Source organism: Harpia harpyja, chromosome 6 (assembly GCF_026419915.1).
Source record: "Harpia harpyja isolate bHarHar1 chromosome 6, bHarHar1 primary haplotype, whole genome shotgun sequence".
Lineage (NCBI taxonomy): Eukaryota > Metazoa > Chordata > Aves > Accipitriformes > Accipitridae > Harpia > Harpia harpyja.
The window spans coordinates 51257444-51329532 of NC_068945.1; positions in this window are offsets into that span (position 1 = coordinate 51257444).

A 72089-nucleotide genomic window follows, 5' to 3' on the forward strand; every position below is an offset into this window, starting at 1 on the left:
CTGTCACCGAATCCTAAATCACTTACAGCTGGATTGGGTGTCTGTTTCTGTCTCTCTCTATATACAGCAGCTGCCTAGATGGTAGGAAAGCGTAAAATAAAATTGGAGGAAAAGGCAAGTACCTATACTTAAGCCAACAAGATAAAAGTATATAAAAAGAGGCATGAAAATAAAGAGAAAAACGATAAGAGAAAAAGTGAGTTATTAAAAATTAATGAAAAGAATTATAAAAGGACAGTTACTTACATGGTTAAGATGTCAAATATAAATTTTAAATTAATGTTTAATAAGAAAAAATAAGAAAAGCATTTTGTAAGTAAGTCATGAAAAGCTCGAAAAAAAAGGCTTTTCAAAGAAGAGTCATGGAAATGATTAAAGGGATGAATGGACTTTCTTATTAGAAAAGATTAAAAGAATAAATACAAATAGTTTAGTGAAGTAATTAGGTTAGGGAAGAGGACATAATAAACAACTACAAACATCTGAAGGCAGTAAACACCAAGAAAGAAGAGGAATAATTTAGCATGATACAAGAGAGTATAATTAGAAGTAAAGGAATTAAAGTTGAAAAAAAATTACACTGAGAAGCAGAAAAAAATCCCTCACATATGAGATGAAAAAAGGTGGAAGTGGTGAGAGTCCATATCTAAGGGTAAGTGGACAAAAGGACTGGAAAATATAACAAAACAAAACAACAACATCACAAAGGTAAAAAATTAGTTCTAAAAGACTGCATGCAACTGTCTGACTACAAAATTTGCATTCCATGGACATTGTTTACCTTCTAAAAACAATACATTTTTTAAAATAACTGAAAAGATTCTTTCAAAGGTAATTTTCTCTACTTCTGAGTAAGTCTTTAGCAGTCTCTGTCATCTCATTGAACCTTTATGGACTGTTTGGTGTGGAAAGTCTGAAACCAGGACAGAGAATGAAGAAAGCTTCCTCTACAATCACAGTGAACATCTTCGAGGCCTGACAAGCCCAGAGAGCACATGCCCAAGAGTTAGATTTATTCCCAAAATCACAGAGGAAGCAATGAGCAGGGGGAGGTATGAGAGGCTCAAAGCTTGATCTTCATCTTGCTTAGTAGTAAAAGTTAGAGCTTTATGGAGAGGCAGTGTCACCCTTTCAGATTTGGATTCTCTTGTTCCCTGGTCAGATGTAATCCACAGTTCTTTCTGTGACTCTTTCCTTTATACCTTATCCTCTCTGTCCATTTCTTATGAAGTTCAGACTCTGTTTATCACGATCCCTGTTGTTTTCTTTCCCAGGTCTCCTCCTTTCCCTATCTTCTTGCCCCTTCTTGCAAATAATTTCCTGCAAGTTTCCCTCTTCTTTCCTTGCAAGCACACTAACATCTCTCTGTCTCCTTTCCACCATTACTTCCCATTATAGACCTTGCTCCTGCCTCCATTCTCTGCTTCATCTCCCTTAACATCCCTACTGCTGTTCCAACAGTGACGTGGAATAAATATCTCAGTCCTGCACTCCTTCTCTGAGCCTCCTTCTCCTTCTTCACCTTCCCAATTTCTTCATTCAAAGACAAGCTCTTGTGGTAGGAGGAAAAGACAGGCCAGTGCAATGTTATATGTAGGAATACTGTACCAACCTATATAATTTCTAGTACAACATAGAAAGTAAAGAAAAGATTCAAAAGGCAAGCCACAGCTCCAATTTTAAACAGCAATTTTCAAGATCCTTTTCCAATTTTCACAAGAATAAGGTATAACCTGAGACACTTTCTAGGACTTCGTTCCCTTTTTGGGCAAAGAGAAAGGCAGGGTTATAAAGTGAATAACCTCATATTACTGTAAGCTTTAACTGAAGAACAAATAGAGTAGCTCAGTTATTAGAGGACAGTCATGCACTGCATGGGGCTAAGCTCTAATCTGTCTTTCTGTCTTTAGCTTCTGTTCCCAAGACATTTGATCCAATGGTAAAGGCAGCCAAATACATTCCTACTGTGTGTTATAGTTCCTCAATGCCCTCCATTATTCCTGATGCTCCTTTTCTTAACTGAGCTTGTTATATTATCTATCACTATTCAGACTTGCATTTATATTTTAAAATCTTCCTAGGTTTTAAGTCTTTTACAAATTTAATGCACACATTTAATGCTTATCTTGCTATTGAGAGATTTAAGGTATAAACTAAAAACAGATATACAAAAGGAAAATTAATGATAAGTGTCAAGATACCTTTTCACCTCTCTAGGTGCAGAAGGGTGTTTTTTTATATTTTGTTTTCAGGTGTACTGTAATACTTATGACAGATTTCAGAATCATATATTGTAACTTTTTAGGAAATTACATACATTGTTAAGATTAATTAGTTAGTTGATGATAAGATCAATTTTTAAACAAACTTTAAAAAAAAGAACATCTTCCAGACTTCCCAACTAGCTTGACTCTCAAAGAGGGCACACTGGCCTTGATATGCTACATAAAAGAATTAGAGTCCCTTATGAAAGGACCCTAAAAGATTCTGGCTGTTCCCTTAGTTTGAGCAACTGGAAAATATCTGTAAGAATGCCTCACAGAATAATTACATACAAAGTCTCTCAAATCTGTTTCAAGTACCATAGCTGTACAGTTTCTTCCTTGAAATTCTGCTTTGCATACTGTAGCTTTATAATATCCTTACCCTAAGCTTCACTGAAACCCCCGAGGAAAAAGGCACTGTAAAAGTAGTCCCTGAAGTCACTTGCTTTTGAAAATGGTACTCAAAGTATATAATCCAGATGATCACATTATTTTTTCACTTTGTCTCAAATTACAAATCCAAATTAAAACTGATCTTGTGACTTTCCTGATTCAAGTGCTGTTACTTAGTTATTACTCTAAAGATCCTACTTTTACAGCTCAGACATGGTTAGTCTTAATCTAAGAAAAGCAAAGTGAGTTCATGTGCTCTTTTGAGGAAGTGACTGTTTCTGTGGAATTATACTAAAATATACATATGCATAACTGTGTACGCAAGTGATTTTCCATATGATGAACAAAAAATAGTTTTACTTTGCATTTTCATTTTTTAATTAGCATTCTTGACTGAGGAGAAACTATGAACAGAAACAGTATTAAGAAATCCCCCTAAACCTAAAATCCTTAGATTCTGTTGAAGATTTTAATAATTGTTTTCCTTTTAATTTCCCAGTCTGTCATTTTCTGGTGGCTCAAGTAACCCTTTTTTTTCATCTTGCTATTGATTAGATGACTAATAGATGACTCACAATGTATGTTGGAATGAAAGTGATTTTGCAAGCTGTGGGCTATTTATACAGTTTGAATTTCTCTTGAGTAGCTCAGTACAGGTCCATTTGGGAACATTAAGTTGGTTTTAGTGATAGCTTAAGATCAAACTATAAAGCATGATGACAAGTCTCACATCTGTTAAAATTATATTTACTTACTAAGTAAGTTATAAATTATCCTTACATTCCCTTCTGACTGGACACATTAGCAGATCACAAGTCATGTGCTGAAGGAAGTATTACTGTGAAGTGCCACACACCTGCTTGCTTTGATTTGACACTTTAAACATAGTGAACTGTGAATAGAGTTAGCCATCAGCCACTCCAGCTGGACCTGAATAACACTTGTAATCATCTAGGAATAAGCTGGGTGTAGTACAATGAAGCATCAGAGTGAACCTGCAAATAAAGCAAATAGAAAATTCCAGCAAAGTGGTATGGAGGAAGCGGAAGTTGTGTATTTAGTTTGTAACAACATAACAGATTTCTTTGTTTCTATTGTGAATGCACTTAAACATTGGTCAGATTCTTATAACTTCCTTCTCATTATGAGTTATACATCCCTGTGCTATCAGGAATATCAACTATATGTATGCTGTATAACTGAGTCTATGCTCTGCATTATCAGGCAGTTCCATACCATTCTATCTCCATAAGCCAGGTCACAAAGAGAGTGCTAATAAAAGCATTTCTTCACTGAACCACAAGATTCATCCCTGGTCTAGTACATTTTAGACATTTATGTTTCCATCAGTATGACTCTGATTTGTTCAGGGTCACACCCACTTGTGTCATATGGATCAGAGCACATTCTGGTGACACAAATTATATCTTAAAAGCCTCTTAACCATCTCAAAGATTTTTCCAGCTTTGGACTAAGCCTTCCACAAGTCTCCTCTGGTCCAGGCAATACATGTAATTAAAAAAACAAAAACCTTTTCACTGCCCTGTTAGTTCTCAGCTGTTGTAATTGGCCTCTTTGAAAGGCTTCTTAGAACTTCTTCTTTATGCCTGATGATAGACATAAGAGTAGTTGCAAAATCCAGAGGACAGAATGTCAGTTTAAAGCTGCTTTTAGTTAAATACCTCTCAGATCTCCTGCCAAGCACTTCTTTGTGGGACCAGCAGATACCAGGAGCTACATGTTGTTGCTCTCTCCCTTTTAATATTTTCAAGGTAGTAGCAGGAAGGCTAGAACATGTCAGAATCTATTTATGAGTGGCTGCTACTACCTGACCTTTTTTATCCAGAGTGTTTTCTAACAAGTAAAGAATTAGCACCCAAAGAGTAACAGTTTGTAATTTCCTGTCTTAACTGTGATATGAGTATTACCCTTTTGAACTCTATCATTACCCTCTTACTCATCTGAAAATGATACATAAAATTAAAATCAGTAGCTGAGAACGTAATTTGTTCCATTCGAGCCACAGGAAAAAAAAAAATCCAGTAAGAGAGCTTGTATTTTCAGACAGCAAATTTCAAGAGCATACTGCATTCAGGTAAGTCTAGATCCACCTAAATAATAGTTTTGGCTGTCCAAAATCAGTGACAAAGAGTTATGCCAACATGATACTTATTTGAAAATCCGTCTTTCCATGTCCTTACAAAATTAAACTGACATTACAGCAAAGTTACCAAGATAGAAAAGCATTATGTCTGTGTGTGATATATGCGTTCTCTCAGACACCAGGTTCCATCCTAGTGGTAATAAGGTCTCAATTTTGAGGCAAACTAATACAAAAATGGCCATTGGTTTTTTTTTTCCATTTTAAACAAGAATGTTTATCTTTCATGCTTGTATTAACCAGTCTGATTTGTTAATTGGTGTTTCTTTTCACTGAAAATGTTTAATATTTGGCTTTAACTTTGTTTAAGCATGCATTTTGTTCAAAGATTAAGTCTTCTTAACCTTAAAACAGCTGATATAACCTTTAAAAGACTTTTCCATTTTTTTGCACCCATAAAAACATTCACCACATTTTGGTTCTCTCCTGCTATTCAGACAGTTGGACAAATGTACAGCTGAGAGGCATCTGAAGAATTCAAGGTATGTAGATTTTGGCCATGAGTCAGGAACAAATACAGTTATATTATGCTGGGGAATCTGTGCTTTCTAAACAGACTGTAAAATGTATTGATGCTACTAGTAGCTCAATATTCAGGTATCTTTCTCCAGTCAGAAACGTCCTGCAAGACAACAGAATCACAGCAACTGTCATGGACTGACTGATTTATCTTGAGACTTCTCTTATAAGCCTCCAAAGAAATCATAAAGCATTTTCATATTGCTGTAAGAAACAGTTCTCATTCCTCTGTATTCTGGCATTCAAGAATCCTTAAAAATCAATCAATCAATCAATAAATAAATATATAAACTGCAAGTGGAAAAATTAAACTATGTATCCTTTTGTGGTGGCTTGACTTTGGCTAGCCTCCAGGTGCCCACCAAGCTTTTCTATTAATCCCGCTCTACAACAGGACCGGGGGGGAGGAATATGACAAAAAGCTCGTGGGCTGAGATAAGGACAGAGAGATCACTCAGCAGTTACTTACCATCATGGGCAAAACAGACACGACTTGGGAAAATTAATTGAATTTATTGCCAGTTAAAAAGAGTAGGATAATGAGAAATAAGAACAAGTCTAAAACTACCTTCTTCCCACCTCTCCTTTCTTCACCAAGCTAAACTTCACTCCCAACTCTTCTACCTCCTCCCCCCCAAGTGGCACAGGGGGATGGGGAGGGAATGAGGGTTAAGGTCAGTTCATAACACATCTCTACGGCTCCTTCCTCCTCATGTTCTTCCCCTGCTCCAGCATGGGGTCCCTCCCATGGGACACAGTCCTTCATGACCTTCTCCAAGGTGGGTCCTTCCCATGTGCTGCAGTTCTTCATGAACTGCTCCAGCGTGGGTCCTTTCCACAGGGTGCAGTCCACCAGGAACAGACTACTCCAGTGTGGGTTCCCCATGGGGTCACAAGTACTGCCAGAAAACCTGCTCCTGTGTGGGCTCCTCTCCATGGGCTACAGTTCCTGCCAGGAGCCTGCTCCAGTGTGGGCTCTCCATGGACTGCAGCTTCTTTCAGGGCATCTCCACCTGCTGCAGCAGTGGATGCCGCCAGACTGCACCTCCATAGACTTCAGTGTGGATTAAGCTGCTCCAGAGTGGTCCTCCACAACCTGCAGAGGGACAGCCTGCATCACCATGGTCTTCTCCATAGTCCGCATGGTAATCACTGCTTTGGCACCTGGAACACCTCTTCCCCCTCCTTCTTCACTGACTTTGGTGTCTGCAGGGTTGTTTCTCTCACATATTCTCACTCCTCTCTCTCAGCTGGCATTACACAGCTTTTTTTACCCTTTCCTAAATATGTTATCACAGAGGTGCTATCGACATCACTGATGGGCTCAGCTTTGGCCAGCAGTGGGTCTGTTTTGGAGCTGGCTGGAACTGCCTCTGTCCGACATGGGGACAGCTTCTGGTGTCTTCTCACAGAAGCCACACCTATATCCCCCCCCCCAGTCCCCCAACCTGTTTACATAAACTCAATACATCTTTTAAATAAAAAAATCCATCAAACCAGATTCATAGTTGGTGTAAATCAGCAGTTTCATCAGCAGAAGCAAGAAGATCTGGTGTACGAATGGAGTGTAAATGTATATGCATGTATATGTAATAAGCTTCATACAGATTAACTGCTAGTAGTTTGATACAGTATCAAGCCCTATATCAAATATCCTCTGGAGGCTATATTGTATTGAGCCCCAGAAACCAGTACTCTAACTCACCCATCTGGCCAATCATCACCCATCAAGAGAGCCAGAAATAGTGCAAGAAAAGGTATAAACTGGTCACTCTTTTGGGAGAAAACTTAACTTCTTCAGCTGGGTAAGGAAGAACCCACGGAGGTCATTCATTGTTACCAATAGGTGATAAAACCACATCTTTCATAAACAGTTGTTGTAACATAAAAGACTTTTTGGCAGGATGTTCTAGTTTCAAAATTAAAGCATAGCATGAAAAATGAAAGATCAAGACAAGATTTAAAAGCAGCCAGAAGCACTGAAGACAAAAATGCCACTCACATAAACATGCCTAACTGGATAGTTTGGGATTGTTACTTTATAATTCTGGGATATATTATCTAGAAGCATTTTGTAATCCATTTACCTCAGGAGTACATGATATATATACACCATTGGCATCTTTTGCTATACTGTAAATACTTATGATGCTTATACTACATATTTAAAGTATAGGAACAACATCCACAAAATTGTTTGTATATCATAATTATGCCTACAGTAGCCTCTTTCACCAAAATATTTTTATATTAATATAAGATTTTAATTATGAAACAATGGAATTATTGTTATTGTTACTATTATTATTATTAGCAGCAGCAATATCATCAGCAGCAGCATAAAATTAAAGAAAATTCTACTCATAATAGCTTTGATTCTAATTTTGACAGGCCATGCAATAAGACAGAAAGATCCTAGGCCCTTTGTGCTAATGTTAACCAGTGAATATTCTTAGAAGAGTACTAATAAAGAAGAAAAAAAGAAATAAAAGGAAAAAAAAGAAAAAAGAAAAAAGCTTTGCTGTTCTTAGAACTGCTGCCTTGACCATTAACAGATTGACATGTAAAAAAGTACACACAAACACTGAGGTGAATTCTGAGAATGAATGCAAAGAGCTGGTGCATGAATAAATCTGACACAGAGATTCCCAAGATTTCTTTGCCAGGTTCAACACTAGCAGCAGTAGGTGACACCTCTACCTGTGGTAATAAAGCAGTAGCTGTTTCTGTGCCAACTCATGAATCTGAGTGTTATGCATGCTATAAGAGAATGTACACAGTGCTTCAGGAAATAATGAGTTAGAACAAAATAAGGTGTGTCCAGTTGTTGGTGTTCCCTCTTTATTTTGCTTTGCAAACAGACTGTCTTTGGAAGCCCGACCTAAGTTAGGCCCAAAGACTTGTACATATTTTGTCATTTTTTTTCGTCTGATCTTTGCAGACCTCTCCTTTCTTGAGATAGGCTTTAATTTATTTATTTATTTGTTTAATATTTATTTATTTATTTAAATCCAGAAAATTTTTTGTTCATAACATCTATCTGAAGACAGAGTAATTGGAATTTTTTCTTTAATCCACCACAGTGACCTACTCCTGGACTCCTTGTTTAAGACCATTTCTGAAACCCTTATAGGTGTAAATGGTTCTTATATAGGCATTCTCATCAGCTTCTTGGGCAGCTTGAAACAGTTAACATCACTCGTGACTTCTTCAGCAACTTGCAGAGTTGAGCCCTTGCTAATTTTAACATGTTATCTCAGTAGCTTAGCACTAACTTGCTCTCCTTTGACCTTCTGACACTTAGTCTTCCTTTGAGTCATGTAGTGTATTAGCAGAAGACATGATAATATGGATTTGATATAATTTCATGTTGGGCATACTGCAAACCACAGTTCTTCACGGGGGCAGGTAATTTCTTTAGTTTCATTCTGGGGTTTTAGTTTTATCATTATAGGCAGATATGTTGTTGTTGCTTCCAGATTTATGAAGTAATGGAATAGTCTCTGGGGTTAATTGTTAGAATTGTTCACGATAAGTAATTAAACTATAAGGCAAAAATCATTTTAATTACATTTACTCTACTTCACATGTGAAGGTTGAATGTTTCCTATCTCCAGAGGTCTTCTGCGATATTTTTTGTAACACCTCTTCAATTATCTTTAGCCATGTTCTCCAATCCTCAGTTAAGCTTTCCTTCTAAAGGACTTTTAATTTTCAACTGTGTTCTTATTATTGATTTTGTTGCAGCTGGAAGAGGAGTAGTAGAAAGGATAAGAAAACTAGGAAAACATGATTAAAATTCTGTGTAACTTACAAAATACTAAAATAGCTTTGTTGCTAAGAGCTGCTGTATCTAGATCTCACACAGTGGATGGAAATATGTATACTCCAGTAGAGAAGTATATTCATGTATACCACTAGTTGAAAAATAAAAGTCATATACAAGGAGAATGCAGCGGTGGACTCAATTTTATTTCTAACCTTGTGAGAAAGATTTGTATATCATAATATATTTGTATGTTTCACACAAAAAGAATTATAGTAGCTAATGGTTGGAAAATAATTTTACATCTAATGGACTTATGGACTGATGCATATCAGAATATAGTTGGCATGAGAGTTCCTAATATTTGGCCTCAATTTTGCAGCCCAATGCCTTGAGAGAGAAAGGTTTGATTTTTATTTTTTTCTTTCTTTTTTTTTCCCCCTGTCATTTCTCTGTACTAAGCTGTCTGCATTCACGTTGCTGTAATTTATTTAAAAACAGTGGTTTTCCTGCAGGGGGTGAATTGGGCCGCAAATGCCCAAATAGCAAGCTGTATTGGTTGCCCACAAAATGCCATGTGAAGAAAGATGAGCACATTAGTAGTCCATGTACATTTCAAGTTACAATAACCAACAGGAAGAGCTCCAAAAATCCAACAACCTGGAAATCATATTGAATTTATATAATATAATTAATGCCTTCATTTGCTTTCTTTCCTCTTCTGTTTTGTTTTGATTTGGAGGATTTACCTGCAAATAATCAAGCATTTGTCACATGCACCTAATGTAACAAGGCAAACACCAAGTTTCATTATTTCTTAGCTTAACAGTAATTTTCACACAGAACAAAAAGTTACAGATTTTTGGTCTAAGATGAGTAAAGAAATGGCTTTATAAGAAAAAGCTAAAGGTGTGTGTGTTCATTCTTGTTAATTAAATAGAGCTAAAGAGTGATACATAGCTAGTAACTGTGCATATGTGTGTGTGTTTGCATGTCTACCTATGTGTTGGCACAGCTTTGAAGACTGCGAACACTAACATAATTTTTTTATGATGAGAAAGGGGAACTCTTGGGTACCAAGAGCTTCTTCAGACAACTAGAGGAAGCCCCTCATACCTGTAGGGGACTTTAACTACCTCAACATCTGCCATAAGGACAACATGGGACACAATCCAGGTGGGTTTGGAGAGTTGAAAACAAGGTCTAGACACAGTGAATTCATGAGCTGACTAAGTGAGGCACTTTATTGGACCTGATGAGGTCACAGGGTTTTGGACTAGATGATGTACAGAGGGTCCTTCCAAACTTACTTGAGAAGCCTCACAATTGACAGTGTGAAGAACTGAGTATTGTGTGTTAAAATATGTGTATGCATATGTGTATGTACACATACACTCCATTTTGCAAACATCAAGTATGCAAAAGGAGTTATACTGCTTCCCCACTTTTTTTTTTTTCAATTTTTAATAGTTTTCATCATAGATTTGATTGGGTTTGAACTTCAACAGACATATAACTCGGTTTTTCAGCTATTCATTTTTTCACCTCTAAAGCATCACAGAATGAAAGAATGGCTGAGGTTGACACAGACCTCTGGAGATTGCCTAAACCATCTCCTCTGCTCAAACCAAGTTCAATTAGATCAGGTTTCCCAGAGCTATGTCCAGTTAGGTTGTCTCTGCAGATGGAGACTGCACAACACCTCTTGGCAACCTGTTCCTGTGTTTGACCACCTTCACACTAAAAAAGTATTTTCTTATGTTTAAACAAAATTTGTTGTATTTCTGTTTGTGTTTATTGCACCTTGTCCTGTCACTGGATACCACTGAGAAGACTGGATCTGCCTTCTTTATACTGTCCTGTCAGATATTTTTATAGGTATTTATATATTAAAGAATGCTTGAATAATTTATTGTAAAGCTTTATGTTCATTCAATTTAAAGTTATATATCGCAACTTTAAAAAAGAGGGAATGAGGGGAATCCAGGGTTTTTTTGTAGAATTTTTTTTTTCTTGCTTTTTGGTTTAAATAAATGATCCTGACATAAAACTGATTCAGAAAACCCAATCAAATTCATTCAAATTATTTTTGTTAATTTGACAGAATAAAATGCTTTGGAGGTGAATGGAAGGGAAGTATTCTGCATATACTCTGTGTACATTTATGCAGAACTTCCTGCAGAATTAGTTAAATACTATTTCATTTCAAATAATGTATTCCAGACAGCTGAACAGATATTAAAATTTTGTGTTCTTTGATAATGTACTGTTAAGTCTTGATTTATTGTTTCTATGCAAATGTAGTTCAGGGTCAGTGTTACTATTTTTAAGTAATATTTTTTAAAAATCCTTTTGAATAGATAACACTGGTATAATTTTATATTCAATGACTGTTATACTACCTCCAGTAGCAAAATCCTGGCTCTCCATAGAAAGGAATCTTTTCTCAGAACTACTAGAGTAATGTGTAGGTAACAAATCTAGGGCTTGTTAGTCATTTCTGTGCTGCTGAGAGAGAGTCACTTGTTCACAGCTGGTATTTGGTTTCTTTGAAACCTTTTTTGCGGGATGCTCTGTAAGAATGAAGAGCATCAACCTAATACACAGTATAGACCCACCTATTTTTTTCCTCAGATCCACCTGAAAAGCTGTCTCATAGTTCCTACAGGGAAAGTGATTGCGGAGCCTCACTGTGTCTCCAAGCTGTGAAGTCTCTTGGCACAGCTTATATTCAGTTTGGCTCTCCTTAAGCACTGAGATTGGTCATTTACTGCATTCAAGCATCCCAAGCTTTTGTTGGCCTCTAAATCTGGAAGCCTAGGAAAACACTGGTGCCTTTATTGGTCATCCGTTACCAGTTAAGCCAGCTATTAGGCAGGAGCCTGATTCTCCTGTCCCCTTAGGAACCTAAACCGAAAGATCAAGCAGAAACGAATCCAAGAAACCAAAGCAGTATCTTTAAAGTGATATGCTCACAATGATATCTTGTCACCCAAGTAAGTAGCTTCTGTTAGAGCGAGGCACACAAAATCTCTCTTGATTTGCATGGAATTTAGGTCTTCTGCTGTAACTGAAAATCAGTCTTCCTAACCTACATTTTATGTAACCAACCTCATATCCTAACATATGGAAATAATGGCTTAAGTCTTTCTAAGGAGTGTGGTCATTCTTTAAAACTCAAACATTAGCCTTGCTTCTTTTTAAGCTTAACAGACAGAATATGTACATCCTACTGACACTGTTGCTCTTAGCATTAAAAATAATTTTATTTAATTATAATAAATGTTCCACATATCCTTATAATAACTGCCAGAATGCCATCATGCTAACTACCTTTGGTTTATGAGCAGATATGTTTTATAAACAGATACTTTAATCAGAGGAAAAAAACTGTCACCTGGTAATTGCTAAAAGGATAGGAATAAGGCATATTGTTTATCTAATTCTTATGTTACAGGCTTGTGGCGTAATTTAATCTATTCTGAATGCACAGTAAATGCAACACAGTCATTTTTAAATCATAAACCTGTTGAAAAAGCGAGGCAGAGGTCTGTTAATGTGTTGGATGATGGATCTCCTATTTACTATTGATGTCTGAATTCAGAACCAATCCATTCTGAAGTAGCAAACATTTTTAATGTATTTTTAGAAAATATTGAATGGCTTTTAATCAGTGACAAGCCTGTTTTGTCTGTAACTACTCGAAGTAGATTAGCAACAACCTACTGCATTTCACCAGAAAAATGAATCTTGTAGAGGCTGAATCTTGTGTGGTATATCTTGAATGAACTGACTTCACATTCAGCTACCCTCGAATTAAAGGAAAGCTCAGAGTAAGCAATCCAGATGTAGTGAGAAAAGTGCTGTAGGGGTTCTTATATATGGAGATCTACATAAGCTTCTGTTGTATGGACATATTATACACTGTCGTTTGAATCACTGCTGGAGGAGGGTTTGATTCAAGCAAATTGGCTACTTGATCAATATAGTTGGTTTCTGTATTATCTGTCTCAAGCAGCTTCTGTTACATCCCACTCACTACAGATACTATTTTCTCTTCCTCAAACCATCCCATTCTGATGACCAGTTTCCTATATCTCGCCCTTCTCTACTTTTTTCTATTCAAGTTTTGGTGCAGAAATCCCCACTATACTAACCTAATCTCACCTTTGTGCTCCTTGGCCATTGGTCCTGATCTGGATGATATTAAAAGAATATCATACATCTGGTCTAACTAAATATGAAATGCAAGTGGGTGTGTACTAACCAGTATTTAATGAATAAATATTGTAGGTTTTGGACTCTTAAAAACCTTTCCTTTCAGAAGCCTTGTCCCCCTCTTGAAGCCTATTACTTCTTCCTTTACATCTCCTTAACAGTCCTTTCCTATTAAGACGGTATTATTATACTCCCACAAGACTCAGAAGAGACTAACAATAGAGGGCATGAATATAAGTATGTGATTCAGTTCACTGATTAAGGACTCTAATTTTAGATATCTACCAGCAGATATCTAGTTGTTTGGTAGCTGTTTATGCTCCTATTATAGTCAATAGAAGTGGAGGGTAGGACTGAGCTGTGTAGAAGCAGGTATGTAGCACCATGCAATTTTCCCTAAGAAGTCCAAGACATCTACACAGGACTGGCAGGTAAGATACATGACATACAGGAAACCTCAACCCTCCTGAAGTAGCAGCAGAAGGCCACACGGTATATTCTAGGGCATTTCATATGCCACTCATGTTTTTATTTCCCTTGTTCTCAGCACAGCCAGTTTATGCTAGAAAATATTTGGGGGCATTATCCCCTAGACAATGCCTACCTTAGAATAAACTAACTCCCCTTAATGCATTTGCAAAACAAACAAACAAACAAATAAACAAACCCCCAAAACCAATAAGCAGTAATGATGGGACACTAGCTTCTTTCCCAGGCTTATATAAATGACACAAATCTTTCTGTTATCCTCTTGTTTGCAAGGGAGGGTTTTGTATCTGTGCATGAAGAACAATCAAACTACACGTGCTACGTAAGAAAAGGAAATTCAGTGAAATGTTTTGAACTTATCTACCACATCATGTTCAACTGTGGCAGAGTAAAGCTGTGTCTCAGAAGGTATTTCACTTACACTTCTTACAGTCATATTGACATTCAATAAAATTACCAACTTCTAACCCTAATTTAGTGGGGAAATCCCTTCTGCTGCCAGCCCATAGTCACTTAATTACAAGTTATGGTACTCTCAGAAAATTCAGTTTTCATAATGGCCATGCACAAGGCCTATACACATTAACAGTAAGTGCTTGCAGGCAGGCAAATAAGCATAGTGAATATTCTGAGTGTGAAATGTTTAAGATGTTCTCTCACTGATTTTTTTTAAGTTAAATTTGTTTCTAAAACAAACAAAAAAAGAATAATTTTGAAAATTGTGTAACTGACATGAAAATCTTTTAAATGTCAGACCCTAATTATTATTCTTTTTATAAATTACAGCTATACCAAAGTGAGTTGATTATATATTACTTTTTTCCTCATAAATTTCATGCTCACAAAAACCCACTACATTTTTAACATTGACATTAAATCACACAGGAGAAATAGTACTGTTGCCGGATTGAATATCCCTCTATATCAGTTTACAGAGTAACTGTTCTCTCTACTGTCAAATAGCTGGGGAAGAAATTTCATCCTCATCTCCCAGCTATATAACTTTACCAAAAATAACGCCAGCTCATATCAGTACATTCTCTTCTGAATCTTCCAATCAGCAAGCACTGAAATAAAGGTTTCAACTTTAAAGGATGCATGTACCATAATGATCTGAGATTTCATTTCTTAGGAAATTCCATTGTCTTTTTTTTCCTATCCTGAAAACGCACATTTTTTAAATTTCCTCTGAAAAATAACATTCCTGAAACACAATTCACTCAAATAGTTTTGTTGTCATAGAATGAAAACATTCTGAGTGTTTAAAAGTAGTTTGTCAAACTATAAATAGGAATTTTATTTAAAAAATAATTTAGAAAATAAAAAAAGAAATCTTTTTCCCAGAATGACAAAACAGGATGTTTCAATACTAAAACATTGGAGAATTATTGCTGCTTTCCTTTTAGCATGTGGATTATCTCCTAGCAGAAGACATTTTATACTGCCAAACCAATTTAATAAAAAAAGTTCCACCTAGACTTACTCAAAATAAATGTGAAAGCCTATGAAGACTGCAATCTAGGCAGGCTGAAAAAAATAGTTTGGATAGGGATGTCCTGGATAACAAAGGACAGTTATCTCTGCTGATATGGCTGGATGTGTCAGAAGCTGTCATCACAATTTCTCAATTACTTGTGTGCAAGATAATGTGAGGCTGGACTTGGCTGTCCCTGCTCTTTCCAACCAGACAGTTCTCAGTAGTCAGCCAGTCACTTGTACCCTTTCTCTAAGACTGCTAATCTTCAGCGTCCTACAGGACTCTGAGATGTCTCTTTTGTGAAGGGCTTCTTAAGAAGTAAATAATTCCATGCACTGAAGTGAGAGCATCATACACCAACTATAGACATGACAACAGGGAGTGCAGGGCTCCTGGCTCAAACAAAATCATGGCACTACCAGCAGGGAAAGGAAAATGTTTTCAGAAACTTCAAAGACGTTAGTTAAACGTTTCTCCTCGTCTCGTTATAAAGGTAACAGACATTTAAAGGATTATTGAGCTCATTGCTGGACCATGACAGACACACACACAACCTTTTTCTCCATGTCCTGGTTTCAGCTGGGATAGAGTTAACTGTCTTCCTAGTAGCTGGTACAGTGCTGTGTTTTGAGTTCAGTATGTGAAGACTGTTGATAACACTGATGTTTTCAGTTGTTCCTCAGTAGTGTTTAGACTAATGTCAAGGATTTTTCAGCTTCTCATGCCCAGCCAGTGAGAAAGCTGGAGGGGCACAAGAAGTTGGCACAGGACACAGCCAGGGCACCTGACCCAAAGTGGCCAACGGGGTATTCCATACCATGTGACGTCCCATCTAGTATAGGAACGGGGAAGTGGGGGCAGGGATTCGCCACTCGGGGACTGGCGGGGTGTTGGTCGGTGGGTGGTGAGCAATTGCACTGCGCATCATTTGTACATTCCAATCCTTTCATTATTTCTGTTGTCATTTTATTAGTGTTATCATTATCAGTATTAGTTTCTTCTTTTTCTGTTCTATTAAACCGTTCTTATCTCAACCCACGGGTTTTGCTTCTTTTCCTGATTTTCTCCCCCATCCCACTGGGTGGGGGGGAGTGAGTGAGCGGCTGTGTGGTGTTTAGTTGCTGGCTGGGGTTAAACCACGACACTCCATTATATGTCCTCTGTGGTAGACACTTTTTTTCACCCTTAGTTTAGTTATTAAAATGCTTTCTGATGGAGATAATGCAAAAGATAATTTGAAAGTCCAACTATATACCATGTACAAACCCATCTTTAAAATGAGATGTAGAAGAGAACACTGTACCAGTGTTTTATCTCTTTTTCCTGATTTCCTAGTTTATCTAGGATTTTTAGTCTGGATCCCAAAAAGAGTACAAGCTAGAATGAGATGATGTTTTTGAAGAACCTAATGCAACAGAAAGACTTACTATCAAACTTTGAACCATTACTCCTTGTAGGGCACTGCAGGAATCATATCTATACAAATCTCCTCCACCCCAATGAGTAACGTCACACTTTTTGAATAAACATAAAATACTACATTGTTTGTGGTGTTGGGATGGGGGGAAGAGAGAGTATGTTCTAAATATTTTTTCCCTCCTCAACAGCAGCAGCAGAAGACTTGATTTGGAGTATTTTACTGGTTGCTGCATCTAAAATGTTCATATAGGCTAAATTATAGTGTCATGTTCTTCAAAGTTCCTGTACTTGCATTCACAATGTTATGATTCTGCCTAGAAATGACTCAAACAAGAAAGTGGGAAATTAAAATATTATCAGTGCTATGAAGCCTGTAAAACCATGAACACCAACTATTAATAATTTTCTTGTAAACTATTTACACATATAAAGGTATTTCTCATTATATGTTCTAGGTTTCATTTGACCTTTATTCTACCTCCACTCATCCTGTTCTGGATAACTATTTCTAGGTCAGAAGTGGGTCATGAGCTATGGCTTTTAGGAACAACGGACCTAATGGAAAGACATTTTATTTGATAGAATGGGATATCAGATTAATGGGAATTGTACTTCCACACTGTTGCAAGAATAAAGCTCTCAATTTGTTACTTGATTGTCCTTAGATCATAGATTACTAAACCAATATGGGTTGACATGGTCAAATGGTTTACTGTCTTGTAGCCAGTAAACAGAGTGGTATTTGTTATTAGAACTTTTTTTCTACAAGGAATGAGGCATTAAAGATAAAATAGTATGAGCAGGATGGAAGGACGGACTTGTGAAAGGTGATGAAAGAGAGAACAGAATACAGAGTTTAATTTAACCTCTTTGCTATCATAAAAAAAGATATTTAGGTCAGACAACACATCCTGATATTCCCCAATGACGGCATTATAAAGTGACAAATGTTCTCTTCAATAATGCATAAGGTGCATTTGATCTGTTTAAAAAGAAGTGTTGCTGGGATATAACTTCAGAAGACAGTTTCAATGAATTAAGTGAAAAACAATACAAAAATAGCTTTGTTTGAATTTTTTTAAATTAATTTGCAAATTCAGAGCAAAACCTTTTGTAGATTAGCTGGACGTTTTCAAAATTCAGTCTGTTGAAAAAGCACAGACAATAGCATTATGCCTGGAATACACTACGGGCTAATTTGTAACAGCTTACAGGGTCTGAACTTTGCTCTTTAAGAGAAGCAATGTTTTGGAATGTTCAGAGGATTTACAAATGTCAAATCATGAAATAAATTATGTCATCCAAGTAGATGCTGTGACTTTTTGCAGACTCAGCAGTAGATAAGTTAAAATAATGATGTCCATTTCTTCAGATAAAATTTATACCAAATCCAAGAAAGTTATAAAGAAAAATCAGTTTCTGTATTCTGGTCCTACCTTGCCTTTTCTCAGAAAAATATCCCATTAGTCCCATTTGTGAGTAATACATGCAAACAGGACTCAGATAATAATTCTATTAGATTTTCCTCTTTTTTAAAAAAATTTCTTATTAAAATTAATTTAAAAACCTGCTCATGGTATATAGTGGTTTCAGTACAGGCCACAGTGACAACTGATTACAAACACTCTGTGGCAGTACATTCCCCCCCCCGCCATCCTGCCAGCAGGAAACAAAACTTCTCCAGGCAGGGAGAAGGGGAAGGAAACCCTGGAGGCTGCAGGTTGAAATTTGAACTGGCCAATTGAGATGCGCCACGTACACCGAGGTGACCCTCCTAGCCAATAGAATTAAATGACCACAGGTCAGATTCGACAGGGGTAGAAACGGGGTCCCGCCGGAGGACATGTGGGAATCAGTCCTCCTGGGAGCAGCGGGTCTGCAGTCGGGGACTCCCCCTCGGGTCGGGGCACCGCCCGAGGTAACTCCTCGAGGGAGAGAGCCCTCAGCTTTTAGGTGAGTGATACGCGTGTTTTGAGCCATCCCTTTAAATCTTGGGGATTCTTAAGTCGGCCGTGTAGTATTAATTCTCTTTACATCATTGAGCCTGTGGTTTTAGAAAATGTTATCGGACTTCTAACTAACTTTTGCTGAAGAATAAATCTGAGTTTTAACACCTGTTGGATTTGGTTAGTCGTGCATCCGTAACATACTCCCATTCTCAACTTTGACTACCGTAGAAAGTCTTAGTTTTAAAGAAGTGAAAAATGGCCAGCACAGATCTCATACGTATCAGTTCTCCTGAATTGGCCATGGTACCTGGATTATTTTTTAAGTCCATAGAGGTAATCTCTCCTGGTTAAACTAATCTAAATAAAGTCTACCTTGAAAAATAAATGGAAAGCCATGAGAGCTGGTTTGCTACTGAGCTTCTTTCACAAATACTAAAAAACCCATATTTTTTTTTTAAAGGAAATAAATCTATTACTTATAATTTATTTTTCCAAATATTACTATTGTAATACTTGTTATATAACTTGATTTGACCATATCAACCCATATTGGTTTGATAATCTATGAACTAGGGACAAACAGTTAGCAAACTAAGGGCTTTATTCTTGCAATAGCGTGGAAGTGCAGTATCCATTAACTTTAACAAATGCTGTGTAAGCATGTCAATTGCTGAAAAGTCCCCCTGAAATCTTAACAAAGGACAAAACAAACAAACCAAGAAACAATATGATTGCAGTTACAGTTGTTATTCTATGAATAAAAATTACTATTGTAAAACTGAATAATTGGAAAGCATAGACACATACAATCAGACCTCACAATCAAGCTTTCTTTCCTTTTAGCATTAGTATTACCATCTGCATTTCATGATATAATTTAATTTTTTATGTACAAAATTTCCTGAAGGGCATAAATGCATTTCAGCTCTATGCAGTGGTAATTCAGTTTTAAACCATGCATAAAAACTCAATAAACAGCAAAATGCTAATATGTTGTATATGGGCTCTGACCTTTCCTAGTTATTTTTCAATATTTTGTAACAGTTAAGAAACAGTCACTGAAATAAGTTGAGAGAATCTTAGTCTACTATTTACTTTAGAAAAATGGATGTTTATCAAATGGACTTGAATTGATAATAATATGATAGTTCATGCTTGAGAAGCCTCACAATTGCAAATGTGAAGAACTGGATATTGTCTCACTGGCGTAATCATGTGGAGAGTGGATTGCATTTGTACTTTGCATGACCTTGAAAACGGTTTCCCAGACCAATGTCAGAAACATTTTTTTTTTAATATTACTGCTGCTGCCAAGCATATAGAATAGACAAATAAAAATAAAAAATAAACATAGTGAATAGTAAATGAAACAGTTGTGGGGTTTTTTTCAGTGTTTTAGGATGAAAAAAGCCCCATAATTATGATCTATAATTTAAAATGCAGATTTTGTAAGACATTTCACAAAAAGGATTTAGCATTACTGATTTCTTATATATTGTAAACCAGAATTTGAATGGCTAATGTTTTTTATATGTGCATTTCAATATTCATTGAGATTCCAGATTCCTTGATTCCATGATCCTAACTTGCAAAGATGCTAGGTTTGATTCACAAGCTGTGGTTATATGTTGGACGTTTTCAGTAGCTTTGAGTTCTTCGTTGCACTATATATTCCAAAATTTAGCAGAATACAGTTTTTCTTTTTCATGGCATTTTTCTCTTGAATGTATTCTATATCTGCATATTTTTGACATTCTATGAATATTTTCCCACTATGTTGGAATGATACTAATACAAATATTGTGGATTATAAAAATTTTCTTTGCTTCTTAGAATCAGTATTTGTCTGTGCTATATTTATTGATCTGTTACTCAGCAGTTATAGCGTTCTTCTTTGAAGAAGACTCAAGAAGGTCTTTATTTTCCCTCTGTTCATACCTCAACCTTACTGTAATGCTATCCAGAATTGTAAAATATTAATTGCAGCTATAGCTAGGAGAAGGTTACGTGCTCCATGTAATTATAAGAGAAATCTTGCTTCCTGATGGAGTGAACAAGAAGGCTACACCAACTTTTATGATGGAAGAAAACAACCTGGATTTACATGCAGCTATGAAATTCCTAAGCCCTACGTAGATATGTATTTCATTTTTGGATTTCACCAGTCTATTTTCCAACTGAATTTTTGTTTTCACCTGTTTACATTGTAACCATGATAGATCCCCTTATCTATATGTAAATACACCCATATGTAATCCATGTTTTTTAAGTTCTTTTTTGTGACATTACTCTTATATTTATTCAAAGTCACCACTTTGTACAGCTGTAGAAATGCTCCACTGTATTTAAAAATTAAATGGATTACCATATTACTAAAGAAATGTTCTTGAGTTAAAATGGGGATTGGAGTTATCAACCTGTTTAAGATTTGTCATTCTTCGACAAGACCCTAAAGCAGGTCAATGTTTCCCAATTATACCAACATTTAGTGGGAAAAAAAATCTTTGAGAAATAACAATCTACTTTTCAATCATGTTACAGCACGGAGTCTGCTATAGTTACAGTTTATAATGATTTATTAATGCAGTCTGATTTTGGTTGCTCAAGCATATTAATTTTGCTTGATCTGAATGCTGTCTTTGACACTGTTGATTATAACATTCTTCTAGATCATTTATGAAATTATGTAGCATAAACTGACACTGCTTTGAATAGGTGTCAATCTTATTTATCAAACATGTGTCCATCTGTGTCATTACATATTAGCTTTTTTCTGTACTACCTTGGCACATTGTCGGATCCTTCCGTTTTTACACAAACTCATTTTTACTTAGTACGTGGTACAGTATTTCTTTTAGGTAACTCCATTCATCATTTAGGTATTTCTTCCTTCATGTAAGGTAATCAAGGACATGGGATATTGGCTTTGTACAGCTGTATAGAAAACCATCAAACACCACGAGGAACATATTTGTTCTTTGAACATGTATACACACAGAGAAACATGTATGCATGTTCTGGGGCAGTGGTAAAAATGTTTTGCTTTTTTAGATGAAGTTAATCAGGAGAATATTATGACTCTGGAATATGTCATATCTGCAAAAGACTTTATGAGGGAAAATTATGAGTTTTCACAATTTAAACCTATTCTTATATAACTCTTCTGGATATTTCTCATCACAAATACAATCATTATTGATAATTAAGATAAACTTAATTGCTGTAGGAATGCACATGGGACAGTATGCAGCAATCATCGTTTCGCTTACAATATCAGAGTGTTTATTTATTTATAGAAAACTCTGGATGCATCCCTTTAATTTGGTTTACATCAAGTATCTACACTGATTTCAATTCAAGATGTGTGTTTAATAGTAATATTAGCAGTTGATGCCTGGCATATATCCTCGAGGTAACACATGATCTCTCTCGCTGTTCCTCTTGAACAACAAAATGTTTAGGACACTCCAGACATTTATTTTCACTTGGTTGTTTTTTACCTCTGTGAAACTGATATATGTTAATGGGAAAAAAATGCTTTTGTACTCAAGACATGAGCTGTCACCTAGGAAATGCATTTGCCTGGTTCCAGTTTAAGCCTTCTACATGTTTCCAAATTGCGATGGAATACTCAAACAGAACACTACGCTGAGATGAAATGTGTACAATAACCAAGATAACTCCAAGTTGCTTTGTCACCATGGTAACTATGCCTTGGGTCTACCCTAGAAACTCTGCCTGGCACAATGTTGTCAGCTATAGACATTTGGGAATTTTTTAATGATACTGCTTAGACCACCAAAGGCCCTAATGTAGACACAGCAATTCTGAACAAAAAAAATATCCTTTTCTCATATAGCTTATTTTGTGTGGGAAGCTGGTATATACTACATCCAAAGAAACATATTTTTATTAGTAAAAGCTGCATCAACATTTAGAGCTTTTCTTGAGATAGGTGTGTTAGCAATCCCTCTCTAGTTTAGACTAGCCCTTAGCAGTATAAAGCAATTAAAGACGATCCTGAGCATGCCTTGAAAGGATAATATTTTCTGCAGCTCTTTTGTTCATGATTTTCAGGTGTGTGCTTTTCTCTACCACCCCTGCGGATCATGTAATATAGATTGCATACTGATAACGCAGGCTGTTATCTGTAGGTGTTCCTAAATAATGAATAGTCCACTGTAACAGCCTTCCTTACAAATAACTAGCAAAAGCCAGCTTCAGTCTGTTTTTCTGAACAAAATAACTCAGAACATTTCTAAAATAGAAGCCTACCTCGAGGCTTTTAAATCCATCCTTGGGCACCTAAGGGTGCCTTTCAAGTTCCATTCATTTCAACTTCTAAATTATACGAAGTCCAAAACTGGCCATCTTTCTTTAGGCTAGACTATGCCTGGACAAGCAGAAATGCTTGTCCTGAAGCTACGAGGACCCTTACCCAACATTTCAGTCCTTACGGAACCAAATCTAGGCACAACGTTCTCTAAATGTCCCTATCTTACATATCCATATGTGAGAGGCAGCAAAAGGCTAGATTATAGCACATAAGGAAGCACATTTTACCCTCTTGAGAGTGTGTCTCCATCACATTGTAATAATATTTATGTCTGATCAGATCTTCCTCTGGGAATTACTATGAGAAACCTTTGCAATGTACTGGGTTGGTGAGGGTTCTGGGTTTCTTCTCAGCTTTAGCGTGCTTTAGCTACTTTTTCAGCAGAAACTCCCTTTCCATTACAGGCACCTCTATGTACACAGTAAGAGAAATCTCAAAATGGGGGGAATGCACTCTGTTTAATATGACATTTTTACCCTAACTGTAATCCACTGCCCTTTTCTTTGTTCCATCAGTGTGGCTCATGGGGTTTCTCTCAGCAAAGACTAATTGCTGGAAAAGCTGTACTCATTGTTCTGCTCTGTCCTTTATTTTAAACTGTTGTAACTTTTTTTAGTCCTTGGTGTTAAATTGAGCCACATCTAACAGAAGATTTTCCTTACGAAAGTCATGCTTGCACTGACTCAGATACTGTGAAGAATTCTGGAAAAGTGAGAGGAGTGGACTCTAAATGATAGCTTGCACAACTGACAATTGAAGAACAGCATTACTGCAAGCTCTAATTTGCCAGCAGAGATAGAGCCACTAAGTACACCAATGATTATGGCATCACTTCTCACTTGTCTGTCTTTCTATAACCGTGATTCTAGGAAGATATCCATAGGAACATAAAGGCGGCCATAACATCCTTTTTTTTTGTCACAGTCTTCCTCTGTCTACCAAAGGAATTATTTCAATATATCATTAGTCATCTTGGAATTAATCTAAAAGTTCTTCCTGGGTGATCTTAAGGGTTTTCAGCATAGTTAATTTATTGGTCCTTTTCTCTGCTATTCTCAGCTGATTCATTTAAAAACACAAGCCATACGAACCACCCTTCCCACCACCCTTGTTTTTAAAAGAAAGTGTTGCAAATTATGCTCTTTTTTTTTCCCCGAAAGAAACAGCTTTAACACAAGCACAGGTGGCTCGGTTAGAGTCAACTTACAGTATATGTACTAAAAGGAAAAGAAATGAAAGTATGGAAAGAAATATACATTAAAAAGCCACAAACTCATAAAATAACAACAAAATTAAATATTAGACAAAGAAATAAAAAGTCAGTATTTTCATTATACATCTTTATTTTTAGATGTTTTATTCCATGCTAAAAACTCTGCGAATACTAAAACCCAGCATATGAAGTATGATATTTCAGTCTAGAAATTAATTTTCTCTCACATGTATATTAGGAAAAGTTAATTTGTGCCATTTTGTTAATATTATATGGATGAATGAAAGGCATTGTTACAAGTTGGAATCATTTCAGTCTATCATTTCAAGGAGAAGTTAGATAAATGTTAGCATAAAAAGTATCTCAGAAGAAAACCACACCTGTAAGATTCAGGCTTTCTTAATAACTTTTGGTTTATACATGTTTGGAACGCTGGTATCACTTTTTACACTTGGTATTGTATGTTAGTTTTAGACTACTCTTACTGTGCTTTATAAACAAGGTTGTCCTCACAGTTAAATGAAGTATGTGTATGCATGTATGTATGTATGTATCTATATGTGTGTGCCCATGTGTGTGTATACATATACTGTATATGTAATTTTAAAATGATACTTGACACTATATTCTCACTTTAATTCCTTTTTCTTTGCCAATAATCTTGTATTTGACTGCTGTATGGTTGAAGAGAACCCAGGATATTAGAAAATGTTCTGGTATGTTATGAACAGAGCCATCATGTCTCACACAATGAGCACGAGACTCAAGACACATGGCATTTGGTTCGCACCTTCTCACAGCCACACTTCTGTGCCATATGTTTTACAGAGCAAAACCAGATCATTTGTCATAGTTTCTGATCCCACATGCCAATCACAACGGCATGCCTTAGCTGTGACCTGTCAAACAGTTATGCCTGTTACATGGGGGTCAGAAGAAGGAGAAATACCTTGCTGCTATGCTTCAGTTAGAGGAAAGAGGGAAGGAGGTTAATGTAGCAGATCAGCCTCAAAGGAACTCCACCACAAAGTAACATTACCCATCTGCAAGCTAGTATTATTACACTGGTTCACCACTTGAATGTGTTGAAGACAAAGAAATTTTAGTGGCCCCTGACACAGATTGTATTTCCATCCAAACTCTTAAAACAAAACTACCAAGCAAAATGCTTATGCAGTACACTACAGGACTTTGCATGGAGGTTCAAATTTTTGTTGTTGGAATGCCACAGAAGTTTAAATCTACTGATGCTTTGGCTGAAGCAGAAATATAAGCAAGTGTGGTGGGTTGACCCTGGCTGGATGCCAGGTACACAACAAAGCTGATCTATCACTCCCTTTCTCAGCTGAACAGGGGAGAGAAAATATAATGAAAGGCTCATAGGTCGACATAAGGACAAGGAGGGATCACTGACCAGTTACCATCATGGGCAAAACAGACTCAACTTGGGGAAAATTAATTTAATTTATTACCAATCCAATCAGAGTAGGGTAATGAGAAATAAAATCAAATCTTAAAACACCTTCCCCCCACCCCTCCCTTCTTCCCGGGCACAGCTTCACTTCCGATTTTCTCTCCCTCCTCCCCCTCAGCGGTGCAGGGGAATGGGGAATGGGGGTCGGGGTCAGTTCATCACACCTTGTCTCTACCGCTCCTTCCACCTCAGGGGGAGGACTCCTCACTCCTCCCCTGCTCCACTGTGGGGTCCCTCCCACAGGAGACAGTCCTTCACGAACTTCTCCAATGTGAGTCCTTCCCATGGGCTGCAGTTCTTCATGAACTGCTCCAGCATTGGTTCCTTCCCTGGGCTGCAGTCCTTCAGGCACAGACTGCTCCAGCATGGGTTCCCTGCAGGGTCACAAGTCCTGCCAGAAAACTTGCTCCGGTGTGGGCTCCTTTCTCCACGGGGCCACAGGTCCTGCCAGGATCCTGCTCCAGCACGGGCTTCCCACAGGGTCACAGCCTCCTTCGGGCACCCAGCTGCTCTGGTGTGGGGTCCTCCCTGGGCTGCAGGTGGATATCTGCTCCACCGTGGACCTCCCTGGGCTGCAGGGGGACAGCCTGCCTCCCCATGGTCTTCCCCATGGGCTGCAGGGGAATCTCTGCTCTGGCGCCTGGAGCACCTCCTCCCCCTCCTTCCTCACTGACCTGGTGTCTGCAGCACTGTTTCTCTCACATATTCTCACTCCTCTCTCTGGCTGCTGTTTCTGTTCCACAGCAACTTTTTTCCCCTTCTTAAATCTGTTCTCCCAGAAGTGCTACCACCATCGCTGATGGGCTCGGCCTTGGCCAGCAGCAGGTCTGTCTTAGAGCCACCTGATATTGGCTCTATCGGATATGGGGGAAGCTTCTAGCAACTTCTCACAGAAGCTGCCCCTGTAGCCCCTTCACTACCAAAACCTTGCCATGCAAACCCAATACACCAAGGAGTTCAGCTTTCCGCAGAATATTGAGAGTGCAGCTTGCTGTGCAGGCTAGTACATAATTGCTAGCATAACTACATGTTCATTGCTCCCATTCCTTGGAGCATGGCAATCAAATATTTCTGCTCAGTATGGCAGCCAGAATTCACAGAGAAGCAGAATTCACATAGGGAATTTCCTCTGCCCACCAAAAGAAGCTATATACATAATCATGAGATGTCTGACTATATTCCTGGTGTTACGCTTCGACAGTAAACATCTCCTGCCTTTGCCTTCCCTCTCCAGCTGTGTATGTAAATAACACCATTTCCTTTATGATGAATGATGCTTCCCTGGCTCCAAAGTTTTCATTTGAAAGGTTTGAAATACTCTTAACCTACTTGTTGATCAAAATAATCTACTGTTTGCCATTATGTGAAACTATCAGTCAGTTCATATTTATTCTTCTGTTCCTTAATGTATACACATAGCAAAAAAAAAGGAAGAATGTAGATATAGCTTTAAAAAACATGTCTTTAAAGGACATCTGGAACATGTTTCTCAATGAATGGCAAACTGCTGCCGTACATGACTCCATATAAGACAGTACAGTGAGTCACAAATTCTTTGCTGAATGAGTAGTGCTGTACTCCTGACCATTCAAAAGGATTAGGTGAATTCTGAAGAATTCAAAATCCTATTAATATGAGGATTTAAACTGCTGAGTTTGGTAACTCAGCAGTGAATTTTTCAGAAGAACCTATGTGATTAAAAAGAACAAATGCTACTGAAAATCCCAATAATGCAAACAATTTGGTCAAAATAATGTAGAGATGTTATGATGTTTCCCAGTAAATGTCTAGAATATAGATAGACATTTTAAAGCATGAGAACTGGAATGCAAAGTGAGATTCACAGCTCTAGTTCCAGTATCTCTGCATTGTTATGAAATATAAATGGTCCTTTAGATGAAAATGTAGAACTTACAAGTCACCAGAATGCCTAAGAAAAACATGCAAGTTTTGTGGTTTGCTTGCCTGCACTTAAGAACTTAAAAAAAATCTGTAGTGCTTTTGTGGATTCCGCTGATAGCACTTCTGATAATTCTACTTACATACTTGTAATTATTGACCTGTCCCTTAGGTATTGGTATTTTCTGAACATAACCACCATGTTAGTCCTGTAAATAAACACCTGGTTAGTTTATAAATTCTCTATTGCCACTTATTATGTGTTTGTACAGTGCCTATCAGCATGAGCCCTTATTGGGTGCTATTAGAATTTGTGTAATATATTAATAGTAATTTCATGAATGTGTATTTCCTATAAAAGGAAATAAAATTGATGGTGTGTGACATCTTCCACAGCATAATCATTTGCAAGTAAAGAAATGTGAAATTTTCTTGCAAGTCTTAACTACAACATGATGTCCACGTACCTGGAGTGACAGACACCAGGCCTTCACAAAGAACTCTTTTGTCTCCTTCAGATAAGGAAAAACACAGCATAAATTAATCTCCTTCATAGCATCACTTAAAGGTAATTATAACTTTAGTGGCGTCAACAAAATTTGAGACTGAAACACCTGCATTCATTCAGCTTGCGAAGTATTAGCCATTTAGAAGACAAGTATGAGATAGGTCACAATTAAGGTTTTGACTAGTTTATTTCTTCTAACCTGCTTTCCCTTTGATTTTAGGATATAAATTGATTAATATGACTAGCTATAAAAAGTTAACTCCTAATTATTATTTTTTTTAAAAAAAAAAACATTGACATCCTACCTAAGATTAGTTTCAAGGATCTGGGGGATCCACAGTCAAACCTTGATATCGTAATTTAGGGAGCCTTCTGAAACAGGGAAGGAAGTAGATAATTTATATCTTCTTTCAACAAGACACAGGTGCCTAGAAATTCAGGGCTAAAATCTAAAATTTCCAATTAATTTCCACTACACAATTGCTTATACCATTAGAAATGTAGATAACTGACATCACATGTTTAATAAAAGGCTTAATTTTAAAGTAGAAGCATAAGTAATACTTCTGGAGGCCTTGAAGGAAATAGCTGTTGATCTAATTTGAGCTGTTAACAGTCTGCCTAGTCAAAGTCTCTATTATGTAGTCATAGAAGATGAACATAGTATAATCATGTATGTTGACAGATTATTGTCAGACCTTCAAAACAGGTGGGGAATAGGGACATTAATTTTCTTCCACCTGCAAAGACTGTGTTACCTATGTTATCCATAGCTGTAGTGAAAGATTCATAGCATCACAGAAAGTGTGGTGGGAATATATGTCAAAATGTTATATAGGTTTTCTCCCTGATGGCATTCTTGAGTGAGAAACTTCACTGATCCAGACTCAATGATGTTTCTCGCTGAGAAACTGCTTAACAGTAATTCTCTTTGAAGATAACTGGAATTTTACCACTACTAGTTTCAAAAGGAATGGGATCAAGCTAAGATAATCCCAAGACTGGTTTCTACTCTACTCCAGAAAAATGGGGAAGATTCTTAAGCAGAAAAAATATTACTTACCTTTTTATATATTAAGATTGATTTCTTACATGCAACAATCAAAGTGAATTGAATCAAAGAGAGAGTCTACAGTTTTAAAAAAATTGCCTGTTTAAAATTCTAGGATAACATTTTAATAATGCAAGTGTTGTTCTTAATAAAAACATTGGATTTACCGTTTAAAAATTAAGCATTTTGCAAATGAAGGCATTCTTTTTACAAGGAAAATTTGTCACTTTTTAGTGCCGCCTTTTTTTTTTTTTTCCAACTTATCCTTCTATAAATTTCCTTATATTTTATAAGCATTTCCTGCCTCAAGACAGTAGGGAAAGACTGGGCCTTGCAGTTAACTGAGACCATTTCAGACTGGAAATTTCCAGAAAGATACAATTTCCATTTGAAGGTGCTTAAAATTAATCCCTTTCAAACTATAGCAGTGGCTTTTAATTAAGCTAGCATTAGTACTCATGTCAAGAGGAAAAAAACACTGTAAAGCTCTCTCTCTTGACCTTTGAAATAATAGTTAACCTCAGCATAAGCAGACACTTTAAACAAGGCTGGAATTAGGGGATACCAATTGTGCTAAAAACAAGGAGGAGATTGTATCTGACTTAAGGTTATTTGCCATAAAATTTGCTTTGTTGCTTGTCAGTCCATCTAAACGAAGATGTGTGACTAAGCTGAGTCTTTATCAGACTACCTCTCTTTCCCAGGTTCCAGACCACTGAGTTTGTCAGCTAGTGATTTGCAGTGGGACTGGAAACAGCCATGGAGCCTGTAGTGTCAATCTCCTTTATTCTCTAAAATGTATAACAAGGAAGTTTGAAAATAGTTGAACATGTCTTGGTTTTACCTATTAGCTTTCACGCTCACATGCAGAATTTACTTTCGTGATATGACTGTTTCTACTTTCTCATGCTTTTCAGTAGTCACCAGTAAAAAATGCTCAGTTAACTCCTGCTATGAAATTTTGAATACCAACAGCCCAGCCAGCTGCTGCTTTCATGAAAGCTAGTGGCTTGACTAAAACTGTCATGACTTTCTAGAAAGGAAGGATTTAATGTTTGCAAATTACTATAGATTTTTTTTCTCCATTCTTACGCTTTAAAAATAATTACTGTAGACACTGAATTATCTGTTTTATTTTATTACAAACTTATATTGTGGTTTGGAGTCTATTTTTCTAGTTCTTATATTCAGATGTGGTTTCCTCCTCATAAGATTTACAATCAGTGACAGAGACAGCATTTTCAATTCTTCATGTGGAATCTCCAAAATATTTTCACAAATATGTTAAGGATAGCACATGCATCTTTGGATACACACCTGCTTCCTTACTTATTCTAAAAGACAGTTTATACATTTGCCATTGCGTTATCATGCTGATGGCAACCACAGTTGAAAGACAACAGTGAAGGACACCGATGTAGGTTTAATTCCCACTACACCACTCACTTTACAGCTTTTCTCCTTTCTCCTTCCTGTGTGATGTAGTATCTTATATGTTTAGAATGCAATTTTTTTTAAAATGGCATCTGTTTCCTATCATATTCTATAACAAGCCAGGACCAGGTGATCTTTAATCTTGTTGCATCTCTAGATTCCACTATAAATAGATAATAACAAGTCATATTACAGAGATATATCATATGTGATTATGACATCAGCTATGTAAATGGAAGAATAAAAGACTATTTTAAATGTAAAAACAAATTCTGTGTGTGAGGAAAACAATATGTAAAAGCAAATAATGTATAGTACAACCCTTTGATCTCCAGGCTGGTCTTATTAATTCCCCTGGAACCAGAAAACTCAGAGATGCCAGGTGACAGAAAACATTTTATAAAAGAAGCCTGATGAGGACTGGACTTGTGCAGTGGAAAATGAGCTCAAAGACAAGTTCTGGCCTAAAAACACATGTAAAAGGGTATTATATCTAAAAAGCAAAAAAAAACCCGAATACATATTTTTCTGCAAAAGCTCTTCCCAATACTCTTGTGCATCCTTAAAACCTAATAGCAGCTTGAAAAATGGACTCAATAATAGAAAAAAATCAAAGATAAAATCTCATGGGTTCTGAAGACTTTCTGTACTAGAACACAAAAAGATAATAACTTTGACAAGCATTTATAACTTCTGTTAATATCTATGTATACATGAATTGAAGAAGCAGCTGAAAGCATTCGCTGAGGCAATAAGTCAATGGAGAACTGACAGGCAGTAACAGCTGGATTCAATCACGCCCTATAAGGTACATTCCTCGTATTCAAAAAACCTGGGGAAAAGAGAGTTCACTCCTTGAAAATTATGTAATTCAGGACTGCTGAAAGGGTCATCCAAAACAAAAAACAATACTCCAAATATGAATCACTGCATCATAAACAGAGAAACTTGAAACAAAGGAAAGAAACTTCACATCAAAGAAGAACCATTATCACAAGAATACAATGGTCTGAATGAATCTGTAGAAGTCACTATCATTTTGCAAGAAGATGCTACCATGACTCCTAGCTTTCAGTGTGTTACATAAAATCCTTTATTAGCAACAGTGAAGACTAATGCTGCTACTGAAAATTATTTTTAATGAGTCTTGAAATGTTAGTTTAGGTCAGTTTCTCATGTTATTCACTAACTACAGTAAAACAGACTGAAATTTAATTTGAATTTAAGTTTCATTAATGTTTCCTGTTGATATCATTACGCTGATGAGTTATAGGGTACAACGAGGCTTTAAAAATAATGCTACTATTGTGGCATATTTCCATAACTGCATTAAAACTTACTGTTACTTAGTTCATTTCTCAGGTTACTGAACTTGTAAATTGATGGAAAAAATTCTTTAAGACAAACCAAACACAAAATCTTATACAGTTGTCTGGCAATAAAACATTTTTATTGCTTATGATAATTAAACAAAATCAATATATTAACTATAAACATAATCATCTCATTTCACTTTCCTCTAACTGGGGTTTAAATTCAGATGGTTGTTTTATTTGCTTTTTAAAGTGCATATCAAATTAAAGTGTCCAAAAAAAAAAAAAAAAGGAAAATGGATCCTATTAAAAAAACCCCAAAACCAAAAAATGAAACTTCTATATCAGAATGTCCTGTATTCTTACCAACAAGCAAGGAATAAACTAGTGAGACCAAATGGTAGATTTCAATGAGGTATTTCAATCCAAAAAATGTTTAGCAGAAGTAAAAAATCTGATCCTACTGAAGAAAGCAACTAAGAGCATTTAGAAAAAACAATTAAGAATATTAAAGGAAATACAGTGGATTTCAATGATCCAATAACTATAAGATTAAAAAAAAAGAGAAGCTTGTTTCACCTTTTTTTCCCTGCCTCAGTATATCAGACACAAAAAATCTGCAAAGGAGTTCAAGGTACTGATGGATTAAAAGGCATTAAAAGAGCAGTTAAGCCAGTTAGGGGAGGTAAACACCTTGCCATGGACCTAATGGATTTTTTTTCTTTTTTTTTTCCCCTCCATTTTTCTTTTTTTTTTTAATTAATCTCAACAGCTGATAATGTGGGAAAAAAAAACTTTGAGGGCTTATTTCAGTTGCCAAAATGCAGGTATCTGGTGCCTGAGGGTGCTTGGAACAGTCACAGAGGTCTGGAAGCTAGGAAGCAGGACTATGTGGGGGTACAGCCCTTCCACAGAGGCAGCTGGAGGCCAGGGCAGCTGGGCAGGGGTGTGGGCACAGCACAGAAGTTTCTGTTTAGGCAACTGACTCAATGTCACCATATTCCCGTTCCTCTGTGATGATAAAGTTACTATGACAGGTTTTAGTGCAAAACTTCAGATGGACTTATGGTTTACTGATATCTGTCAAGAACCCCAGCTCCATTTTGCCACTGTTTTACTCTGACAATTTGTCAGGAAAATAATTTTAGGAAATCTTGCCTTGGACACAAGGAGATAAATGCTTTGTCATCAAAACTGGAATATTTTTCTACCTTATTGAAAGATCAGGTAAACCAGACAGTCTGAAACAAAGTAACGTGGAAATGGGGAATTAGTTATAGACCATCTTTGGACAAAATTAAACATCTTTCTTTTCTGTTAAGCAATGCAAAATGTGATTAAAAGCTGGAGCACAAAGAAAAGACCAGAGAAAGGATTCCAATGTTGAAAACCACCTTGACTGAAACATCTTTTCTATTTTGCATATTTTGGAACAAAATTACATTTGTTTAAAGTCATCTAACTTTTTGTTCAAATGGACTCCAGCATTAAGTAGAAACCTACTTCCTTCATCCTTGCTCACTCATTTGCTACAATTCTTTCTGAATAGCAAAATCTGTAAATGAACTGTGTAGATATATATTTATTTAAACTAGGAGACTTAAATCCAGTTATGTTGAGCAAAAATTAATACAGATACTAAAATATATTTTTTAAAATTAAGCATCTCTGGCAAGTTTTGTTTCAGAACTCCTAAAATAAAACAGCAAATGGATAAAAAGGTAGACATGTCTGCTTGTGAAACTAAAATAAACTCTGAAAAGTCCTAATGCCATGAAATAAATACAATGGCTAAATTACTTAAAAAAAACCCCAAACACCTGAAGAGTGTCTATAACTTAATCACATTCGGTTAAAATATAGAGCTGGTTGCAGAGGAAATGAAAAAGCACAAATACTGGTAATGCTATGACCTTTTCTAATGAATTATAAAGATGCTGAGATTATAGCTTGACCTCAAAGATACAGCTATGAGTGTTTTAAATATTTCATTCATCACTCATTAGGATTCAGTCCCTTTTTTTTTTATTGAAAGATTTTTTTGGTTGTTTTTTTTAAATCAAAATGTCACTGGAAGCTTGGGGAAAATATGTGTTGTCAATATTTTGTTCACCATCCCTGGCAATGCTGCTTTTCATCACAGAAGCATGAGAAAATAAGATGAGAAGACATTTTTAATAAGCTTTTGTCCTGCAGTCACTTCCTCAGTTATGATCACGAAGCATTTGTCATTAATTTTGTGTTTTGTATTATATAGGTTTCTAAATATAATTCAGAAAAAAAGATGTCCTAGACACTAATTCTTAGGTTAGTGACCACTTTAAAATAATATGATGCAGTTGCTATTAAAATGTAATTCAGCCTTTCAATAGACCGCTTGTGCCTGACAACTAATTTTTTTGTTGCTCCCTTGGGTAGTTGCTAGAAACAGTCTCCAGTGTAGATGCATCCTCTGGCTGAAGCACAGAAAGGAAAAGCTGAAAAATGAGCAACGGGAACAGCTTGCTGATGAAGTTGAATGAAGAGCTAGTAATGATATTGATGACATTACTAATTACTTAGCAGGCAGAATTCAAAATGAGAATTCATTTGTCATCATGGTATCATCAATCAGCTTTCTATTGCCTTGGATAATAGGCTTGTGCTTGCTTGGTGCAGTATAAAATTTGCTATATAACTCATTTTGTTTTGTACATCTCTACTTCTTAATTTTTACCTTTTAAAGTTTTAGTCTTCTAGGTATTGCATTGTGGTTTTGAGTGCCCTATTTCAAAGGTTTGTTATTCTATGCTCAGAGCAGATAATGAGTTTAAAGACCACATAATCTCTGCCCCTCAAAACAAGCAAACGTTCAACAGATTGTTTTAAAAGGATCATAGCCTAAAGTCACACCCATCCCTGATGCAAAAGGAAGCACATTCAAATTTGATACTTAAAAAGATTCAGATAGATTTCTAGACAGTTATTTTAATGAAAAATTTACAGTAAAGATATGCAAGTTCCTCTAATTTGAGGATGCAGGATCAAAAGTCGTAGTTCCTGAGTGCTTGAGCATAAACAATCTCTTTGATTAATTTAAGAAAATCAGTTTTTTCAAACAATCCAGTATTCCTAATCCTTCAGCCTGTGAACCAGTATCACAGTCCCAAGAGCCTGGAGGCTCTACTATCTCTTCCAAACAGCTGAGATTCCTGGCCAAGTCATCACGTTGGAGAGGGAGCTGGCCAGACTTCCCCAGCAGTGCACTCCAAGATTTTCCTCTCTCCTGTCCAACTTGGCATCTCTGTCTTTTTCATCTCCTTTCTGGATTCTTGAATTCCTGCCTTGGCTTTCACAGGGCCACTTTCCATTTTCATGGGCATATACCGTGATCGTTAGTGCTTTGCTCTGAAGTAAGTAAAGACAGTATCTGCTCAGTCATGAGGGAAGTGCTAATTGTCCCCTAGGAATTCACCAGAGCTGTCAATGACTCACCCTGCCAGCCCTGTGTCATGGCAGTGGGGATTAACCTGAGAGTCACCCAGGGTCCTGAATGAAAATGCTGTCACCACAGGGGTCTGCTAACCAACTGTAGTCAGCCAAGGAACTACCGACCTGAATCAGCAAGTACATTGTCTTTTAATATGCTTACAGTACTATAGTCTTGTAATATATGCAACTTGGAGGTACCCTAGAACTCATTAAACAACCTAATGGATCATCTGACAGTTGGAAAGTTTTTCTGTGCCAGCAAATGTTAAAGCAAATGTGTTAATTTGAGGCTATATTATTATGCCATCTCATTTGCACTGTTTTCGATCATCTTGATTAATGCCTAGATTGTGACAAACACATAGAAGGGATGAGGGATAATATGCATAAAACTACAGTCTGGGGATGTACTTACCCTCCTTCTAGTTTGTTCATCTATCAAAAGAAAACATGTAAAAATAGAGAGGGGAAAAAATGTTAGTACTGTTTTTCAGTCTTATAAAATTTATAAGATTATAAATTTATTGATTTTCTGTATACATCACTTCTCTATGAGATGGGAATGCAGTAGGTTTTATTTAGTTAAATATCACAAGCAAGAAAAAGTAATTTATATACCTTTTAGCCAAAAGCAGAGGAAAGCTTTAGAATTTTTTTTTATATCTAGAAACATTCCCTTATTAAGCAGATTCAGCAGAATTCAGGTGTTCCACTTCAGTGAGCTTATAACTGTGTCTTGGATTGCATGATGGTCATTAATTTCTCCAGGACCCTTTGAAGTACATATGTAGCTTGTCAGAAAATCTCCACAGAACTGACTTTCGTTTCCTTTATGTACATTGTTTCTCATTAAGTGACATTTCACAGAAGCTGAGGACATTTTTATTTCTTCTGTTTACAAATGTTGGACAGGTTAAATAAAAAAAAAGAGTAAATATTACAATAATTAAATATGTTTAAAAAAATTAATAGTTACTAAGGAGGTAATCCCCAGTATAGTTTTACATGTATTAGGTTGCATTACAGAGAGAATTCTTAAAGCAGGCCACACTTCCAGTGTCTCCAGTTCTTGTGAAAATGGAAGAGACTTAGGTGGGTTTTCTCTTTCTTCAACAGTCTGACTCCTTACAATAATTGCCCTGAGTAAAACAGAAGACGGCATCCTAACTGTCATCAGAATCATCCATGGAAATGTCTTTCACAGAACTCTCCCAGAGGAAAGAGGTGCTTCTTAAAATGGCAAATGTATGTTCATAAATCTGAACTGCAGTTCTAGACTATGCATTTGAGGGTGTTACCTGCACATTGCCTTGCTCTGTGTAGTGGCAGAAGAACAGACATATGAAGTTTGACACGCTACACCTGACTCTCCTGCATGTCTGTTTCCAGCCACTGCCATGATATGCTCTTTCGGAGGAAAGTAAAAGACCTCCATAATGCATGCAAGCCAAACATTCTTGTGAGATATGACAACTTTAAATGTAGACTTATTTTTCAGAATAAATGGATGGTGTTTTCCCTTCTTGTGTGAGAGGGATGTGTTGATTTCATTAGAGGCTGGATTATATTTGTCATTGGGCCAATATGTGCAGTCAGCTTAATCTGATAATTAGTTTTCAAATAAAAAAGCAGTTTGGCAAATTGCTTTTTATTGTTATTTTTTGAACTTTTTATTTTCTCTTCTGAAAACTCCTTTTTTTTGGTGTAAAAAGCATGAAAAATAGCCTTCCCTTTGTGTAATGGAAGATTTGGAGCAAGAAAGATTTCATCCGTTGTACCTCAGGCTGCCAGCCTTGTCAGAGGCCCCTATTGGCAGAAGTCTACTAGATAACAAAAGTGGAGCAGAAAGCGAACAATTCTATGACCCTTTTTTGATTTCTTTTCTTTTTAATCTATCAGCAATCTTCAGTCATGGTATCGTGCTGGGAATAGTTTATTATTGCTAAATTTGTTGCTATTTTTTAAACAGAGGTGACTGAGTTTGCTCTTTGAAAGTACTCATTTGCTTTTCTCCCTGTCCTTATTATCTCTCTTTTTTTTTTTTTTTTTTTTTTTTGTGCAACACAAGAACTGGTACTTTAAAAGAGCTGTTGATTAATCTAATGACATTTAATGAGATAAATAAGTGGAATGGAAAACAGAACAAGGAGAGGCCTTTGATCTTTTCAAGTTATTAGACTAAATGACAGTGGAAATTTTTTTCTCAATATATGTAGGAAGGTTGCTTTGGCCTCTTAAGTCTCTAATATTGTCAGTTATTCAGACACCTCCCAAGCTTTTAACCTCAACTTAATTAAAATATATATTATACCAATTGACTTCCATTATTTCAGCATCAGAGAGCCTTATCATGCTGTCATTATCTTAAGTAAATGGGTTTGTTTTACATAATGTGCAGTAATTATAGTAGTGTCCATTAAAATCATCTCTCTTCAATATCTCTTCAAATTATTTTATCCATAGGTAAAGAGGAAGGGGTTTGTTATATATATTCCAATCAACCTTTCTATAATTGAGGATTTTTCCAGTTGGAAAGCTTTTTCTTTCTATGTACTTTTTTTTAAAAAAAAGGACAATATATGATAGTTATTAATGAAATACTGTATTTTATTTCAATAGTATTCTTTCCTGGAAAGCAGGAACATTTCAAAATGAAGGTCAGCATGAAAAAGCCTCTGAAAGAAGTGTTTTGTCCTAAGAAGTTCTTAATAGATTTTCTTAATAAATTCTTAATTATTAGGTGTCATCTAATGGGCTAATGGCAATGGATTTTTTTTTTCTTTTCTTTTCTATATTACAGATATTTATTTGGGTGTACTCTTCTTTGAAATTAATTTTTTTTTTCCCTGTACAAAGGTACCTCTTGAAAGATTTTTCAAGGCTTTAATTTTTTATTTCCTCACATGTTTTTATTATACCTTTTTTCCCCCCTCCTTTCTCTTCTTCACATTCAAAGCCTCTAGCCTACCAAACATTTCCTATTCATTAGTAAAAGAACAACTTACATCTCCAACAGGATCATGAGTCCAGCTGTCTTTACCCATTGGTTTGTTTTTCAAAAAGCATCTCTGAGCATCTGTACTGCTTCTCAGGTTTGGGATGATTCTTCTGCAAAAATATTCATTTCAATCTTCTATAGTTTCAGCTTTGCAATTATTTCCTGTGATTCCCGTGGAAAATTTGACAGCAAGTTGGCTGACAATCTGTTCTTGTCATTGTCTATTGATATGACTGTTGATCATTATAATCTCATCATTTCTTTAGGAATATACAAATATATTGAGGAATACTTCTCTTGGTTTCACCTTTTGTCTACACTGTAAACTATTTGCCTAAGGGACCATCTTTTTGTTCAGTGCTTTTACACTGCCTGGTGTAATGGAGTCCTTATTTTCTCTAAGTGTTATTCTATTACTGCAATGGTAATACAGGGTAACAGAATGAATATATTAATAAAAAAAAGGAAGAAAAACTTGATACGGCTTGGCAGTAGTATTAAAAATAGTATGAAAAGAAGATTTTTGCTCCTGGAGTTTTGCTTTCTTTTATTCATAACCATTTTGACTACAGATTCAGAGGCTGTACCATGGTGGTACATATTCACAAGTAAATTACATTCATAATAGAAAATGCCTTCTACACACTATGTTGTCCTGTAAATTAGTCTTGTGTAAGTAATGCTTTTTTGATTGTTTTGAACTGAACTGCATTATATTGACCAGAAAATAAATATATCAACTTCAGTGTTCAAATTAGCAAAATTATTAAAAATTAACGTGACACACTGAATATTTTTCAAAATTTTTGACACAGCCTATGTGCTGTATTTCCTCATATTTTTCCAATGTTACACCTAAACACATGACTTCTTCTACCTGCTTCAATGGTGTTTGGGGAAAAAAAAAAAAAAAGGAAAACTTAGTCAGTTACTCTTCTGAATTTCACAGAACGTTCTCACAGTTCCCTCACTGTCACAGTGAGTAGGAGGCTTCAGGCACTCTTTCCTAAAAATTAGGTGGAAACCCTTGAAGTTCTGGCACTTCCTCAGTGACTTGTTTCAAGCCAAGGATAATCTAACTAATGTTCATCACAAGAAAATATTTTTAAGAAAGTAACTAACTTCCAAGCCAGGGGAGCAGCACCTTCATAATTCTTGAATATCCTTCCTGTTGCATGGGGTCAATGCAAAACTGGACAGTGTCTTTTTTTTTCAATATTACTCTTGCCTTGGAAATTAAGTAACTGCAGTTTTCCAGATTTTCTGAAAATCATTTAACACTAGACAAACATCAAGATAAAATCATGCATAACAATACAATAATTAATAAAACAGTTGCTAGGTTTTGAGAAACTTTATGGAAATAAAACAAAGCTGGGCTTAAAATGACCTACACTTAATTCCACTCCACATTTTTTTTAATCCTGCTCAAAGTGGTAGGATGCTGACACAAGCACTTACATATCTGGAATCCAATCCACAGGTCAGACCGTGATCCCAGGTTTCTGGTTTGACCAAGTGAGTCCTTGATGTCAGGATAAGGCTATCCTCATGTAGCCATTTTCTGAGTACTTTTAGGCACAAATCACTCCTAAGTACTACCTATTAGCATAATGTTATCAGTACTTTTCAGTCAGTTGTCTCATTTCTGAGAGAATTTATGTCATTGTGCAGCTCTAAACAAACTCATATCCTGTCTATGGGTATTCAATAAAGCCCGATCAGACAATAAATAAACCTAATTACTAAATTAGCCAGTACTTACATAGTATGTCAATCAACTCGTTTACCAATTCACTCCATTAACCAATAAAATGGTTAATAAAGGTGCCCTCCGAAGACTCGTGAAGCAGACTTTGAGTCCCTGTACATAATTTCTTACACTGAAAATTATATTTCACATAATTAAATCTATAAGTAAGCAGCTATACAAACACAGAAGAGAACACTGAGCTAACACTGAGGATAGCACCAACCTTCGGAGTGAATTACCCCTAAGATGAATTATGTATCTGTTTTGTTTGTTCACCATATACTATGTGTAATCCTCTTTCAAACAGCCTGCGGCTGTGCAGCAGGGATATAAAGGCTGCCTGTTTGCCTTGTCCTGACAGGGAGCCTCTGGCGGCAGGGGCAGGTTGCTCTTCCACTGGAAGTGACTAAGAAAGCCAGGGAGAGGGCAAGGAAAGAAGGGAGAGAGTCTTCTGGAGCATGGTTTGGGACAGGGAAATGGAGCCAGACACACAGTGGGGGGAAAGTCTGTAACACAAACAGAAGTTTAAGAGACTTCTGAGAGTAGGAAGTGGACAGTCAGGTCTGATATGTAATATAAGAGGAAGAAAAAAACATTTTTAGTAGGGATCTACTGGGGATTGTGTGGAACATGCCACACATGTTTTGCAATCCCAAGCACTGCACACCAGAACTACTTCTCAAACACTGCTGCTTTTTGGGAATGAAGTAGCTGCAGTTTGCCAGGCATCCTGGAAATCATTTAACATTAGCCAAACGTTAAGGTAGACAAAAGTCTGGATCGCTGCAGCCCAGAAGGATACTAAAAGTTGCTTGTCCGAGTATAAAACTAGTGGGAACTCTTTATTCTGCGATAACGCAGCTGCCAGGATGTTGCTTACAAACTTCTTCCAGTCCATTACATTTTACTCAGCAGAACTGAGTTGTCTTTATTGGTTTTGTTTTTATGATAATTAAATATATCTTTAGAGAATAAAAGCCTCTTTCTAATCTCAAAAAGCCTATTTTAAGGAAAAAATGCAGGAAGATCTACCTCAAAGCTCAAGCCAAGGTTTCACTGTGACCTGTTAGGCCCCTGCTCAGAGATAGAGGGACCTCGGATACCTCCCCTTAGACACCAGCCTGCATCAGAAGGTTCCCCTTTTAACAGCCTTTATGTTTGCCCATTGCTGGCACTCACAAACAATATCCAATAGTGACATTTATTTTTTTTTATTTATGTATTTTCAAAGTCTAAGGAAGAAATCCATTATCTCAGGACTTCATTCTAAATATTGACTTTCCTAATGTTGACAACACTGATATTTACAGAATACTAAGAGATCTGAATGAGTACTGGGATATCTTGAAGCAGAGTTGAGGATGTTGCTGTATGATTCCTATCAGCTCTAGGGGGAAATACTTCATTATTAAATCTGCTGCTCTGCTGTGAAAAAGCTCAGCAAGTATGTTTTAAAACCTGCCTTCTAATATTCCATACTCGTTTTGCTGGAATGGGATATGCCCAAAAGAGAGTTTTCTAGCTGCTCTCAGAGCTCTTTTGTGGGAGCAATCCACTTCCCATTAGTCCTCATAGTGTGTGCCTGTGCTGCAGTCCCACATTAGTTTATCTCTTCCACTTTCATTCCTTCCTGCCTCTCTGTAGGCATTAAAGTCATTCTAGCTTCCTTACATAGCCCTTATGACTCTTTACCAGTTTCACCTATGACAAGTATGTGATCTTGTGGTGAAATATCTTCCTTGATATGTGAGATAGGGCAAAGAGGGCAATAAAGAGTGCAAAGTGACAGCTTTTCTTGTCCTGTTTTCAGCTTTTATTTCAAAGGGAATATAAATCACTCTCTCACAGAGATCACAAGAAACATTGATTATTTCAGTAGCTCAGCCTGTCATTGAGAAGATATAGCTACAATAACCTGGATCCCAGAGTATCGTAAGAGTTTTGTCCATTCGTGAGTTTTAAAATATGCCACAGCACATAAATAGTTCCTGTAACCACTTATTTCTGGAAGTCATTGTGCTTCAATCATTGTTAAAAAGGTACTTAACTACACAGTCAATTTAAACTCAAGACACTAATTAAAGATTTTTAGTTTAGTTCATTTAGCCAAAACCACAATTCTACCAAAATACTCAGTGTTTTCAGCCTATGAACAAGTTATAACCAACCTGAGAACAGCTCATAGGTATGTTTTCCAAAGCATGCTCGTTTCACCACTGGCTGAGTGAAATGCTGCCCTCTCTCTTCATGTTCAGAAGAACCTGTTCCATCCTGTCATTTTCAACCCTCTTCAGTTTATGGACCCAAACCTGTTTCCAGTCTAGATGAAGGTGCTTGATTAGCAAACGTAAGCCTGATATGACAAGCTTGTTTTTCATCATTATCTTTCAACACTTCTTAACAGTAGTCCACTACTGTGCTACCAGGAAATGAACCAGGCCAGTGAATGTTCCTTGGTATTGGACCTCAGTCATCAATATTAAATATTTCCTATTTGTGCCAGCTAGCAGTTTTCCAAACAATCCCCAGGCAGGATTTAGGAGCCAGAACATCCCAGGAACTATCCTTAACAAGCAGTTTGCATGTCATCTCCTTGTTCTGGAGATTAAGAGAGTTTATTAGCACAGACACATGCCATTCTGCGCCAGCTGGCCTCAGTGCTCAGATATGTTCCCAGGCGTATTTAATCTACTTGCATAGGTTAAAAATCTGAAGGCCTTATATTGCAATAATTTATTGTAGTATCGCTAGCTTGTTGGCTTATTTTTCCTTTCTCTCTTTTTCCTGCTCTTGGTTGTGTGAGAAAAAGGTTTTAGCTGTTTAACTCTTTGATTTCTTATTGTGGTAATCTTGATTTCTGTTTTCATCTCATTGTCATTACAGCAAATTCAAACATTGAAAAATTGATCTATTCAGATGCATACCTAATTTGTAATTATTACAAACTAATATGAGGAAATATGAAGCCCCTCAAGGCATACAATAAATAATTTTATCTTGAATATATGAATTGATAACTTAAAATATTTATCAGGTATTCAGCTTAAGAAACAGTTGCAAATTATTTGCACATATTTCACTCTCAAAAAGCAAGAGGCCTTTAGAGAGAGCTATATTCATTTTCCTCAGGCTGCATGAAAAGTTTTCCCTTGTTATACAGTAGCAACTATCAGGAATGCTCTGAATTGTATTGGTTTGATTAAAGTAGGCATTTCCGAATCTTTCTACAGCACCAATCACACTCTTGACAAGAGCAGAACAAATGTCCAATTTCAAATGCAGTAAATCTATTCCAACTCTTCTTTGAGTTGTAAAAAGTGGGAAATATATTTCTACTTAATATTTGCTAGCTTAAATGTTCCCTGCGTGTGAAGCACAAATCACTTCACCCATAAGAAAAATGAACAGTAGTCCATACCTGATAAAATAATAGTTAAGGTTCCCTATCTCTCCTGGGATTTTATTTTTTTTAATATATATGGAGCTGACCTATATTACATAAAGCCTACTGAATTAGTCAAGATATCTGGTAAAATTTCAGAACTCTAATTTAAGAATATGTGCTGATATAAGCAATATATTTATTTTATTCTCTCACTAAGAGAACACCACCACTAGATTCTCCTGAATTACTTGAAGGATTACTTGTACCTTTTTCAAAGGTATTTCTGAACCTCTTTGGTGTCTAGTGAAATCTAGAGTACATCAAAAGAAATCTTAACTGGTAAAGCTTGCATATAGATGGGTGAAAAAGAGACATGGGGAAAGAACAAAGGTATATGCAAGTCAGATGATACATTCAATTTATCTGCTAGATTATGACTTCATTGTATTAAATTGCATTTCTATGCATTTCTAACACACTTAATGCTAGGAGAGCTTTCTTTTTCTATGGAATTACTGTTGACTTACAGTACTCAAGATAAGAAAAAAACTTATTCTACTAAGAACTACTAATTTATACCACTCAGGATAAATACTAATGTCTTATGATTCTATCACCCAGGATAAACAATATTTTTACAATTAAAGACTCTCTTCATAAATACTATCACATTTCTGGACATAAGAATAAATGAAGCACAATTTTTTCAACAGAATAGAACGTCTTGCCTTTAAAAAATTAAAATTCAGTAATGTTATAGATGAAGGAACAGTTTTGTCCCCTAAAATAAAAGATTTCTGAAATGGAATTTCTGGTAAAGAAGGTTAGCTATTTCCACCTCAAATAGCCAACTTTGAGATTAGACTTTTATTTATATGACCACTATCTATGTGTCAACATTCAATTTCCTGTTCTGTGGGAAGGTGAACAAACTTTGAGGTTCGGGTTTTTCGAAGGCAGGACTCTCTCAGTCTGTCTTGTGGCTCCATTTCATTTCAGCATCTCCGAGCAGGGACTCCAATTTTCAACCTGTGCTGTACATAGCTTCTACACAATGGACTATAAATTTATACAGAATAATACAATTTTCATGTAATGCACAGATTATACCACTTCTAGAATACTCCATTGCTTCTTAGTTAAATCATTGATTTAGTATAAGAGAAAAACAGAATTACAAGAGATATGCTTTGATCTTGCTGCCTCACATCTAGATTGATTGCATTGCTTACCTAACTGTTGGTCCCTTTCTTGTATATTATTACTGGGTTTGTTTTCATTTTAAAGACAATTTCATTTTACATATCCTTATGAACATCATCTAGAAGTTATGGTGGAATTCTCAAAGAAAGGAAGAGAAGAAAGAAACAAGACTAATAGATGAACAACGTTCTGTTTCACTGTGAAAATCACTATGAAGTATAAGGATTTTGTATTTCTTGCATAGGAATTTTTGTTATCATAACATGACATGTTATCATGTTAGCATAAAATATTGAGAGTTTTAACTACTGCTCCAAAAAACATTCCACAATGAAGGTTCAGTGCACCAACAGTTCCTCTGTTGGGAGAAAAAAACTATAATGAAAAAAAGAAAAGGAAAAGGAAAGGGAAAAGGAAAAGGAAAAAGAGGAAAAGGAAAGAGAAAGAGAAAGAGAAAGAGAAAAGGTTTTGTTAAGTTAAGCACTTCCTTTGGAGCAACCATAGACTCTGGCAGAGTAGGATATTTTCTGATTGATGATATCTGTAAAATAGCTGTTTGAAACACTCTTCTTACATTTATGTCCCATTATATATAAGGTATTTCTGGTCTATTCAGCAACTCTTTTTTGAAAGCATCCTGTAAAACATAATTAAGGTACCCTATCTCGTCTTGGCCCAGCTCTGGCATTTCTACTGAATGGATAAATAAAACATCAAATGTATCTTTGCAACCATCTCAAACTGATTGCTGTGGCCTGCATTCTACCTAGCAGCTGCCAAGAGAGGTAAGAGAGGGAGCTTGCCCCATGCCTTCAGTCCAGAAAATGACAAAAAAATGACAAAAAAGTCTTATTAGTTAATTGAGTTCCTTCTTCCCTGAACTTTGTAGCACGGGGAACCTTTCAATACTGTTTCAGAGACACAGTGATGAGACAGAACCTCACTGCATCCCTTTTTCTATCCCTACACTAAGTGGGAGGGCAAGTGAGCCATGAAATAAGCAGCAAGTTACTGTGTTCCTGGAAGGACTGAACTGTACAACCCTCTTCAAGACTCCAAAAGGAATTTTTGCAGGACTGCCACTGGGCTCCAGATACAAATCCCTTTCCATACGTGACAGCAAAGCTGCCACACTCCTACCTTTACTAAAATCATATATTTTTATTGCTTTTTCCCCTTTCCAAATAGACTAGATGTATTGATCCTATCTATTTATGTCCTTATCTGGAATATGAATAAGAATGTGAATATGCAGGAAATAATCATGAATATGAATAAACAGAAAAGCAGACAGATAGACTCAGGCCCAGGGTAGACAAAGAACAGAAAGTTCAGAGAACCTAGAGAAGGTCAGGAAGTTTCAAGGAATTTGGGGAAAACTTGAAGAGATGAAGAAAAATAGATGTTTACAATGAAAGGGAAAAGGTGTTAATTCTAAAGACTTCTCCCAGAGTTCGTAGCCCTAAGGACACCAGTAACTTCATTAACCATTTTTACTTATTTTTATAGAAAAATATTTCCACATTTTCTTCTAGGTTTAGCTTAGGTAGCAGAATCTAATGAAATTTGTGTATTTGATATAATACTTTTCCCAGAGTCCTGAGGGAACTGGCTGATGTAGTTGCCAAGCCACTCTCTATGATATCTGAAAAGTCATGGCAGTCAGGTGAAGACCCTGGTGACTGGAAAAAGGGAAATATTGCACCCATTGTTAAAAAGGGTAGAAAGGAGGACCCTGAGAACTACTGACCTGTCAGCCTCATTTCTGTGCCTGGGAAGATCATGGAACAGATCCTCCTAGAAGCTATGCTAAGGCACATGGAGGACAGGAAGGTGTTTCAAGACAGCCAGCATGGCTTCACCAAGGGCAAGTCTTGCCTCACCAACCTAGTGCCCTTCTTCGATGGAGTGACTACATCAGTGGACAAGGGAAGAGCTATGGATATCATCTATCTGGAATTCTGTAAGGCCTTTGACATGGTCCCCCACAACACTCTTGTCTCTAAATTGGAGAGATATGGATTTGATGGATGGACTGTTCGATGGATGAAGATTTGGTTGAATGGTCACATCCAGAAGGTAGTGGTCAACGGTTCAATGTCCAGATGGAGATAGGTGACATGTGGTATGCCTCAGGAGTCCATATTGCGACCAGTACTGTTTCTTATCTTCATCAGTGACATAGACAGCAGGATCGAGTGCACCCTTGGCAAGTTTGTAGACGACACCTAGCTGAGTGGTGCGGTTGACATGCCTGAGGGGTGGGATGCCATCCAGAGGGACCTGGACAAGCTTGAGAAGTGAGCACATGTCAACCTCATGAGGTTCAACAAGGCCAAGTGCAAGGTCCTGCACATGGGCTGGGGCAACCCCTGGTATCAATACAGGCTGGGGGATGAAGGGATTGAGAGCAGCCTTGCAGAGGAGGACTTGGGGGTACTGGTGGATGAAAAGCTGGACATGAGCTGGCAACGTGTGATCGCAGCCCAGAAGGCCAGCCATATCCTCAGGTGCATCGAAAGAAGCGTGGCCAGCAGGTTGAGGGAGATGATTCTGCTCCTCTACTCTGCTTTGGTGAGACCCCACCTGGAGTAGATGTATCCAGCTCTGGAGCCATCTGCACAGGAAAGACATCAACCTGTTGGAGCGAGTCCAAAGGAAGGCGACAAAAATGATCAGAGGGCTGGAGCACCTCCCCTATGAAGAGAGGCTGAGACAGTTGGGGTTGTTCAGCCTGGAGAAGAGAAGGCTCCGGGGAGACCTTATTGCAGTCTTTCAGTACTTAAAGGGGGCCTACAGGAAAGGTGGGAACAAACTTTTTAGCAGGGCCTGTTTCAATAGGACAAAGAGTAACGGTTTTAAAGTAAAAGAGGGTAGATTTACACTAGATATAAGGAAGACATTTTTTTATGATGAGGGTGGTGAAACACTGGAAGAGGTTGCCCAGAGAAGCTGTGGATGCCCCAGCCCTGGAAACATTCAAGGTCAGGTTGGATGGGGCTCTGAGCAACCTGATCTAGTTGAAGATGTCCCTGCTCATTGCAGAGGGGTTGGGCTAGATGACCTTTTAAAGGTCCCTTCCACCCCAAACTATTCTATGATTCTATGATTCTCTATTCTACTTTACATTATATAGATATATATGATTCAATGTACAGATTTCTGAAAACAGTAGAAGAAAATTCTGTAAGACTGGTACATTCAAGAAAACAACACATACACACACACGAGTTAAAATTGTGTATGCTGTAGTAAATTTTTAGTCTGAATTTACTCATTTAATTGTCCTGAGTGATTTGATCTATCTTAATTAAATCAGTTGAGTCTCTACAGTATATCAAAAGGCCATATAGAGGAATATGATTGAACTAGCCTTCACACTGTACAGAAATTTTCATCTTTTGTGTAGATGTCCAAAATAAATATTTATCAGGGAAATTTTTAAATATAGTTGCAATTAGCTGGGATAAATAAAACCACAAATATAAAGAATAATTGCTATTTTTAGGTTTAGCATCCTCATGCTGGAAGCAGTGGGACAAATTCTGAAGTCTGGTGTTGGCTAGGTTCTTTCATTTTGCCTAGCACATACATCTGACCCTAGTATTATTACTTTTTTTTTTTATCTTTTTTTTTTTTTCCTTGAATGACAGCATTTAGCTTCAAGGGAAAGCAAGCGTCCCCTCTTGCTATACACAAAAGCAATAGCTCTTGTCAGTACTAGGTCATCTCCAAGCCTACTTTTTCTCCTGGTGTTGATGCTAAATAAGTGCAAGGGCTCTGAGATGGATTGGTGATATTGCCGCTAGCAACTGCAATCAAACCCTTCTGGGTGCAAACTTATGGCAGCATCCCCTGGCCTTCCTGAGCAGATGCACTTGCAAATGTTTTCACCTTGACCAAACATGTCAAACTCATAATCTCAGTGTGCTTCTTGCTGGTGGATTGCAGTGTCTAGCTACCAGGAGTGGGAATTGTCTCCATTTCAGACCTTTCTTGTTTTACCAGCTTTCACATCTGCCACTTCTCATGTCACATGCCAGGTATGATGTAAGAACTAGGGCAAAATCCTAGGACAACTACCTCTAAGGAAGTTTATTGCACTCTCTGGTAAAAAAGAAAGTAGGCAAAGTGAAAAGCCAACTTGCAAACTGTGTGTATTTTTTTACTATATAGATTCTAATGAGCAGGGTAGAATGGGAAAGAACAACTCACAAGATGAAAGTTCAAGGCAAGTGTGTGGTAGATAAAGGATAAAACTGGTACCAGTGATAAAACTTGTAATGAATTACACTGATTCCAGTACTAGCTGTTATCATTTATGCATATAATTAATCCCTAGAGTACACCAAGACTTTTACTAAGTATTAAATCTAAAAAGGTATTAACTGAAAACTAAAACAAAAGGTCCCTGCTCCCCAAAATCTTCAGCAAATAATTCCAGCCAGAGGCCCATGATCCCAAAATTTGGTCCTGTGTAAGCAGCATCAACCTTAATTTTAGAGGATGTGTACAACAAAAGTAGAGAAAATAGAGGTGAAGGAAAAAAATTCTCAGACAAGGAAGGGCTACCAAACAGAACCAAGCAGTTATTTATCTAATCTGTATTTTGGTGTCTCAGTTCAGTCAAGGATGTTTTTCTTCTCACATTTGACTAGAAAACAAAATTATATTCTATCATCTCAATTATGCACTTTTTTTTTTCCTTCAAAATACACTTAAGAATAGTTAAGAAAAGAAAAGAAAGTTTAAATATTAACATTTTATTTACTGTATATGTGGTTTAAGTCCATCCGGCAACAAAGCACCAGGAGGCCACTCCCTCACTCCTGCCCCCCTCCCTGTCCTCTCCAGTGGGATGGGGAGGAGAATCAGAAAAGAGGAGAAAAAAAAAAAAAAGGCGGCAGAACCTCATGGGTTGAGATAAGGACAGTTTACTGGGACAACACAAGGGGAGAAGTTACAATAATAACAATATTACTAATAAAAGAATATACAAAACCAGTGATGCACAATGCAATTGCTCACCACCCGGAACCTGACGCTCCGCCACTTCCCCTGCTGCAATACCACCCCCAGGCCACTTCCCAGTTATATACTGAGCACGATGTCATGTGGTATGGAATATCCCCTTGGTTAGCCTGGGTCAGCTGTCCTGGCTGTGCCCCCTCCCAGCTTCCTGAGAAAATTAGCTCTATCCCAGCCAAACCCAGGACAGTGTATCATTCAAGTTGAGAAGGCTAAAGGGTGAAAGGAACATGCTTATTACATCCTTTAACAGTGTCCCTTAAAACAGCAACAGAACTAAGAAATTGGGCATACTGCAGGGTTTTCCCAGATACTTATGCAAGAAGACACCCACCTCTCGGTCTTCCAAATGGTCTAAACTTGAAGAAAAGCCAAGAGATGAATTAGGGTAATGCTGAATCACATTTCAAAGCTCTGTGTCTATGGTGTATGTTTATCCCAAACCCACTACAGGGATGATTTAAGAACTTAGCAGTTTGCTGAATGGAGGTCCCTGTCTTCTCCTCCTTTTGGATGAGGCAGGGTGTACCACAAAACACTGAATCCAATGTTTTGCTGGGGCTGTAGGAAGGCTGGAAGCCAACTCACACTGACTTTCAGTGCAATCTGGGTGTGCGACTCCCAGTGGGGCTTGTGGGATGTCATCCTTAATTGACATTGAAAAAAGCTTACATTATTCTGCATTAAAATTGTGGTGATTTCATAGGATTGTCATAGAAAATTATTGGAATTACACAGTGATGCATATTAATTTTTCCATATCACCACCCAATAAATTCTGCAATTAACCCATATCATTGCTCTAATATCATGTACTTTGGGGAAATCTTTTCAATTAGAGACTCAACAGTAGGAGTGGAGAATTGGACAGGATGCCTAAAATTGGATTTACTTTGCTCATTTTCCCTTAAGGTTAAAATTGGGTTTTGAAAAATAGCATTTTTTCTTTATGACTTTTCTTATCGGCTTTTTCTCTCCTTCCAATGGAATTAATGAATGATATAAAGTCAGAAAGCACAGAAATAAAAGTCAAAGAAGGCTTGTGCATTTATTAAAAGGAGAGATATCATTTAGAATAGTCATAAATGAATTGTAACTGTTTTAACTGTCATCAAAGAATGAACGCAGACTTTTTTTCTAACCCATTTAATTCTTGGCAAGGACCTCAAAGTGAATAATTTTCACTGGAAATTAAAAAAACCAACAGCAACAACAAGCACCAAACAGTATTTAATCTCTAAAAATGTATATGATTTTTCCATTTGTAAATAAACATAATTAAATACAAGGTGTTTATCATAACTAGGCTGTCTACTGAACTGTCTCTACTGAGAGAGAAATGGGGTATATTTTCTATTCTAAAGAGGTCAGCAAGTGAGAGGATAAGTGCGGACATATTTATGGAGTTTTGCCAGAGGGGACAGGTTAGGTGTTTATGACTTTAGTCTGTTTGCTTTGATGTCTTTTTGTTGGGGGGGTTTCTTTGTTGTTTTTTCTTTACCTGTGTTTTGCTTTTACAGCTGTTTTTACAGTGTTGTTGGCACTGACCCAGAAACTATTGCTCAAAGTCCACATTTTGCATTAGTGTGTTTCCTGACCCTAGCCTGGGGTTGGTTTTATACGAAATTAGAATGGAGGTTCTCAATATGCTTTTATAGTCTCAGTACATTTTTTCCTTTCACATTCTATTTTCATGTTCTTATGCTGAAGGATACAAGGAGATCTCATTGATTGCAAAGACTAAAACATATGCCCTAGGTTTGGCAAACATGGCTTCAGAAATTTCGTAAGCTAGCTCTAGAGTGATTGTGACAGCTTCATTCAGACACACTGTTAGAACAGCAATCAATGTGAGCTTTTACAATTGTGCACTGATGCAAAGGAGCTATGAAGAAGTTTATAATATTCCTTTGCACCATTCCCATAATGTGACTGTTCTTGATACAAGGAATTCCCAGGACACAATTCACCAGTAGAACAATAATCTTCATTACTCTTCAATACACTTACAGTGATGGCTATTAAATGTTTAATTAGACTTTATAGTAGACTATTCTAACCATTAAAATAATAAATGAATACTGGCATTAAACAAACTTGGACAATAATCATTACTGTTCTAGAACAGAAGGATATGTCCTTTGCCAAATGATATGAGAATCTCTCTTTGGAAAAAAACCTCAAGATCTAGTTCATCTTGAATGCGGGATTTCTCATTAGTCAGGAAAATATATCAAGTTTGCAGGAAAAGCTCCTAATTCACAAAAGACTTAGGCTCAAGTCCAGTTTCCTTACTCATTTGAGTAACTCTAATACAGCAAAGTGAACTGTTTATAGAATAAGAGTATCAAACTGAGGGATTTGTCTCTGAACAAGCCAGCAATCAATTTACAGTCATGTCAATTACCACATTTTGTACATGTAGGGGCACATGACTGCTGAATTCCTCCTAGAACCTCCATAAAGCCATTAGTTACTTTGGTCAGTAAAGATTCTGTTTAGAGTACAAAATAATGAAATATACTAAGAAATTATTTTCAAGGATCAGGCATTGCCTAAGCAAAGGGATTTTTTTATAGCACTTTTTTCATTCGTGTCATTTTTAGATTGAGTATAATATCAACCTCACATGAAGCTAGTAATTAAAGATTTAGATCCACAAAAGGACAGCATTTGAGAGGTACCTGAAACACTTAAGCATTAAATTTAGATTCTCCAGAATGTCAATCAACTGAATTCATGTCCCTTGGTGCTTTTTACCCCTCGGTAAAGGTCTTGGAATCTCTTCCCCTAAGGTTGGCTGGATTTGCCATATATGGGTTTATTTTCCACTCAGATCAACCAGGTAGAGGCACTCCTCAGTCCTGTAGAAACCATTCTGGGATATGCTTTCACATGACCTTTCCTAGATATCCACTGTTGAAACAGAAAACCAAAAGAGTAAATTTCATTCATTCTTGCTCAAAAACTTATTTGTTGATTTGTTTTCATGGCATGTGTGATACCAGAGTTAGAATCTATGAACTTCCCCCAGTGGCTGAATTCCTGTCTTTTTCTTTATCAATTAAGCTTACTAAGAAGCAGTTTTCGAAACCTCAGAATCTAGCCTAAGGCTTCAAGCCCCATCATCCTCTCATGCACTTCCTGTTGTCTCAGACAACAGTTTTGTTGACTGTTAGAGATTCTATGAGAGAAATTAAAACCTCTGCACTCATTGTTTGCAGAGCAAGCTGTCTAATTCAGCACTGAACACACCTTGACGACAAGAGATGTAAGAGTTTCAAGCTATGAACCTTGCAATACAAATGGCTCAGGTACCTATAATGCGTGACTATGTAGGTGGAGTTTAATTTATAGAAGAAGTATTATCTTTTCTATAAAGGTCATCCTGGCCCTTGCATGGTAACTTGGATCATGTGGATTTTTATTTCTTTGGCTCCAGAGATACTTCGTAGAGAAATAAATCTGAAGGAAGAATATGTGATATTAAGTCTAGATTGGGAAACATTCTAACAATAGAAAGTCAAAGTCTTTCATTTGAGATAGCGTTAGTAGATTTCAGTAGATCATGAAGACACAAACTGCCACACAATGTCACCTCCATGTCACTTGGAATAGTGGGATACTAATTTTTAACAAAATTGTCACAGACTAAGAAACTACAAATGCCAACCTGTATAAATGGTTAACATCAGCTAAGGATAATTTCCAGTTGTTTAACAAATATAAGAATAGCAAATAAAAAACTAAACTCTAGAAAATGTTTTTAAAATGGGTTTTTCTTTTATTGAAAATTTTGCAAATAATTGTCCTTACTAATCAAATCCATAATGCCATTATCATTTTTACTTCCTAGTAAATAAAAAATACATGTCAATACTTGATTCTTGTTCAGAGCAGACTTTAATTGCTTTGACTTCTTGTTATTTGCATTGCTATGAAAAATCTGATTACCTTTATGTTACATTAGAACGTCAGAAAAAATGGAGATACATTTCTATCTTGAGATGAAAAATACAATTTTTTTCTTTCATTCCAGTCTATTGTTAGGACTTAAATCCCCTATGGGTGTATTTTAATCTAAGACCCCAAAAGGAAACATGCTTATTTCTTCTCTCTCTAAAGGGATGCAAATAGGAGTCAGACAAATTGGTATTCACGGTCATGCATGAAAAGATCCTTCAGTTTTCTAGTCCTCCTTTTTTGCCCCTTGAAATTTTAGACATTCACATCCTGATTCATTTTATTAGCACTTTATTAGGAACATACAAGTATTTCAAGTTTAAATGACATATTGTATTTTTTTCTCCTTTTTATTTTGTATTAAAATGATGATCTATTCATTGGTATGCTAGCAGTAAGAAACAGGATTTTTTTCCATAATTTTTTCTTTTAATTATTATTATAAATTGGTTATGGAGAGGAGCCTCTCTATACCCCAAACCTTCCTTATTAATAAAGACTGGGCTGTTGTCTAGCATTGAGTTTTGTAATATGGGAGGTGACATAGAAAATGCAGTGATAAATCACTGAGGAGTTTGATGTTAAAATGTGTTCCACCATAAAAATCCTGATTTCCGCTAAACATCAGGTGCTTAAAAATCCGTTTCATGCTGAAGTTATTATCAGTACGTTTAGCTTACATTTCTGTTTTTTCTAGCCTTTCCCAGTGCACAGCTAGATTCTTCCCTGCAGTATGTGGGAGGCTATCTGAATTAATGCTTCTGCAGTTTACAAAACCTCTTGTGCTACATAATTTTGCTGGATGGAAAAAGATGGAATTAGGTCTCTTTTGGCAGACTTAGTGCAACCACTCACATATGAGCTGTCCTGCTGTTCCCTCTCTGAAAAGCCATTGTCTCTTCATCATTGTAGACTTCCATCTTGGCAAAATTGCATTGCCACAGTGTGATTTCCATGGGCTTTATTTTAAACAGAATTATTTATGCTATTCTTACAAAATCTAAATCATCATGAGAGCCTCTAGAGTGAAGGTTAATTCTGTTGCCAGCAGCTGTAGCTTCACCCTCCGAAGCTGAAGCTTGTGGTGGCAGCAATTACTGGCCATCCCTGTTCCGATAAATTTGTGTTTTCCCTTTGATCAAATATGTCAAGCTTTTAATTCTTTATAATCATTGATCACATGAAATGCCAGACCATCTTGTTTTAGCATCATTCACATCTGCTGCTGTTTTCCAGTCACACAGGTAAAATGCATTGACCTAGAACATGCTACTTTAACCTCAGCACCCTTACATGGAAGAATGCCAGCTGCTTCTGAAATACTATTCCCAACCACTTGAAATCCCAAGAGACGGCACATTAGCCGAAATGATTAAAAAAACCCCACCCAACATACAAACACAAAAACTAAAAAAAAAAAAAAACCAAAAACCCACAACCCCAAAAAATCAACCATCATCTTGTCTGGCATCACATTCTTGCTAAATTTGCAATACTAATTACTGCAGCACCTTTTAGTTTTATCACAAAACACTCTCTAGTACAGGACTGCTATTTACCTTAAGGTCAATGAGTGTCTGTGGTCAGGAGGAAATAGTAGTGAAAAACAAATAACTAACAAACTGCAGCCTTTATGTAACACTTTTTTCCACTAGATGTTGAGGAAACAGTATAACTGCATTCACCTTTGGATACACAGAAGTATAACAAGAGAGTGCATTATCCAAGGTACCTAAAATTCCAATAATGGTCCCAAAAGTAGAGGGCCAGAAACTAAAATGAGGTGGAGGAATGGTATCACAAGGGGGAACATAAGGCCTTTGATCTCTAAGAATCCCATGGGTCATGCAGAACACATGTTAAATTTATGTTACACAGTAGAGACCTTCCAGAATAACTAGAGCATGCTACTCTAATGATGGGTAAAAAGTAATATGTTCACACTGAAAAAACTTTTTTGTTTTTTTAATTTTGTACTGAGTTGGGGCAGAAAGTCAAAATTTTGAAAATAATGTGCGATAATACCTACTATTAAAAAACCCCCAGTACCTCACCAGTTCCAGCTTTTTATGCTGCTTTGATTTCTAAATTATATATTTTCAGCTTAAATTTCTAAACAGAAAACCGCTTGGTGAGCAAATAGAACATTTAATTTTGAAAAATACATAAATGGGACTCTCTGACTGTGGGAGATTTCATGGAAAATGGGAGACATTTCTTTGAGCCTGATTATTTGGAGTTAGCATAAGCAGGCCGCAGTTAGCATGAGTGGGCCGGAGTACGTGACAGCTGTAGTATAAACGGACTTTGAACCACCAGAAAAACAACGGACATGAGGAACTTGGACAGTGGAGCAAATAATAAACAAGATAACAGAACTGTAGAGGCAAGAAGGAGCTGCAAGAGCTTTAACACAATTAAGAAAGCTGTCATTTCGGCTTACAGCATTTAGCTGCAGGATGGGGACTTAGGAGTTGGTTTGTATCTTTGTTAAAAATCGGGGTTTCTTTTATTCTTGTATATTTTATTAGGTATAATGTTGCTTTTACTGTGTTTAATTAATTGTGTTCATAGATTTTGTAGGTCACCTTGACCAACATGACATCTGACTATTTCAGAACTGTTCATTCTTGCTCTTCTCCCCATAGTGAATAAATTCATGTAACAAGAACATTTCCTCCAAACTTTCTGTTTCAATAGAACTGCATTTTCTGATACTTTCAAGAAATTTTATATTGCAGTAAACACAATAGCCAGGCAGCATCACGTAATGCTCTGATAAACCCACTGGAACAATTTACTATCTGTTTTCTCCCTATGTACATGAGTTTAAACATATGCTAATTCAGAAAATGGGAAACTCCTAAAGCAGGAACATCCTTCCACCACTTTGATAAAACCTGTACTCTTGCAGCTGTGAACATTTTGTATTATTAATATGCCATGATACTCTTTCAACTCTTCAAGCCAAAAGTCCTAAGACAAGGTAGGGTTATATGTGGGTTTTATGTTTGTTCTGAATTGTATCAATGCAGTTTTTATATTATTCACCCTCAGAATTTTGCACTTTGAAACTGTACCTTAGAAGCGCAATTTTTAGACTTGAAGCAGAAAACTGTTATGTTCAGATGGGAGGGTCTACGTGTCATATTTTCATATAAGAAAGGAAAATTGCTAGGGCCTACACCAAGCAGGGTGGAGCCTATCTTTAGACTACATCCAGTAATGCACACTCCATTTTATAGTAACTTCTAAGACTGTTGTATGAATTTAGCTGTAGACCTGCTCTTTAACAAGGATTATTTACTGTACATGACAAGTTTAGAAGTTCAGCCATTTTTCAACAGTCTGAATGATAAAACATGGTGATATTTTTGAGATGAAAGTTCATCACTGCAAAAGTTCTAACACAAAAAGATCTTTTTTAAAAAAATGACAAAAAGAGAAAGAACAAGAAAATACATTTATAACTGGATAGAAATTAACAAAGAAAATTTCTAAACAGGTGTTAAGCATCAGAAAGTTTTAATACATTTGAAAATATTTGAAACAGTTTGGTCATTTGGTTTGGTTTTTTTGTTTTGTTTTGGGGGTTTTTGCTGCTCTAGCCAACCCTTATTCACACTTTTACGCTAGTTTTTTTACACTCCAGTAGAACAAGGGGACTTGAATTCCCTCCCTGTTATCATGCTGCATAGAAGGAGTAATTCTAATAAAAGCAGCCGTGCAAAGCAGAAGAGATTTAGCAATGACAATACACATGTAGATTAAGCCCACTTAGATAAACATTTTTTGTCTTTTTTAATAATGGCTCTTCTTTTGGTCTGAATGGCTTTTGGGTAACCCCTACTTTTCAGAGTTTGATTCCTTGATAACTGAAGGAATGAGACACATGATATTTAGCCATTCCAAATGTCATCCTAGTTGGGGACCACCTAATTACTTTAATTGCTGGCAGGAGCTATATCAGCTTTTCACTGGCTGCTGTAAATACTTTCCAACACATTTTGAACCCTCCCGTATCTCCCAGAAGGGGTCATAATTACACTTTGAAAATACATACATGTGCTATCCTGTGACTATGCACCATTCACAATATACCATACGTGAATCAGGGCATGGAGGTTTAAACCACAATGTACATTTTTATGAAGGATTACTAACATAAAGCTTTGGTTTCCTCTGTGTAGATATGGACATCCATTGAGTAAACAGCTGTATCACAGGTGTTAGACACAAGTTCTTTTTACAGACATGCATAGGCATCATTCAACTCATCTTAAGGAAGACATAAAAAAATGCCTGAGGAATCATATCTTAAGAATACTTCTCCATCCGCTTAAAAATGGAGCTTATGAGAGAGTAGCTCAGCTATAGATGTCTAAATTGTAGACACCAACATTAGCCAAGACAATTTCCACCCTAAATGTCTTTCTCATTTTGATAGATGGAGGTACCCTAAAGCAAGCCAATCTTTCAAAGGTATTTTGCTCTTTGAAAACAGGGCGAGTTTCTTGTCATTCTAGGTAAACCTAAATTACCAGATTAGAAATTAAGCCCATATAAAAAGCTTTCATTATCAAATATTAAAAATAGTGTGTGTTTGAAAGTCTTCAGAAAGATATAAACATAGTGTTGAGGGCTTTGGTTTTTTTGGTTTGCTTTCTTGTTTTTACTGTTGTAAATCTACAAATTAACAGATACTTAACTTTTTTATTTCAAATAAAATTTACATGTGCATTGCTGAGGTTTATCAAGTCGCCTCACATCTCTAATGGAAGGTTCTAAAATACTTAATATCTAATTAATGCTTTATCTGTCAAATTTCATTTAAAAAAAAGCCATGATATGTATGATTTTAAATATAACAAACACCAACATTTCTGCTGCCTATGAGTTCTAGAACTAAAGCTGTATTTTTATTTAAGAATGAGAGGATGCTACTTATTATGAAAGATACTAAAAAGTAGTTTTTATAAACATCCATTTTCCTTTATAAACAACTGTCTCTTTATATAAACATAAACTTTCAGTGAAATAACTGTTCAGCACATTTTAGCTACAATGTTGTTATTTGGGGAATTTAAACTATTAGTAAATTATAAATGATAACATTTACCTCACTGGACTAGTTACAAAACCACATATAAAGCTGCAATGAGCTTCATTAAGAAGATGCCTACAGTTATTTGTACAAGCTTTCATTAGCTTTAACAGTACATGACAGTACGTGCATATAAACATCTTTTGTACTTACTTATTTGTTCAGTAGTAAGCTGAATCAGGGAGAAACACTACAATCATAACAATATCTTCTCAATTCATATATTAAAAAAATATAAACAGACAAGCCTTTCCCTTTCATTCTTAATTTCAAAGGTCTCTTTAAACATAAGATGAAACTTCAGCTATGGAAAAATAAGAAAGCGCAGGAAATGCAAGAGCCAGAGATGATTTAGTGTATGTTATCCTACTGCCATTTCACTTCTGCTGAGGAGAGACTGCCACTACAAAATGAAGAGAATGTGCTTTACTGACTAAGTTTACAGGGTTTTCCCACTGAATTCTTTCAAGAAATGGATCTGCATATCAGGAGATCATATATACTCTCATGTGCAGCCTGAGGGTTCAGCTGTGCTGCAGAGCTTGTCTACACGAGGCACATAGTGCAAAGCAATGTAGGCAATGAGCTTTACGGCTAATTCCTCATGTGTACACAAGTAAGGCTTTCCTGAGGGGTAGCTTTCGCACCTTCAAAGAAGGAAATGATTGCGCTTCAAATGGCTGCACACACACATATTATCAGCAAGTTAGGATACCATAAATACAGACCTAATCCAACTGCGCTTTGTGCACAGTGCACTGAACAACAAGGAGGAGTGAAAATTTCGGTTTGTCATTATTACTCAAAAGATCCAAGATCCTCAAAAGGAGAAGAAACTGTTTTTACAGCTGCTTCCTAGAACAAATGGATTGCAAACATGGCCCAAGACAAGAACCAATCTGCAGACCACGCTAGTTTGTCACCAGCAGAGGCCAGCAGCAGCAAACTGCTGCCCTATCCAAGAGCATGGGATAAACAGGAAAAGGAACTGTGGCCGCTGCAGATAGCCCTTGGAGGAATTGGTTACCAAGAGAACTGCAGGGCAGAGAGGTAACCACGGAGGGAGGTTAGCGGTTTCAAAAGCACCACACAAGTCAAGGGACAGTGCATACATACAAGATGAAGAGAACCCTTTAAAGTTAGATCCCAAAAGCTCACAAGCACTTGGTTGCTGCTTCTTTGGAAGAAGTAGTAAAGATTTAAAGGGTATGTGTACAGCAAAGAGCAGAAAAGGCTTTGACTACTTCAACTGAAACCATTGCAGCTTCCCTGTCAGAATCTTTAGCAGTAACCCATAATGTACAACAGTATGAAATGCAATGTAACACTTGCTGAAGGTATTACTATTCACAATTCAGATTTCCTTATGCCTTTTATATGCCTAACAGCAGAAGATAATCTTGTCTTTGGAGAGGAAAATGTTTAAATGTTATCCATTTCAATAACCCTGGAGGTGGAGTTAGCTATTCTCTATCAGCCAGTCATCAGAACAGCCCAGGACTTTATTTCACCCATTTCCTTGGCTGCAAAAGAGAAACATCAAATCCCTAGCTTCTGCTGCAGCTTGTTCAGCAGCTGTCACTGTGCTCCAGATGCAGCAGTGGGGTTAAGAATCAAGACCCCCTAGGCACAGTCAGTTTCCAGTTTTTTGGATACAAACTAAAGAATCAATTCCCTACAATTAGAAAAAAATATTCCAAGGACTGAGTCCATGTAATTATTGTGTGAAAAATAAAAAGTTACGCTAGAAACCATAGGGAACACAGGCACCTATTTTGACCCCAAGTCCTTTAATATGTAGTCACAATGCTAATCCACTATCCTACTTCTAACAGTGGCCAATCCATTAGTTGCTGGGAGTAAGAAGTTGTATTAAAGAGGGTTGAAAATTTCATGGAAGCAATATATATACCACAAAAATACATAAAATAAATTTAGTGGAGTAGTAACAACACTTTTCTACACTAGAACTACTCTAGGACTTCAAGGGGAAAAGAAGTAATTTACTTTAGTAAAATTTGAATTATATACAAGGCAATTACAGTGTTATTTAAATATGGATATTACTCTTAATTACAAGATATGTTCACTGGCATGTAAAATATTTTTTTTCAAAATAATTAAAACTGCTTCTTAAAATGTTCTGTAATGAATAGTGACACACTAACACTGCACAGTTAAAATAGATTATTTGAAAATTGAATCTAAAATGTACTGTAATTCACATTCATTAAAAGGCTAGACATTTTTCAAGTGAATGAAACTGTTCTATAAAAATCAATTCACTGTACAACAGTAACATATTACAAACCTGCAGTTAAAATGTAATCATTTAAATAGGAGGAACACTAATCCAGCGGTAATAATTCCATTAACCCAACAACACTTATTCATATTTAAAAAAATAAAATAACCACCCTGCATCTGTGAGACAGTATAGGGTATCTTTAGACTCAGTAATTGTTGGTTAGCCGCGAAAAGACAAATTATTATACATAACAAATTTAAAACATACAGTTAGAACTGGAAAAGGGAAATGACTTGCAGAAACACTTTTATCTTCCATCTATAGCTCTTGGTCCCAGTGTTGGATATTTGACATAAAATTAATGGGTTTGTTTCAGTTTATTATCTTAATGCAAACTATCAGATGAGTTATAAGATATAATGGCATGTAAGTCTATAATTAACATTACAATTTTACTGAAAACATAAGCTCACATGCTATTTACAGATTTTCAGTTTAGGAGATTTCTTCAGGTCTTTTTGATTTACTGAGGGGAGCTGCAGAAGTTACTTTTGTTTGCCTTTTTAATATTAAAAATTAAACATCAAAAGCCAGAATTTAGAAAATTGGCAATTGATTGTCTTAAGTAGCTAAATTCTACCTCTTATTAAGAATAACCCAGCCTCCCGTTGTGGACCCTACATTCAGCTTCATTTATCAGTGTGAAACTTCAGACATTTCCCATTCCAGATGTGGTGATTATGATCATGATTTTTTAGTTTAAATGGCTTATCTCTTCCTTCTCAAAAAGTCAAAATAGATTGTTTGGACCATATTAAACATTTCTAAGACTTTTGTTGCAACAGACAACATTCCTTTTTTCAGTTTTCATGTATACGATATAGAAATTTGGCAGGGGAGTGACAGTTGTACAAGAGATATGTCTACCTCCGCCCATAAATAAACATACCCCATTTCAGCTCAGTTACAAGGCTTTTAAAAGTTGCAGTTTTCACAAGTAAGAACACTTGCCCTTTAAATCCATGCTGAAATCTGACATGCTTCAATCATTCTATCTGAACCAGGTTAGCTAAAGTGGTGATTGAAAACTACCCACAGAAGTAGTTGTAGAAGCCCCAAAATGTCAAGATATTTTGTACTTTTGGTTTGCACAACTGTGTGTCGACAAGTTATGCTGCATAAGGCAGCAGAAATGTCCCAGCAATTGTTACATGTGATGGATTTTTCTATTTTAAGTGTGTGCTATATAAACTTGCTTCAGCATCAAGTGCTTTTTGGACAAATGATGTCCATAATTCTCAATAACCATCGTCAAGTCCAGTTTCATCTGGATGTTACTGCACTTCAAAAGACTCTTGATGCATAGTTCATTCTGCAGTGCAACAACACTGAAAGACTGAAATTGAACTTTGCCAAATGTTGCTTCAGGCAGACAGCTGACTTTCTTAGGGCCATTATTTCCTAGGAGAAACTGAAATTTGTTACCATGGCCACATCCCACCACAGATAATAAACATAACATTCTTTTACATTTTGGTATTCCAGTGAAGCTATTTTCTACATATGTTTTTAATATGTTTAGCTGCTGAGATAAGTATTTCAAGAAAACCTCAACCTTTCTTTGGGTAGATAAGACGCAAACAAGCTTCAGCATGATTAAAGACTTCACTGTGAACAGACAAGCACTTATAGTTTGATTCCATGTTACCTGCAATTATGACAATGGTTGACAAGACAACAAAGTTGGCTTCACACCTACTTAGACCCATGAAGACAAACCAAAAAGAACATTTATGTCAAGAACACTTAAGGAGAAGCAGCTCACAAAATGTATCCCACTTGTGAAAAAGAATCACTATGTTGTTTATAGGCTTTGGGAAATTGAAGAAGCTATCTTTGGGTATATAGATTCAAACTGCATACAGATCATAGCTCTTTGATGACACTGTTAGCAATAAAAGGATTCAGATGAGGAGGAATGCAAATTGCCTGATGATCAGTGAGAATACTTCCATTTATGTATGACATGGAGTATGGACCAGAAACTGAAAATGTGATGGCTGACTGCTTATCTCATCTGCCCTTATCTCTACCAGATGCCCAGATAAATGATGATATAGAGTACTTGCACAGATTACAAGCATACTTACTGCAGTGCAAGAGAGCAATTTAGAGCTACAATTTAACATACCTCATTCATCAGAAAATTATGTGATTTGCTGATAACAAGGTGGCCTAACAACCGCAAATATCTTGATTAATTTCTGCAACGGCATGCTATACTACCAAATGAACTTTTCTTACAAGATATCTGCAACAGGCTTGTTCACTGGTTTTTTTTCTCCAATGGATGCAGTTGTTTCATGACAAGGATCAACAACTGTCAGAACAAAACAGTAAATATGAGAACTCTGCTGGTGGCCAGAACTGCATGTTCAAGTTAAAGTTGGTCTAAACTTGAAGCCAGTCTTATGCTAAAAATGCATTAGTTTATAAGCTATCATCACAAACTATTCGTACACTTCAGGCATCATTAGAAAATTTTTGATTGATACTTAAGGCCCATTTGGTCACACACTGACATACTTCTATTCTACTGCCTTGGTAGATTATCTGAAAAAATGTTTATAAACTGAATTTGAGTCACATCTACTGTTAAAATCAAATCCTCACCTATTATTTTCAGCATACAATGATCAATCTCATTTTTTCAGAATATCTGCAAAATCTTTTTTTCTCAGAAGGAAAGATTTTATATACAGGCAATGAAGAACATTCTGCCTTCAAGACATCAGAAGGATTGAATGCCTCAATAAAACTTTAAAAAAGATTGCTAACCTGGAAGGAAAAGCTTGAAAATTCTTCACTACTGACTTCCTACAAAGTTACAAGGTTACACGTCATCCAACAATTCAAAGAACACCTGCTGATTTACTGCATGGATGGAGAATGCATACAAAGCAAAATGTTAAATGTTAATGGATTACAATTGTTTTAACCTGAAAGATCACAACCAGATACAAGGCAGGGCCCAAAAGACACGGCAAAAATTTGAAATATAGAGATTGGTACCAAATACCTTCAAATATAGATTTGTGAAAGTATGACAATCTGGAAGGACTCTGCAAATAAGATCTCACAGAGTGTTTCTCTACTGTCAGTTTGATTGCTCCTTGTTTCATTCCACTGCAACAGGAAATAAGGATGGGGCAACACTAAATCTTGCTCCCTCCTCATGGTTCAGATCTCCAAAAGTATTCTTGCTGTCTTTCCACTCTCAAACACATTCATGTCACAGCTCTCATCATGCAGAGCATGCTCTTCACACTATTCTATGACAGCCTGTGAGGCAGTTTCTCTTTATTTTGTCTGTGTTGTAAGGAGATACTAATTCTTAAAAGAATTAATTAACACCTAGGCTTTTTTTGTGGCTTGAGCCAACCTGGAGCTGGGAAGAGGAGGGATAGTAGGAGACCATTTGTGTCTGCAAGAACATGGGCATATAGAGGAGCATGGAATTATGACTTTATATTGTGGGACTCGAGGGCAATCCCAGACAGGGTCATTCAAGCACAATCATAAGAATAAAAACAAATTCTTTTTGACATCCATCAGAAGGACCTTTTCATGTGTCTGCAGCACCCTAAGTACTGTGCAGCCATTCTGGATCAGCTGGTAGAGGGAACAAGGACTCAATGCCCTGGAGCAGATCACAAAGAAGGATAAGCCTAGGCCCTGCCTTTCAGGGTAGCTAAAAGGACTTAAAGATCTAGGCTCTGTCTTGAATAGGTGTGGAAAGTTGCTCACCTCTTACTTAACAGTGTAGTGCTTTTACTCACCAGCTGTCTTCAGTAGATTGCTCTCTGCTATTCACTGCAGTGCACTGAGTGTGACAGGAGTCTGACTCTAATCAGCACCCTCCCAGATATAGATTATGGAAATTAGGTACATATATACAGAAAGAGAATTAGTCATTATTCCTAATGTTTAGTCTTAAATCATAGGTCATTGCATTATTTGGCCTTATTAGTTGGCTAGTTATTTACCGACTGTATAATTACTGAGTGTTACAATAAGACAAATTCTTAATTAATTTCTGTACATTAAGGCTGTCCAAGAGAAATATGAAAAGTTGTTGCATCGGTGCTTCTGAGTAGAGGATGCTACTCAGTTGCTATTAGGTGAAAAAAGAAGCAGAAACCTTAAGCTGTGACTATTTCTGACTGTTTTTCACATGTTTTGTAATTGACAGTCATCTGTACTGGTAGAATAGACTTCTTATAACCTATACTCACCCTTTCAATTTAGATATGCAACGTCTTTACATAGAAATATCATGTGCAGCCAGAAACACTAGACATAGTTCTTAGCTTATGCGTTTGGAAACCTTTTAGCATGTCTGCATTGGACTACAGATGCATCTCAGCTGAGAGCTCCTATTGCAGGGTGCTCCTTAACTACCACCTAAAATCACTGCAGTGCACTGTCAGCAGATTTTAGCAGCCAAAATCTTCTCACATTCCAATTGCATTGAACGTGTTCCAACCTCCCGAGAACCAGAGGAAGCTGTTCTAGCTGTTTCCTTCTACGTACTGCACATTGACTATGATCAGGCTTTAGAGGGGAAAGCACAGGACCGGCCCTTTGTCTAACTGCAGTGAATTGCTGCAGTTGTCCACCTACAATCCTTCTCAGCCAGAGGTGAAAGCAAAGAAACCTTCCTAGTTTGAATTCAAAATTGCTGAGAGGGAGAAGAGGCCAGGGAGCAGAATTTGAAAAGGGATTCATCGGGAAGATGGTCTGGAGCTGAAGTGCAGGGTGGGTTCATAGATTGTTAAAACTTTTTCAATGGGGAAATGTGGCTTGAAGAATATTTGACTTCATGATTAAAGAGATTTTTAACATAAAAATGCTGAAAAGCTTTAGTGCTACAAATTTGTGCCAAATCAACTCCTTTTGCTAGTTCAAGATGTTACAAGTTATATGATGGTGAAGATGAATTTTACATTGAAGAGGGGAACAGATCCTACCTTTCCATTTTTTACAACCAACATATAAACTAGAGGGAAAAGAGTAATGGCTAAATGCAAAAGAACTAGAAATGCTTAGCCTTCCTTTTACTCACTGGGATCAAAATCAGAGTATCAACAAGATCTATGGTATTTCTGGTAGAAATAAATACTCTAGCTGTTGTAATATGATCTTTTTAGGCTATTAAAGAACATTTTGTAAAGTATAATCAGAGTAATTACAACCTAAAGCTTATTAATCTACAGTGGTTTTCATCTTCAAAGCATTGCAAACACAACAAATTCTTAAGTAATTCCCAGAGCATGGAGTGTGCCCCATGAGAGGCCTGATGAAGTAGCTAGAGGCAGCAGGCACAGAATGACCTCCAAATCGCTCTCTAGAGTCTCAGCTGTCATTAGTAGCAACAGAGTGTAGGTAACATTTTAAAAAATATCTATATGATTTAGGAACTGCCAGGCTGGTAGATGAGATCTGGCAAAATTGCTTCAGCACCTGAAGATGGTAACACACCACAGTGATCTGTTTTCTACCTCAGTTCAGAGTTAATTCCTCTAAAACAACCTCAGCTGTTTGCATCTATAAACATGAATCAAAACTCTATATTTTCTAAAAGTTTTCAGGCACAGGAATATATAGGCATGTGTCCTGAAAGCACCTGTGTACATTGTGTGACTAATTGTCTCCCATTCAGTCCCAAGTTCTCAAAGATCTTTTGGTGCTGAACTGGATACCTTCAGAAAAAAAGAAAGAAAAAAAAAAACCACAAGAAAAACACCCACAGGAACTAGAACTTAGGCACCTGGGGGAAATGGCTGAATTTCAGAATTTCCCATTCAGCATTTTGAAGCAACTTATGAAGTAGAATCTCAGAAAAGTGTTTTAAAGGTGTCCCAAAATAAATATGCTTTCTAGGATATTAGCAGCTGCTAAATAAAACTTTTTAGGATGAACAGGTATCTCGGAGCCTGTACCATGGTGTCACATCCCAATTTCTCAGGATGATGACTCAGGTTTGCAGATTTCCAGCTCAGGATTAAAGTGAAACAACACCAGGGATCCTTTAACTCATAAAACTCAATTTTTATTTGCTCACAACAAGGATTGGCATGCTCACCACAAAAATTGGTGTGCTCACAACAAAAATTGGCATGAAACTATGTCAGTAAATGATGTAACATGTGCTAACCACACATCACCAAACATATACTACAGGCCTTGCTTATTTGGGGATCAGTTCAGGGAAGACAATAAGGAGATCCCTCCCATTGAGTCAGGAGGTTCAGAACAGACCCCCTTGCTTTCTAGACTCCTTCTCAGAGAGGAGCCTGGGGGCGGCTGGATCTGCTCCTCGTCCCAGACTTGGTGAAGCGTTTATGCCTAAAGGGATGAAGTGTAGGGATTACGAAAAAGGAGAGAGAAAGAGAACGAGACAGAGAGAGAAAAAGGAAAAGAGAAGAGAAAGACTCCAGCAGTCCTGGGTCCAGCGTTTGTCCAGCCAGCCGATGGGTCCGGTTCGGGAGAGCGTGCGGGACTTCAGTTTGTGTCCTTTTCTCATCTCCTTGCCGCTCCTTCAGGCGGGCACTTGAACTCATTAGGCTAATTAGGTGTCATGCAGGGTTTGTGCTTTCAGAACCTTTGGGAAATGGGTAGGTGGGTTTGGGGGTCATTTGGGGAGTAACTTCTCCTTCCCTGCAGACATGACCATTGTTTGATCTTTGGCCATGCATGGTGAGCTGCCCTGCTCAGCACATCAGAACAGCGTTATCAGAACCGGGAGCTGCGCGCCCTCCCCCTCCTGTTGGTGATGGGTGCTGATTGGCTTCTTTTCACCTGGGATTTCTTGCTTGGCAGAGTTCCTTGTTATGCAGAGTTCATCGTTATGCAGAACTTGCCCCACCACAATGTTTGGGATATGAACTCTTTCAGTCTCTCACACATGGTAAAGTCCAAAATTGTGAATTGTCCTAAAGCCTGCAAAGAAGACCAGGATTTGCAAATTCTCTGGCTGTCTGATTCTTAGAACCTGAGGAGCAAGTACAAGGTCTTGTGCCTGTGTCTCTCCCAAGGAATTGGAGTACTTCAGTGGTCACTTGATTAAAAAGAGAGCAATTTTAGTAACGGGTACTAAAGTCATGCTTCCTTTGTGCTCCTTTTGATGCCTGCATTACTCATTACACTTTCTTCTGAAGTCAAGGCCAAGCCTGGGAGGAGGGAGCTATCAGTTCAGACCCTGAGCCTGAAGGAGAGGACACTTCTCCTTTCCTGACACAGCCCTGTCAGCCCCGCTGAGAATTCAATGAGAGAAGTACATCATTCCTGACATATGCCAAGCATGTTTAGGTTCCTCTCAGGACTTAGGTGATGTTTAAGATACATATTAAAACCAGTATACTCCTATATCAGTATTGTCTTATTTTGCACAGTGTATAATTTTAGGTGCCTCTGAAACTCTCACAATACCAGCAAAAATCTGTGAAGTGTTATGCAGTGCTAGACTTCTGTGTCTATGTTTTTCTTAAGTTCCAATTTAACTGTTTAACCTCTCCTAAAGTTTTTAACAATATGGTTGTTAAGAATGCATTAAAAAAATGTTACCAGGTTGTTTTTTCTGTCTATGTTTGCAAATACGAAGCAACAACAATATATTAACTCACCCTCTCCATGTAGAACATAGAAACAAGACAGGATGAAGGCCCAGAGGTTTGCTGAATCTAATCAAGGGGGCACCATTCTTCTGATAGAAATTTAGCTTTCAAAAGTTTTCTTATTAAAGTTTGAAGTCCTGAAAGGTTTCTGACACTGTTGATAGTGTTGCTTTCTTGCAAAAAATGTGGAACATGAGTGAGAAACCTTTAAGAATACACCATAAATATGATCCCAATGATGAAGTCATTACATGAAGCTTTTGGTTCAGCTCCCTGTGTTACAAATACCTCATAGCAAAACAGGTGAGTTGGGAAAATGTACATAAATGATAATCTCAGCTGCTCAGAAATTGAAACAAGATCTTATAAAAAGACTTGACTGGATTAAGATACCTGCAGATTTATTAATTTTTTTAATCCATACTTACTACATACTTCTTATTTGTTTTCTGGGTTTTGAACATTTAGTATATGCTCATGCTTTTCTCTAAAACACGAGGCCAATAAACTTCTATTTTTAAATTAAAGCTGAGAGTCTCATGAAATGCAATAATGTTGGAATCCACAGCTTCAGGAAAACCACCAAATATCATGAGCATAACAATAAAATTGTCAGCATAGGCAGCACTGCTCTTGCACAATGACTTTTGCTACTCTTATAAAGTTCATTATATAACAGTAAATCATGTAATGTATCTTAAATTACAAAAGCAGTTAAACATTTTATGAGCACTTGCTTTGTTCAAGTGCTTCACGGCAAATTTATCCTTTAGTGTGTTTCTCAGGTTTCTTCGCTACTATCCAAGACTACATTTTGGGTTTGTTGAGTTTTCTGTATCTGTCTACATTGAAATGTTTTTTTTCTTTCCTCTTCAAAACTTAATCAGCTTCTGCTATTCAAACTGTTTAGCAGTAGGAATAGACAGAAAACACCTATGTATGTAGGGATTTTTAACCCCTTTCTAAGGATGAATATACAAATATATTCCTGAAGCAAGTCATGAACCAAGACATTTTGCCTCCCTCTTATATTTTATGAATCAAGAGACTTTCTGTACTTGACACGGGACATTAATTCACTTGAAGAATGACTAAACATCCTTAAAACACTGAAAACAGCTGTCCTATCAACCCACAAATGCAGGCAAGGCACATATGAAGAACCAGGACTTATCTATATGTAAATCCATACAATACTCTGCAGGAAGGGAGAAACAACTCAGCCCTCACTCTCAGGGCACCTACCTGTGTTTTATGTGCAGCTTCTCAGCATGGCTTATTAGCTCAAGATCATGCTCACTGTGGCAACATGGCTTCTGGTTTGGAAATTACCTCAGTCTTCAAGCTTAAAATATATATCCAGAGCATACTCATTTCTACCTGTAATGAACTGTGCAGGTATACCGTACATCTGAGATATGGGATACCGGGACAGAACAGAGATACTGTATTCCCTGGTTTGTCAGCAGCAGCTGTTTGGCTCACAGCAATTGCAAGAAATCTAAAAGTTACTGTCAGTTGTCTCTCTGATTCTGTATATCCTATGGGGTTTTGACTGCTCAGGAAAATAGGACTCCCCTTAGCCTTGCTGCTCTTTGGTTCTACTACATTCATAGCTCAATTTGAAAGGACCCTTTATTCCTGGGGCTGTTGTGGCCATGGTATAGCCTGTATGCATGTTTCCAACGCTGATGTTAATCCCTGAAGCCTTTTAGCCAGTGTCATAGCACCAGCCTGATGTATCAGGCTTGACTGACTCAGGGTTTTTCAATTTACAGTGAAAAGTGGAGAAAATGAATGGATTATGAAGTGAATTATATATATTCTAAACAACAACCATAACAAACTCAAAATCTAAAAAAAAAAACAAAAAACCCAACCAAAAAAACCACAAAGCAGCTACAGAATAAGGATAGGACAATCATAAATTAATAATGTCAAAAAAATCCAGAACATAAACTCTATTCCATGAAAAAAAAATGCTTTAAAATCTTGGCCAAAACTCTAATAATGCCTACTTGAAGCGGTCAGATGCTATACTCGGGAGTACATACAGGAAATCTTTTAGAAAGATAGAAAACGTGTTAGGGTGCTGAGTGCACTAGTAAGCCTTAATGGCCCTGACCAGCCTCACCTGGAACCTCCACCCCCACCCATGGCCCCAGGAGCTCTATTTAAGCTCAGGCCTGGGTATTTCTTCCTTCCCTTAGTTGTGTTGAGGGAGTGTTTGTCTCTTGTTCAGCTCTGCCTGACTATGGGGACTCTGGGTCTGGAGTTCAATCTGTGGACTGGTTAGACCTTGGTTCTGCCTGGCAGGTCCAATGCAAATGGTCCTAACTGTGGCCTATGGGCTGACTTCATGGCTTGACCTCAGGCTGGTCCCATCACTGTGATATTGCCTTATGATCTGGGCTATTGGTTGGACCTGGCCACCATCTCAGGGTTTGTCTTGCTTGGATACTGTGGGATGAGGCTCTTGCTTGTAAAGCCTTCCTGGCCATGTTATCCCCCTTGGCTCCCCAGCCCTTAGGGAGAAGCTGGCCCTTGCATTCCCTGAGAGGATAGATGTCCAGGTACTGAATGGTCTGTCACAAATTAATTTGTCTGTCTTATATTGATTTATTTGTTTTTATACCAGCATTAACTGCTTTAAGTTAAGACAATAAGAGGTATGTTCTAACAGAGTGTCTGAGATTTTGGTCTCTAGTACTAGGGATGAAAGTTATGTTTGTAATACACCATAGAACCATGTCAGGGATGAACTTGGTCATACTACTGCTGTTACTCTGCAGGAAGCATTTCTGGTATGTAATATAAATATTTCATGTTACACTGCAAAATTCACAGTACTCTTTATTTCAGTCAAGTTGAGATGCTAAAGTGGAAGCCACTCAGGGTTTGAAATGTTTCTTAGTTATTTGTCAACCAACATTCTTGAAAGTAAAATGAAAACTAAAATGCTTAAATCTGTATGAGTCATATGAGTGATCCCAAAGGAAGGTGCTAGAAATGTCTATAGGTATCATGAAATATGAAAACTAGCTATTTGGTTGGGGGAGGCTCCCCAGATTACTTCTGTATCCACTAGAAAAGCCTGCAGATGCTTTAATGTTTGAAGAATATAATTGCACAAGAAAGTACTGGTAACTCTCAAAGGGTTTTAATAACTTGTATTTTTCCTTTTTTTTTTCCCTTTCTTGCAAGATCCCAGAGTAATCATGTTGTAAAGTAGAAGAATGATACTACTAGACTCCTATATGCAACCTGGTATCAAAGAGGGTAAGAAACACAAACTTGTAACTGTTTGCTCTACCTCAAAGAACTGGATTTCAGTTTTCCACCTACATTCAGGGATTTTCTCTAACTTTTGAATGTGA